Genomic DNA, 70,922 nt, shown 5'->3' with positions numbered 1-70,922 from the left:
CCTGGAGACGCCAGTTATGACAGCTGCGGCATATGGTGCAGTGCAGTGGTGTTGTGTGCAGCGAAAAGTGTTTTGTCGGACGGAATGTGCGAGGCGATTCAGAAAAAGAAGGGGAGCTGCCTGGACTCAAATGTTCGGAGAACATTCTTCTGGAGGGTGAGCGAGTGTGACGTTCCGTGCGTGAGCTACCAGGGCCCATATCTTCGGCGGAATCTTCTCTGTGCTCAACCGTCCTACTCCCTTGTCTCCCCTTAAACGGTCCGCTTTCGGCGGCGCCGCGTTGACGGAGCCCCCAGCGGTGGCAAGCCACTGAAGGGGTACAATGGTACAAAGGCGCCGGCGGGAGGGAAAGCCAGCCCAATTAGGCTGCTTGGCCGTACAAGGACACAGGAGAGGCTGACAACCCGACAAGAGAAGAAAGCTGCCGGCGGGAGACAAACGACATTCCAACGAGGGAGGTCGGGGGTGCCGCGGCGCCGCCGTGGAAAGGAGGAAGAAAGAAACCATCCAGCCTGGGAGACAGGAGATCGGGCGTGGCCGACGGAGCAGATATAGCTGGCGAGTGCGGACGAAAGGCACGCGGAGGACGACATCGTTCACGAAAAAGGGTCCTTGAGCGCCGAAGCCGGACGGCGCGCGGTTTTCTGCCAGCCACCGACGGATCGCAACTCCGGAGCCCCTCCATCGCCCCCATGACGGCGTCGCCACGTAAGCTCGGACACCCCAGCCTCTGATGTACCATGTATAATTATTGATTACATCATTTTGTTTAAACTGAGCCATACGGTACGTGTCTTCTTGCCTCTCCGTCCCGTGTGGACCTGCGCATTATGTGGGGTCATCACACCAGATTTTATTAAAGAATTTTAACAGTGCCTCTACAGCAGTCTCGGAGAGATGTGCAAGCATAGCGTAATGGACGTTGTCTGGTCCTGGTGCTGTCTTTTTTCCAGAAGTTAATACCTTATTTAATTCTTGTAGTGTGAGAGGCTGGTTGTAATCCTCATGTACACCTGCTCCAGATGGGAATTTTTGTTTTTCAGCTATTGCTTTGTGTTTCTGAAATGTGTTTGTGTAATTGGATGAGCTTGAGAACTCAGCAAAACGCTCGCCCAATATGTTGGCCTGTTCTTCTAAAGATGTTTGTGTCCCGGGTGCTGTCAAGAGAGGAAGTGTGAAAGGGGTATGGTCACCAGTAAATTTACGAACTTTTTCCCACATTTTCTTTGATGTTGTTGAGCTGTTTATTGAGGAGACATATTTCTGCGAAGAGGTTTTTTCTGCATTTCTTCGCACATACTGCGCTCTGGCTTTTGCCTTCTTAAAGGTAAGTAAGTTGTGGGTTTCTAAGTGGACACAGGCCACCACCCACCGCGGGTTCGAGCTTCGCGCGAGCCAAGGGCCCCGATCAGCCGTCACCACACACCACTGGGACACCGATGCGGCGCACTCAACCTCCGCTGGGAGGAGAGCGATTCGCCGCAAAGAAATAGGCCTCCAAGTTCACAAAGGAGACGTTTATTCACGTCGTCCTTCAGCAGGTACACACGCACTCAATAGTCACCCCGTCCCGGGGGCGCGCGAGGAGCAAGGCTCCGCTGCGCGCACGAAGCGACTCGAGCAATGTGCGCCGCTAGCACGCCACTGCAGGAGAATGTCCCCGCGGCAGTGCTGTGATCTCTCTCTCGTGTCGACCGTTGGGCCGGTTGCGAGAGAGAGTGGGCATTCAACGCAAGGTACGCCTGTCAGAGGTCGCTGGACCCCGCTGGACAGGCTCGAGCCGCTGCAGGTCAGAGGACACGTGCGGGCGAGCTCGAGTAAGCACTGGTCCGAGCGGCAAAGCCGGCACGGACAAACAGTAGCGTACGCACCTTACGCTGTCTCGGAGGGATCTCTCTCTCTCTGGGCCCCGCTCGGACGGTCGCGCGGCGCGTGGCCGCCCAAAGCGGGGTCCCGAATTCCCGCCAAAAGGCGCCAATGGCAAAGGCCCTTGGGGAGCCGGGGCGGAGCTGTGGCTAAATGACAGTGATTAGTCACCCAGCCGCCTCTCCACCGCCTGAGGCGGGAGCAAGGGAAAGAGGAGAAACAGCGCGGGAGGCCGGCTAGCCGCGCAAAGGCGACGGCGGAAAGCCAGATTCCCACAAAGTTCTCTGCAGTGGGATATCGACGCAGAGCGCTCCAGGCTTTGTTTTGTTGTTTTTTTGCTAATGTGCATTCTTTTGTCCACCACACTTTGTGTTTCTTTTGTGCAAGTCCTGTTGTTTGTGGTATAGCGAGTGTTGCGGCCGATATTATGCATTCAGTAAACTTCTCATTAATATCATCTGTGCTAAGGTCGTCACAAAATTCCTTTTCCAGAGTGGCAGTTTTTGTAAAAAGTGACCAGTCGGCGAGCTGAATTTTCCAGCGCCGTGGCCTTGTGGGGATGGTTGGAGTGGCCTTGTGGGGATGGTTGTGGGGATGGTTGGGGATGGTTGAAGGTTGGCAGTTTGGCAGCAGCGCACCGTCGAGACCACATCACGAATCTTATCTGCCTTTTGCAGCCCGGAAAGAAGCGGAAAGAAGTCCCGGAAGGTAGCGCCGCTTCAGCAACGCCTGTTGTCGACACCAACGGCGATCCCGGCAGAGGGCTACAAGCATCGGCTGCGCAGCTATAAAGGACGGCGTAACCAACGCCCCTCCGCAGTTTGGCAGCAGCGCACCGTCGAGACCACATCACGAATCTTATCTGCCTTTTGCAGGTGAGGCATTTTTGTTAACTTTAGCGCCCGTGTATTTATGTGGAAATTGTGCGCTGCTGCCAAACAATCCTGACTGATGCGTTGAATGTAGTGTAGCTGAAAAAAAAGCTGTAAAATGGGAAAAGACGACCGCGATACTGCAAAAGCAATCGAAGACCTGCGGCGTGAGCTAAGAGCTGAATTGAGAGCTATAAAGGATAGCCTACAAGGAATGACAGAGCTCAAAAATGAAATTCAGCAAGTACTGAAAGAGAACTGTGAACTGAAAGCAGAAAATGACAAACACGTACGCAGGCTTGATGAGCTCGAGCAGTATCAGCGCTCCAACAACCTTGAGATCAAGGGCGTTCCACTGGATGGTGAACCACTATCTATTGTGAAAAAAATAGGTTTCATTGTTGGAGAGGAAATTACTGAACATGACATTGACATATGCCATCGTGTACCCACTGCACGCCATGATGAATCAAACATTGTTGTTCGGCTTGTCCGCAGAACTAAGAGGAATGCAATGCAGCGGTACAGTTATTTTAGGCCGCAGAAAAGACAAGCTTCAAAGAGAAATTTTTGAAGCAGCAGTCATCCTTCGTTCAGGGACAAACACATGCGTGAGCAATCCATCTGTGACGCTTCTCAAGAGAGAATTAGAATTCCTATCAGAATGATTAGATTTGGGGCATGACGACGTACGCGTGTGCCACACGTGCCATGGGTGCTGATCATTTTTTTTTTTTTCCTAATGCTGTCTTCACTGCATGTTATCTTTTTTTCTGTTGTCATTGATGAGCGCAAAGCATATATTCGTTGACGCGGGTTCCAATAAAATCAGTTGTTAGTTGGCGCTCTGTGGTGTTATTCTACGTTTTGTCCTTGTCTGCCGCGCCGAAGCATTTCTTGAAATATGTATGACCAACTGGCCTACAAAACAACCCTTCTCAGGAATGCAATACTTAGTAAGGCCAAGAAAGTCAAGATGGATGCAAAAGAACTCGGTTTTGAAACCTCCTCTCCTGTCTACGTAAACGAGCACCTAACAAGGCTTGGTAAACAGTTGCTTGGTGCGGCGATTAAGAGGAAGAAGGAGGTGCGATGGAAGTTTGTCTGGACCGCAGGATGCAAGGTTTTCGCGCGAAAGGATGAGGGCTCTTCGGTCGTTAGGATCAGTTGCATGAATGATCTCGAGAAGATGACAGCAGACGAAGAGTAGACAGACTGTCCTACACTTCTGCCTGGCACGCATCCAAGATGGACACAGACATAAACTGTGAATACCATACTCTTGACTCTTTTAATACATTCCTAGACAGCCCGCAAAATCGCCTGACAGTGTTACATATAAATGCTCGCAGTATTCGCAATAAGCAAGATAAACTGCATGACCTGTTATCATCCTTCTCATTTCCACTAGATGTTCTACTTTTCTCTGAAACCTGGCTTTCATTGGGCGAGTCTCCACCGCAATTTGAACAATACAGGTATAACGGCTTAGTTCGTTCAAAAAATAAGGGAGGTGGTGTGGCCGTGTACGTGCTGCAGTCACAAAAACATGAGGTCATATCGCAGTTTTCAACGGTTACAAATGATGTTGAATGCCTCACGGTGCGCTTAGATGGAGCTGTGATTGTAGTAGTCTATAGGCCACCAGCAGGAAACAAATTACACTTTTTTGAGCACATTGAAGCTGTTCTTCATTATCTCAGTAGTGCAGGGCTTCCCTTTGCAATCATGGCTGATGTGAATATTGACATGCTTTCTGACAACCCACCGTCAAGGCAACTGAACGAACTGATAAATTCTTCTGCATGTGTGAACCTTATTACAAAAGCGACCCGACTCACGGCAGACTCGGCCACGCTACTAGATATCTGTATAAGTAATATGCATCCCCCCGGCAGTCTTTCTGGGTTATTATCAGTAGATATAAGTGACCACCTACCAACGTTTTGTTCCATTCCACTTGCGCACTTTAAAAATAAAGAAAGAAAAATTAAAGAGTTGCGCATTATAAATGAACGTGCTCTGGAAATCTTTCGCTGTCTTATCAGTACCACCGACTGGAAACCTGTTCTAAGTGAAAAAGACCCGAACAAGGCGTATGACGTGTTTTTCGATAAACTTATATGGTGCTACGATCAGTCTTTTCCAGTAAAGACACAGAAGCGGCACAGTAAAAAAATAAGGAAACCATGGATCAGCAAAGCTATATTGAAAATGATTAATAGAAAGAATAAGATGTACCACGCCTTCGTTAAAAGTCGTGACCCGACAGAATTCACTGACTACAAGAAATATAGAAATATGGTTAACTCGCTGGTAAAACAAGCAAGAACTCAGTATTATGAACAGCTATTTTCTGAAATAAGAAGCAATCCCCGAAAAATATGGAATGAAGTTAGAAATCTAACCAATCAACAGAAACCGTGTGTAGACTTTCATATTACAACACCTAATGGCATTTTGTCTGGCTGTGCAGCAGCAATCGCCATGAATAACTACTTTGTTTCTTGCTCTGAAAGTACCGATCATAACACAAAACAGAAAAATAACCCCGCTACTTGTTGCGCTGACCTTGCGAATTCGATCATGTTCACTCCTGTGACGCCGGCTGAAGTGAAAGGAATAATTAATACTCTAAAAAACAATACAGCTGCTGGCTATGACGGCATTTCATGTGGACCAATAAAATATGTAGCTGATTTAATATCTATTCCTCTGGCTCATATCATTAATTGCATGTTCGAGATCGGTGTATTTCCAGATCGATTAAAGATAGCACGCGTAACTCCGATTTTTAAGGGTGGGAACAGCTATGCTTTGAATAACTACCGACCAATTTCAGTCCTGCCGATCCTGTCTAAACTTTTTGAAAATACAATAAACGTCAGGATACAAAACTTTTTCGATAAATATCATGTAATCAGTCATATGCAGTATGGATTTCAAAAAAACAAATCTACAGAATCAGCCCTGCTTAACATAAAGAATGAGATAATAACAAATTTTGAACAAAGACAATATACGCTTGGATTATTTCTAGATCTACGCAAAGCATTTGATTCTGTGTGTCACGATGTCCTCCTAGTTAAACTGAACAGGTATGGGATCCGCGGAATACCACTAGAATTAATAAAAAGCTATCTGTCAAACCGGTATCAATATGTCAGTTTTAATCAATATACATCTCCAGTTCTGCGAGTTAAAAGAGGCGTTCCACAGGGATCTATTCTCGGGCCCTTGCTGTTCATAACATACATAAATGATTTATGCTCTATCCCTTATACCCCAAAACTAATCATGTATGCAGATGATACCAACGTCTTTTTCTCTGGCCATTCGCTCCCGGAAATTGAACTTGCTGTCAATAACTATTTGCTCCACTTGTCTACTTGGTTAAGAACAAATAAATTATGTTTGAACATTGAGAAAACCAAATACATATTGTTTGCACCACTAAACAAGCCTAGGAATTCTGCCATAGATATTCTGTTTGATGGTAAAGGAATAGCTCAAGTCAAAGCCCAGAAATTTTTAGGTGTGTGGTTTGAGGAAAGCTTATCATGGAATTCTCATGTCAACAGCCTCATAGCTGACCTTAGTAAAACAATTGGCTGCTTCTTTAAGATTTTCCCACTCATCCCTCAATGGTTACGGACTGTTCTTTATTACTCACTCTTTTATTCCAAGCTTTCCTACTGTGCTTTAGTTTGGGGTACTACTACAAGTCACAACTACACAAGATTAATTAGCCTGCAAAAAAAAGTGTTAAGAATGTTTGAGCAATATCACGGCCCACCGGAATTACTGCGTACAAGACCGCTTTTTCTGAAATATAGAATGTTAAAGGCCAATCAAGTTTATTATTTCAAATTATTTCAGTGCATAAAAAAAGCGAAGCTTTACAGTGTACGAAACTCTAGTGCAGCTCCTGCATACTCACTTCGTAGGGAAACATTACGGCCACCCAAAGTAAGGACGAATTATGGGCGACAACTTATTGAATATCAAACAGCTAACCTTCTGAACAAAATACAAGAATTAACAGATCTGAGTGCTAATGTCTCTAAGAACACGCTTAAAGCTCTGCTGCTCGAAAATAACTTAGAATTCAATTAATCTGTGATGTTTCTGTCCATAGTTTCATTTTCTGGGAGTGAATTATCGTTTTGAACCTTGCTGGCTGTTGTGTGTTGCTATTATGATTTTGCTATCATGTTACTAAACTTGCAACAACCATGTTTCAGAATTGTGTACTTGCTTGTGCTTCTTTGTACTAAGTATTCTGGTTGGCATGCACGGTCTATTGTTTGTTACATACGCGTTTTTTTTCTTTTTTTTCTCGAATAATTTATTTACCCTTTTTTTCCCTCAGTGCTGCGACTTTTTTCTTATTTCCCCCCGAAGACCTTGGTGTGGAACTTTTTGTGTAAAACTATGTTAAATGACTGTTTGTGTCAAACTGTATGCGGGGCAAGAGCCACCGTCAGGCGTTCCGCCTTTTGCTCTTGCTCTTCTTTCTGTATCAGAAAGGAAACAAATAAATCAAATAAAAAAAAATGATGAGAGCCTGATGACGGTAGGTAATGATCGCTGCCCATGGGGTAATTTAAAACATCCTATTTAAAATCGTTAAAAAGTAATGGTGATGCGAAAGCTAAATCGAGAGAGCTCATTTTTGCGGAGCTTGGACAGCAATATGTGGCTTTTCCCGTATTTAAAAGACAGACATTATTCGAAAGTATAAAATCTTCGATTGTTTGGCCTCTAGAGTCACAGCGTTCGCTTCCCCAAAACGGAGAGTGAGCGTTAAAATCGCCAACTACCAGAAATGGCTCCGGCAGTTCATCGATCAGGCCTTCTAGATCTTGGCATGTTAATGTGATGTGTGGGGCTTGACCTATCAATAAGAGCTTCTTCACCTAAAATCAATGACGGATGAAGGGGGATGTGTTGGTTGTAAAACGGGGTAAAAAACTTGTTTCACAATGTTTCAAGTTCTCTGCACGAGATTAAGATGTGAGTTACTGTGAGTTCATCTCCGCATTTTTCACAGGTAGGTTTGTCTTGTTTTGTTAGTAGAAAGTTGTGGGTAAGGTGTGTGTGTGTCCAATACGTTAACGACATAAAATAACTTCAAAAAAGCGTTCCTGATGTGTGCATGATTTCCATTCTCCTAATATTGGTTTTATTAAGTGCAGCTTGGTCAAAACACATATCAGAAACTTCTGCTGCTGCACTTCGCAAACTGTGGTTTCTTAAGCGAAAACTTAGGAATGCTCCTGCCAGTACTAAGTGTCTTGCCTATAACAACTGCGTAAGAGATAAACTTGAGTACGCGGTGGTTGTATGGGACCCCCATAATAAAAAAGATATCATATACAACTCGAGCGTGTGCAAAGAAAAGCTGTGCGATTTATATTTGGAAAATATAGAAGACACGATTCCCCATCTACGCTTATGAAGCAACACAACATTCACACCCTAGAATCCCGAAGGAAGGTTAGTCGCCTCATCTTGCTTCATCACAGCCTGCAAGGAAAAATAAAAATGAAGTTGCCTAATTGCGTGAAAGCTCATTGTACGAGAAGAACCAGACATACGCAGGAACACTCAATGGCACCAATTTTCGCCCGCACAAACACATTTAAAAATAGTTACTTCCCTAGAACTGTATCCGAATGGAATGCATTACCTTCTCATATTTTTCTGTCCAGCAATTTTGTAGCAGAGTTGGAACGTCATCTCTTTATTTCATGAGTTTTGTTTGCTTTGTGTTGCGATGCCTGTCTATTATTCAATTCTGATTGATTGTGTGACTTATTTCTTTTTTTCTCTATGCATATGCTTGTCATTTTTTGTATTGAAAAATGTTTCAATGTGCCCCTCCTGCTAGCACCATGCATGGTCCGCCGTATTTCAAATAAATAAAAAAATAAAAAAAATCATCTGACTATTCCATATGCTCTGCCATTTGTTTCTCAGTCTGCTCTGAACTAGCTTCATACGATCATTATGTGGCATGCTTATTTTCTGTATTTCCTTGTTGCGGGCTTCAGCTCCGCATGCGTCCGCTCTCTCGTTACCATCGATTACCCATCGTTACCCATACATAATTTTATGTTATGCCCTTGTGTTACTATCCTTGTTATGTTATGTAAGACCTTACCATTGATGGCATGACTGCATTTCTGGACTGTAGTGCTTTCAGTGCACTGAGGGAGTCTGTGTAGATAATACTGTTTTCGATGTTCTTGCTTATTATTTTCTCCGTAGCAAGAAACACAGCATAACACTCGGCTGTAAAAACTGATGCACACTGAGGAAGCCTTACTATTTTTTCCCAGTTCCCTTCCACTACTGCACTTCCAACATAACCTGTAGTTTTCGATGCGTCTGTGTATAACTGGGTGTAGCTATCATATTTTTCCTTTAGTGTAAGGAACTCTTGTATGATGTGTTCTGCTGGAGTTTGTCTCTTGTTGAACTGTGTAAGACTTATATCACAGACCGATGGAAAACTGTACCGAGGGGCAAATGCGTCGCTACGTTCTGTAACATTTGGTAATATTTCTGATAAGTCAAGTTCTCGGCAGATCTCAAACCGCATTAGCAAAGGCCTGGTTGCTTGGGGCTTATTTGTAAATATTATTCGAGAAGGGCATGTTGTGACGATTGAATAACACACGTGTTTCGTTCGCGACCTAATTCTAAGAATGTATGAGCATGTAAGTGCTTTTCTTCTATCTTCTAGTGATGGCTCATTTGCTTCAACATGAAGGCTCATTACCGGAGACGTTCTGTATGCTCCACAATAAAGGCGGATACCTAGATTATGACCTGGATCTAATCTTTTTAGATATGAAGGCCTTGACGAGCCGTACACTATACTCCCATAATCTGGACAAGAGCGCACTAGAGAACGGTAGATGTGAAGGAGGCATGCTCTATCCGATCCCCAGCGTTTCCTTGAGAGTACTTTAAGGATATTCATTGCACGAGAGGCTTTTACTTTCAAGTTGTTTATGTGCGGCAGAAATGTCAGTTTTTTATCAAATGTTATTCCTAAAAATATATGTTCTTGTTTTACCGGTAGTGTGGCTCCATTTAGGTGTAAGTTCGGATTGATCTACAAGCCTCTTTTAAGCGAGAAAGCAACAGCCACTGTTTTGTGTGGAGAGAACTTGAACCCATTTTTGTCTGCCCAGATTGCTAGCTTGTTTAATGTGAGTTGTACCTGCCTCTCACACGTTGACAGGCTGGAGGACGTGCAAGCAATCTGAAGGTCGTCGACATATACGGAATACATAATGGAGTTGGGAATTATTTTCGCTATGGAATTCATTTTCATGACAAAAAGAGTGGTACTTAGTATACAGCCCTGCGGTACCCCATTCTCCTGGACAAAGCTCTTCGAAAGGGTTGCACCGAGGCGCACCTGAAAAGACCGGTCTCACAGGAAATCCTTCAGGCTGTTCACCATCCTGCCCCGGATGCCAAGATCTGCCAAGTCCCGTAGAATCCCATATCTCCATGTGGTATCGTACGCTTTCTCCATGTCAAAGAAGACTGCCAGACAGTGTTGTTGATGTATGAACGCGTGTCGAACTGTGTTTTCTAAGCGGACGAGATGGTCAGTTGTCCGCACTGGTGGATGTCAAGGAGTTCGCGTGATTTAAGAATGAACATGAGCCTAACGTTGAGGACACTTTCAAATGATTTTGCGATGCAACTTCTAAGAGCTATGGGCCTATAACTATTAGGAGAGGTGGGCGGCTTTCCACGTTTTAAGAACGGTACGATAACTGCTTTTTTCCAAGCCTCCGGCATCTTTCCGGACACCCATATCTTGTTGAAAAATTGCAGATGTGCTGCTACAGCACCTTCGGACAGGTGTGCAAGCATTTGATAATGTACATCATCCGGGCCAGGTGCTGTCTGTTTACCAGAGGACAGTACGTTTTGGATCTCCTGAATTGTGAATATTGTATTATGTTTCGTTTGTACTGCCACTCGTTGGAAGTTTTTGCTTTTCAGTTGTGTTTTTGTGTTTTAAGAATGACTGTGTGCAGTGTGAAGAGCTTGAAACGTCAGAGAAATGTTGTCCTAGTATGTCAGCCTGTTCATCTATACTTGTTTGTGTTCCAGGGGCTGTTTAAATGGTACTGTAAAGGGAGAGAATTTGCCGTCTAATTTACGCACCTGTTCCCACATCTTTTTTGATGTAATTGAACTGTTGACGAATGAAACATATCACTGCCATGAGGCTTTCTCAGCATTGCTACGAACGTACTGAGCTTTAGCTGTCGCCTTTTTAAAATTCACGAAGTTCTCCTGTGTTGGGTACCGGCGAAATTTACCCCATGCTCTATTTTGTTTTTTTGCTTCTTTGCAGTCTTTTGTCCACCACACTTTGTGTTTCGGTCGCACCACTCCTGACGACTGAGGAATAGCAGTGAGTGCGGCACTTATTATACAATCTGTGAACTTTTCATTTATCTCATCGATGCTGAGGTTTTCAAAAACTATATCTTCTAAATTTGAGTTAGCTCTAAAAAGTGACCATTCAGCGAGATGAAGCTTCCAACGTCGCGGTTTTGTTGAGATGATTTGTGGTGCAGATGTTAAACTAATTCGTACTGGAAGGTGATCACTGCCATATGGGTTGTCAATGACATCCCATTTAAAATCGTTAAAAACAGATGGCGATGAGAATGCTAGATCGAGGGAGCTCATCCCTCCCGAGCTTGGGCAACAATATGTCGTTTTTCCTGTATTTAAAAGACAGGTATTACTTGAGAGGATAAAATCTTCTATTATTTGGCCCCTCGAGTCACAGCGTTCGCTTCCCCAGAACGGTGAGTGAGCTTTAAAATCACCAACTACCTGGAATGGCTCCGGTAGTTCATTTATCAGGCCTTCTAAATCTTGTATTGTTAATGTCATGTACGGGGGAAGATATACAGAACATATCGTTATGGTTTTGTAGCTAACGACGCTAACCGCAACCGCTTCCAGTTTTGTGTTAAGATTGATTTTTTTTATGCGAAGCATATTACTAGAGCTACACTACAGCCCGTCGAGCGCGGCGGTGGATCTACCATTGACCTTTAGCGTGACCACGTGACACCACGTGACAACATGACGTCACAGCAGAGGAGAGATGGGCTGCCGGCTCGCGCGGTCGGCCGCGGCGGTGGAGGCTCCACATCAGAGGCGCGGCGGCTGACCACGTGACAACATGACGTCACATCAGAGGAGAGATGGGCTGCCGGCTCGCGCGGTCGGCCGCGGCGGTTGAGGCTCCACATCAGAGGCGCTGCAGCTGACCACTACACTACACTGAACTGAACACTACAGCCTGAACACTACTGAACACTACATCCAGTCGAGCGCGGCGGTGGAGCTACCATTGACCTTTAGCGTGACCACGTGACACCACGTGACAACATGACGTCACAGCAGAGGAGAGATGGGCTGCCGGCTCGCGCGGTCGGCCGCGGCGGTGGAGGCTCCACATCAGAGGCGCGGCGGCTGACCACGTGACAACATGACGTCACAGCAGAGGAGAGATGGGCTGCCGGCTCGCGCGGTCGGCCGCGGCGGTGGAGGCTCCACATCAGAGGTGCTGCAGCTGACCACGTGACGCTACAGCAGCGGTATAAAGCTGAGCTTGCCTCGCTCTCCGAGCACTTACGAGGCGGCCAGGGGTTGGGATGCCGCCTAGAAGCAGGGCTGATTTGAACGGGAAGCGAAAGCTTCAGCGTGCCACAGAGACCGATGAAGAGCGGGATGAACGTCAACCAAGGAAAGCCATGTATTACCAAGCCTAGCCATCAATATGCTTCGCATCTGACTAGGCTTAACCTTAGCTAAGCCTCAGCCATTTTTTTGCAGGGACGCCGCTCTGAGTGACAATTGCGACGCCTCCTGAGAGTCTGTTGGCATGCTCGCGATCGCGTCGGAATGTTTTATAATGTCTCAGGATATTTGTATGTTGTGGACCGAGGTTGGTTTCCTGAAGACACAAAGCTACAGGAAGCATTGACCCAAGAAAATGTGTTATGTCATTGTAATTCCTAAGCAATCCTCTACAGTTCCATTGAAGTAGGAAAGTCATGTTTATGTTTTTGGATGAGAACTGAAGGGATTTACTTGTCTTCTGGGCCCGTTATCGGGGTCCTGTCTTTTCTTCGCTCAAGAGAGCGGTTCCGCCGCTGCAAAGCGGGCGGATCGGTAGTTACCTCCGTCACCTCACTCGAGGTGCTGAAAGACCGCGGGGAAGCCGCGGATGTGTTGGTGTCAGGCCTCACCCGACGGGGGGAAGTCCTGCGGGATGCTGACCCATGGGCCGGCACTCCCTGGCTTGGAGTTGGCAGAGCAGCTTTCGCTGTCCCTGCCTGGGGTGTGGGTGGCCCTGCTACAGGCGCAGTGGAACTGGCCTCGGCAGGTGCCGGAGCGCTGTGTGGTGCTACGCCCCCGCGCACCACATCAGCGAAGTTGGGTTTTGCCCTGAAGGAGAATGAATTGGTAAGCGCAAAACGCCTCCTCGCTTCTTTGAAAGAAATGTTTTCTTTGGTCTTTATTGTAAAAATTTCTTTCTCCTTTTTCCAGGACGGACACGCCCTGGAGTATGCAGCGTGGTCTCCTTCACAGTTCGCGCAACGTAGGGCTGCGTCACATTCCTCAGAAGGGTTGTCCTTCGAAGCACATTTCGCACAAGTTTTACGGCTGCGGCACTCTGTGAGCCATGACCAAACTTCTGACAGTTGAAACAGCGGCGGGGATTCGGTATGTAGTGTCTGACGGTGATTTTCAGGTATCCAACATCGATCGTTTCGGGCAAACTGCTGGTGTTAAACGTGAGGACCATGTGTTTGGTGTCTATTTCTTTGTTGTCCTTGCGGATTTTGGTCCTGTGCACGTCAATTACATTTTGATCAGAAAGTCCTTCAAGCAGGTTTTCTGTTAGATGGATGAAGTCAGCCTCTGAGATAACGCCTTTAACTGTGTTATGAGATCGGTGGGGAGTCACGGAGACAGAGATGTCCCCTATAGGCTCCGTGCGCTGCAGTTTGGGGAGAGCGCGTGGCGCCATCTGGTTAACAGAGGGGGCGAAAGGTGGGGGCAACTCTCGTTCAGTTTGCAGACAGCGATAGTCAGCGGTAGCGATAGCATGAAAGGACAGGGGGAGATGAGTACATTATTTACAAAATCTCGTTAAGCATTTCAGGAAATATCTGAAATAAAAGTCCTCTAACTTTGGTATATACTCGGCAAGTAATGTTTCGTCCTTTTCGATTGTTAGAGCTATGCTTCTCTGAGGACAATACACATAAAGTAAAGCAGGGTCAATTCTCAAGACATACAGCATTATCATTATCTGCGTGTAGTACTAATGGGTTTTACGCAACTGTAAGTGCCCGTTCACGTAATGGATGTCACATAGCTGATTTCTTTGGGTCAATCAGACACTTGTTCCTTAGACTGTAAGGGCACTTAATTTCAATAAGTTGAAATGTGCCGCCCGATGTCACACTGCCGTCGGGACTGCAACACAGCCATGGTTGCTCAGAATTTATGATCAGCCCAACCTGAAAGCAATAGAAGCTAGATGTAGCATGTCATCATTAGGTTTGTACTGAAGTTACTTCGTGAACTGTCGTCCCATATGCCAGTTCCAACTCCTGTCTAGCTATTTTTTCCATCGTCTTTCCTACATCGTCTTGTGGAAATTGGAACTGCATCGCATCTTGCAAAGACACTACTACTGCAAATGTTATGAACCACTTGAGGAAATTTGTAAGCCACCTTCTTTGCAAGGTTTTTTTCCCCGTGAAAGCTCTCCTTCCCGGATGACACTCTCGCAGTCTTGGCGGAAACGAAAAGCGGCAGGCGTCTCTTTACGGCGCATTCACATTTGCGAGTCGCTCTTCGAGGCTGAAGCCTGCACAATGGCCCGAAACCAGTCATGCTGGAAAAGCAAGGCGCTGGACTATCCCCTTCACCCTCTGTTTTACTGAGAAATGGGTGGTAGTCATCCCATGTACCCTTTGGACACCCCTCCCTGAGTCATTTGCAGTCAACTGGAAACATTCCTGAGTTAACATAGAAGGAGGAACTTGCCTCTTTTCGTTTCTTCGAATAATACGAGAGTGTCTTCAGGGAACGAGACTTTTTTGGGATGGGAAAAAAGACTTGTAAAGAAGCTGAGAGGGGTTACAACAAGTGGTCAATTTAAACCGCTGTACAGCACGTTTTCAGTGGTCAAATACATTAAGCAGACCACGAAGCTTACGGTAAGAAGTTGCAGCACTACACAACATCCTTGGTGATGCAGGGACATGGCCAAATACTGGAAGTCGGCAGTTCTTGTTTTTACGCGGCGTGCTGTCGGACTGCTCACGCGCACTTTTCGTTCTTGGTGCCACCTTCTTCAACGATTCATAACTTCTGCTCAGGAACATAAATAAAAGCAATCTAAACAAAAACAAACCGTTAAACTGCTGCCAGGCCTTTTGTAATGAGGGGAATTTCGATTATCTCATCAATATCATTTTGGACGACCTTTTTGTAGAAGAACATCTCTCTTTTGTCCAATGTATGCTCCAATTCCCGCCTTCTCATTTTCAGCGGCGAAAGGTCTGTAATTTCGAACATTGCACAAATCCGCATAAAAGCAGGTCTCCCGCCGAGGGACCATTCTCGCAACGATGTCACTGCGCGTCTGCTATGCGGACGGGTTGACAGAAACACACTGGGCATCCAGTTAACGCGGGAAGTGCCGTGTGGGGGCGCTGGCGATGCTGTAGCTGGTGGCTCCACCATACCAGCGCACGGAGCCTATAGAAGCAATGGGCGCGTTAAGTTAGCCTGCTCCGAGCTCCGAGGCGGAGTACTCGAGCGCGACACCTAGGAGCTCAGTCGGAGCGCAACTTAACGGCCATTTGATTCCCGTGCACGCATGAGCGCGCCACCTGACGTTTCCACCATTTCCGTTTCCGGGCAATATTTCTCGCGCATTTTGACCATGGCAGCAGTCAAGCGCAAGTTACTTCAATTCTTGCTAGACGACGACGAACTCGACGAACTTGACGCCCGTAGGCGCAGGCACCAGCAGCGGTTTACCTTCATGCTGCAAGCTGCCCGTGTTGCCATTCAAGGTAAGATTCCACTGCTTTATCGCATTACAGAATATTGTTACGTAGCCGTTGGCTAGTAACCGAAAGGCTTTAGTGGGGGGTGACGTGGACGGCACCGGAGAACAAGCCAAGAGCACCCAGAGAAGGCCGGAACCGATCTTCTTTCACTCGGCGGTGCACGCGACTTCCGAAGAGCAGCCGCCTAGTGGCTGCTTGTGGAAACGTGGCATTACCCCCCTCCCTAAAAAAACAACATCGACCCGATGCATGCGCAAGAAAAGAAGGTAAGAAAAGCAGTTCAAAAGAACATGGTAGAAAATAAGCAGTTCGTAAGCTAGCGGTGCTCGCGCGAAAAGTACGGCTTCATTCGCACGACGTGGACGACTTCGGGCTTCTGCTGGCGGCGATGAGAAATAGAAGAGCCGGCTGGAAGAAGTTCGTATGTGACGTCACTGAGCTGACGGACCACTCTGTAGGGACCGAAGTACTGCTTTAGCAGTTTTTCGGAAAGCCCTCGGCGTCGAATCGGAGTCCACACCCACACCATGTCGTCCGGTTCGAATGTCACTTCTCGGTGGCGGTGATTGTAACGCCGAGCGTCTCGGCCTTGCTGGTTCCGGATGCGCAGTCGCGCAAGCTGTCGCGCTTCTTCGGCGCGCTGAGTAAATTCCTCGGTACCAGCTTCGGGGTCATGACCGTTAAGGGGCAACATGGCCTCTAGCATGGTGGACACCTCGCGGCCATACAACAGAGAGAAGGGCGTCATGCGCGTGGTCTCTTGTTGTGCCGTATTGTACGCGAATGTGACGTACGGTAGGATGTCATCCCAAGACCGATGTTCAACGTCCACGTACATAGACAGCATGTCGGCGAGGGTTTTGTTGAGACGTTCGGTCAGGCCATTCGTCTGTGGATGGTAGGCGGTGGATTTACGGTGGGTAGTGCCACTCAGCTGCATGACGGATTCCAGCAGCTTGGCCGTGAAAGCTGTGCCTCGGTCCGTTATGACAACTGACGGGGCGCCGTGCCTGAGGACGATGCGCTCGACGAAAAATTTCGCTGCTTCGGCTGCCGTGCCTCGTTCGAGGGCCTTTGTTTCAGCATAGCGCGTGAGGTAATCGGTAGCGACTATTATCCACCGGTTGCCCGAGGAGGAAGTTGGAAAAGGGCCCAACAAGTCCATGCCAACCTGCTCGAATGGAAGTCTGGGCACTTGGACAGGCTGCAGTAAACCAGCTGGCCTTACAGACGGTATTTTCCGTCGCTGGCAATCGTGGCACGTTCGTACATAGTGGCGCACTGCCGCCGCAAGTTTGGGCCAGTAAAAACTCTTTTGAATGCGAGCCAAAGTTCGAGCATAGCCGAGATGACCGGCGGTGGGCTCATCATGACATGCCTGCAAGACTTCGTCGCGGAGAGTGTCTGGCACGACGAGGAGATAATCCCTTCCCGTGGGAGAAAAGTTGATCTTGTAGAGCACGTCGTTTAGGAGACAAAACGAGGAGTGCGTTCTGGCGAAGGGACGGGGTACTTCCGTAGTACGCGCTTTCAGGAAGTCGATGAGTGGAGCGAGTACCGGGTCCTCACGTTGGCGCTGCGAAACAGTGACTGTGTCGACAGTTGCGATAAGAGGGAAGTCGGGCTCTTCGTCTTCGTTCGCCGACTGGATAGGCGAACGGGACAAGCAGTCGGCGTCGTTGTGCTGGCGTCCGGACTTATACACGATGGTCATGTCGAACTCTTGTAGACGTAAACTCCAACGTGCAAGGCGTCCGGAGGGATCGCGCAAGTTCGTCAACCAGCAAAGAGAATGATGGTCGCTCACGACCTGGAAGCGGCGGCCATAAAGATACGGACGAAATTTCATCACTGCCCAGACAACAGCGAGGCACTCTTTCTCGGTGGTGGAATAATTGGTTTCAGCACGAGACAAAGTCCGGCTAGCGTACGCGATGACTCGCTCAGCGCCATCCTGCCACTGTACGAGCACAGCCCCGAGGCCTACGTTGCTTGCATCCGTGTGAACCAGGGTCTCGGCATGGGCATCGAAGTGGGCAAGCACAGGCGTTGTTTGCAAGCGGTGCCGTAATTCATCGAATGCCTTTTGCTGTTCGTCTGTCCAGGCGAAGGTGACATCATCTCGGGTGAGACGCGTCAACGGGGCAGCAATTCGTGAAAAGTTTGCAATGAATCGGCGGTAATAGGCGCAGAGTCCCAAAAAACGCCGGACTGTCTTCTTGTCGGATGGAGTAGGGAAGTTGGCGACGGCTGCAGTTTTGGCGGGATCGGGCTGAACACCTCGACGGCTGACGACGTGGCCCAGGAACAGGAGCTCTTCGTAGCCGAAGTGGCACTTTTCAGGTTTTAACGTGAGGCCGGCAGACCTTATAGCCCGTAGCACGGTGGAAAGGCGTTGGAGGTGTTCCTCGAACGTTGGGGAAAACACAATAACGTCGTCCAGATATACTAAACAAGTTTGCCATTTAAGGCCGGATAAGACTGCGTCCATCATTCGCTGGAATGTCGCTGGAGCGGAGCACAATCCAAACGGTAGGACCTTGAACTCGTAAAGTCCATCCGGCGTGACAAACGCAGTCTTCTCACGGTCCCGTTCGTCTACTTCGATCTGCCAATAGCCGCTTTTGAGATCGAGCGAGGAGAAGTAGCGCGCATGGCGCAGCCGGTCCAAGGAGTCATCAATGCGGGGTAGCGGGTAGACGTCTTTTTTTGTGACCTGGTTGAGTTTGCGGTAGTCAACACAGAATCTCAGACTGCCGTCTTTCTTCTTAACCAAGACGACAGGTGAAGCCCAGGGACTCCTCGATGGCTGTATGACACCGTCATTCAGCATTTCGTCTACCTGCTGAGCGATGACTTCGCGTTCCCGCGGTGACACTCGGTACGGGTTCTGTCGGACTGGTCGGATACGTTCGTCGGTTATTATGCGGTGCTTGGTGAGGGGCGTCTGCTTGACCGCGGAGGCAGACGAGAAACAGTCTTGAAACTGACAGAGCAGCCCGACAAGTCGATCCTTCTCGGTAGGTGATAGAGCGGGGTTCACATCGAGGGCGAATTGGGCCGTTCGGCAGGCAGATGTTCCGGTCTGGAGTGCGATGCAATCAGAAGTTTCGGCGATATCCTCCAAGTAGGCGACCGTGGTCCCTTTAGCGATGCGTTGTCGCTCATTGCCGAAGTTGGTAAGGAGTACATCCGCGAGGCCGTTGGTCGGATGGACGACACCGCGGGCAACACAGACGCCGTGATGGAGCAGCAGCTCAGTGTTCTGCTCGGCCACCCCTGCAGCACTGGACTGGTCATCGCACCTGACGGTAACGAGAGTACATGAGCGTGGCGGCACGGTTACATCCGCGTCAAGGATGCGCAAAGGTGCGTGGCGTCGTTCGGCGTCTGCGGAAGTCGGTGCAGGCGGTGAAAACGTGACCAAACGGCGAGGAACGTTAATGACGGCACCATGCTGTCGTAAAAAGTCAAGGCCGAGGATGAGGTCCTTGCAACAGTTGGGCAGAATAACGAAAACCGCAACAAACACGGAGTCGGCAATGGTGACTCGTGCAGTGCAACGCCCTAAAGGTGTCATAAGGTGGCCACCAGCAGTACGAATTTGGGGTCCAGGCCATTCAGTCCTAACTTTTGCGAGTCGATCCGCGAAATTCTTGCTGATTATTGAGAAGTCTGCTCCTGTATCTACTAAAGCGGTCACTGGGTGCCCGTCAACAAGCACGGGAAGGTCGGCGCTAGGTGTGTCATCGGTATGAGGGAAGCTCGGAGTCACGGAATCACGCTGCGGCGGCATCGCTGTCACGGAATCACGCTGCGTCGTCACGGGGGGGTCTTCGGGACGTCGGTTTCGTTTTTCAGCAACCTGCCCCCCTGAGGTCGCCGCCTTCAGTTTCCCCGGCGTGGGCTTGGCGACCGCCCCCTCATCGTGTCGCTGAAAGTACGACGGCTAGGTGACGAGTAGCGGACGGGAGAAGGTAACTTTGCTCTCTTCGTATGAAGACCACAGAATCGCCGAGAGCAGCATCCGTGGCATTGAAGGATACGTACTCAACGTAGTACCTCGGTACACAGACATGCAGTTCAAGGAGCATTTCCGGATGACCCGAAGCACCTTCGAGGTAAACGACGCGATCAATTTTGTTGTGCAGCGCTAAAGAACGACACACAGAGAAGCACAGGATGGTGCTGTGCTTCACTGTGTGCCGTCCTTGAGCGCTGCAACAGCTTTTAATAACTATAAATCAACAAGCCCAGCTGACAGTTTTGCTACAATTTTGTTTGTCCACCATGGCGAATACGAGTGTATGATTTGGGTGACCGGCGTCGCGGCCAACCAATAGGAGCGGGGCAGCGAGAGCGGTTTTGAGATTATTTTGGACTGGGCACGATCCGTAATTCGGCCCCAGTGGCTCCCTAAGCACAAGCATGCACTAAACACGCTCGTGAGTTACTTTATGACGGTAAAAGGGCAACACTTTCTATACATTTTGTAACTGCAGTGAGCTAGTATTTTAAAATGCACTGGCCCATTTTGTTGCTGATGAAATTCATTATAGCTAAGCTCATATCTTGAGCAGGAGCAGCAACCACTGGACATTGAAAACTTTGTGGTTGCCATGCAGGTGCTGCTGAGAATCACGCAAGAGTGGCTCATCATGGAGAGGGCACCTCGAATACCTCTGCAAACTAAAGTCCTGATGACATTGTGGTTGCTGGGCAACCAGGAATCGTTTCGTGGAGTGGCAGATAGATTTGGGATCAACAAGGGCTTACTGTTTTATCTAACAGATCGCATTATAGAGGTCTGGGCACGTGCTGCAAAAGAACTCATCCGTTGGCCTGCAAACCTGCAAGATGTTGCTCAGGAATTTGCCCGAAAATGGCGCTTTCCAGGAGTTGTTGGAGCTGTGGACGGATGCCACATTGCAATCAAGGCCCCCGAAAACGAACAAGATGCATACTACAACAGGAAGGAATTCCACTCAGTCATCTTGCAGGGTTGCTGCGACAGCAATATGATATTCACTAATGTACACGCAGGCAGCCCAGGACGGATGCACGATGCCAGAGTTTTCGCCACATCTGGCCTTGAAGAGGTAGTAGGCAACTTGCCGCAGAATTTTCATATTCTAGGTGATTCAGCTTATCCCCTGTCAATGGGTCTCATGCGGCCGTACAGAAACAATGGCCACTTGACAACACAGGAGGTCAAGTTCAATGAAACGCTAGGGGCGGCAAGGTCAGTAATTGAGCGAGCTTTTGCTCAGCTGAAAGGAAAGTTCCGAAAGCTTAAGTACCTTGACATGAAACCCACTGGGAGAATGAGCAACTATATTGTGGCATCGTGCCTCGTTCACAACATAATCCTTCAATGCAAAGACACATTCGGTGACGACGACAGCACCATCGAGGAAGAGAGTGATAAAGATCCACCTCTTGATGATGAGGACACAGAGCCTGCGGACAGCCACGCTGCAATGAAGAGGGTTTCAATAACACGCTTTCTGTGCAGAAAGTAGTGTTAAGGTTTACAACAGGTAGTGTACTTCCAGTCCCGAAGTACTATGCATGCAAGATGCATCACACGCACAAGCTCTATGCGGTGAAATTATTTATTGTGTACATGAGTTGATCATTTTTGGCCAGAAGAACTCTCACTGGCAATAAAATGTTGAACACAGTGTCTGGATGTTTTCTCTGAATAAAAACTAAACTGGGCGGTACTGGCCTGTACCACATTCACTGACTAGAATATAAACTGAGAAATTGCACAGTATACAAACAGCAAACGCATACAAAATGAACAAAGTTTTTGCCCCAACATGACACACAAAAAGAACACCACAAAGTTCACTGCTGCTTATCCAGTGCTGCGAGGCGTTTTAGCATACCCAGTTTAAGCCTCTGCATCTTTAATTGCTGCTGGTATCTTTTTCTTTCTTCATCCTGCCATGAGTGCAAGTTCAGCAGAATTTCCTCCAATACAACAGCCGGTGTTCGACGACGCTTCGCATTTGGTTTGCTTTTCTGGTCCGGAGCACCATCATTTCTTGAGTTCTTTTCGCAGTGCACAGTTTCTTCTGTTGTCGGTGGTTCATTCATGCTGCCCGGGGTGGCCACAGCTAATGCGCAGGCAGCTGAGGTGGAGGGCTGTGGGAGCTGGCTTGACGCCACTGGAGCCTGGTACTCTATGTTATTTGCAAGCAAGTCATCCATCACCTGAAAAAATGGCCACTCCTTTCTTTCTCTTCCACTCTTCTTCTTGTGCTGGCGGTGCTTGTCATACGTGCGTTTGAGACCTTTGAACTTCGTTTCACAGTCCGCAGCAGTTCGCGTGTACCCGTGCTTGCACACTTCTTAACTAATTTGTTTCCAAATGTCTTTCCTCTTTCTCTTTCTATCACTGAAGTCTTCTTTATGATTCTCATAAGATGAAATCAGGAGAAGTACCTCGGCGTGTACCCAACTTGAACTTCCTTTTGGGAGACCTACAGCATAAAGGAGAGCTACAGCTTAAGCCCCCGCATAAGAGATTAGTAACAGAGCATGAAAATCATTTCAATTCAAAGAAAAGTGGCTTTACTCACTGTTGTAGTTATGGTCGTAGTCATCACTTTCAGCAGTCCAGAGGGAAAACTGGTCCTATGTAAAAGTCATTCAGTCATGGTGTACATCAGCCTACATCAGGACTCATTAAAGAATTGACGCTAAAAAAGTGACAAAAAAAAGAGGTCTTCGTCACCCTGTGCGTCAAAAATAGTGGCAGTGAATACCTCCAATAACCGCCTGTGTGCGAGTACAGCGGAGAATTAACCCGGCAAAAAGTGAAAATTCATATCATGTCACAATTTCTATCACAGTGAAAATGCAACTCATGAAATTTAAACAGATTTCATATATTATAATATTCTCTCAAGAACCCTACTGTTGCAAGCACTTTGGCAAGAACGAGCGTTTGCCTGCACTGTTGGGACTTGGTGTCCGAGCCAGGAAACGGTCGAGGCGACGGTGAGTCAAATGAACTTTATGTACAGTATGTACAAGGGCTTTTACATGATACAAGGGCCAAGAGCACCACGGGCGAGCACAACGAAGAATGGCGGCCCCGGCGGCGAGCGTAGCTCCGGCGTGATGGCTCTTCTGCTGCCCGTCTGCTGCTCGGGTTCAGCGCGGCTCCGCTTTTAAAGCCGCTGGAAACGGTTACGGCAGCCAGCCGTTCAAATCCTCCAATCACTGGCCACCATTCAAATTAGACCAATGGTTGAGAGCCGGCGAGCGGCGGAGGAGTTCGCACCGACGGAGAGGAGGAGAGGAGGAAGGGTCCGTGTCGGCGCCGCGGCGTCGGGGCGTCGGAGTGAGTCACGCTGCATGTCGCGACTTGTCCGAGAAAGTCTGGGCCTGCTTTGAGCGTCGGCGAGCGCGCAGCGCTTGTTTAGACAGGCCCGCCAGCGAAATGTGGGCGCCGGCACGACAGCACCACCGCCGCCAGACAATGCGCCACGAAGACGAGCTACTTCCGCGTGGCTCGGATGCGGGGCGCGCTCGTACGCCAGGCTCCTCCAAGTTCTCGTCCGGTGTTCAGCCGCAGATAGCTCCAGGCTCCTTTCCGAGAACGGGTCCCTCTCGTCAGGACAGGATCACTGCTCCGCAGCTTAGTCGCCCAGGTGACTGGATCAGCTTCGCTCGGTCCTTCGGAAGAGCTTGCTTCTCAGCATCGGTCGCTGATCGCTCTGCATCTTGCCAAGAACCGACCGACAACAGGCAAACACCCAACACAAGCAAGTGCCCTCCGTCACCCGTCAAAACGCCAGACTTAAAGGTCAAAAAACTCCGCTAGCGATAGTTCTGTCCCCTTTTCGTTCCCTCTTCTACAAGAGACACATGTGGGATACAAGAACTCCAAAGTAATTAACTCAAACAAAGTGTCAAACACATGTCACACACAGAATAAAATGAATGCAAAGTAAATTCTCTCTCTTGAGATCACTCGGCCAGGAAAACAGTCAGCTGAGGCCACAAATGAGGATATCAATTTTTCCCCGATCTACGAGCGAACTTAACAGCTGTTCGCGAAGAGACAAAATGTAGGTCACGAGGAGGCGAAGCCAGCCTTGCTTAGAACACACGGCTTAGTGCGTCTACGTTCGCGTTTTCCTCGCTTCTAACGGACGGTAAACGACACCCGCTACAGCGGAAACTAGTGACTCTGCCTCTTTCGCTGTGCTGCGCTTTTGTCTCTTTCGCGGTAGACGCGCTTTTCTTTCTCTCTCTACCACCGCGGTAGCTAATGTCTCTGCCTCTTTCGCGGTATACGCGCTTTTCTTTCTCTCTGTACTTGTCTTTCCAGTTTCTACGGGAGCTACAGTACGAGAGCGATTCGCTTTCATAGACTGGCAACTTGTCCCTTTCTTTGCGCTTCGCGCGCCAGTCGCGACGTCCCATAGCGAGTGCGCAACGCTTCCGATGGGACCGTTCTTTCTTTCTCTCTGTTCGTGGGGGCAAGTCAGACCTTGCACGAGTCTTGACTTTCTCGCGCACCCGTTTGCCTTTCCGCTCGATGTGTAGTTCGCCTCTGCCCAGCCTTTTGATTTTGCGCCTACGAAGTGGCGTCATCTCGAACCGCGGCTTTCCATCGCGATACGTGTGCTTGGCCGAGCGCTTAGACGGTTTCTTGCCAATTTTCTTGCCCCTGTCACAGCGGCCTCGTACAATCTTTCGCTCTTTGAGCCGTACAAGCGCTTTCCTTCCGCGCGCGTGCCGCCTTCTATGGGAGCGCGGTTTCTCCCGTGAATGCAGCGGAAAGCGAGAGCCCGCATGAGAGCACGTGCCTTTGCGCGTCTCGCTCTCTCTGTGCTGGCGGCCAGATTCACACTTGTCCCGCTCCTTAATTTTTCGCCTCCCGGGCAGCGCTGTACTGAATCTCGGTTTGGTGCCTTGGTGCACTTTTCTGCGCGAATGTTTGCACGATTTCTTTTTGCAGTTTATTCTACTGCCCAGACCTATGTGCCCCGACACACTTATGCGCTTCGCTTTGCGCGATAGTAATGCCTCGCACATTTCTTTAGCTCTGGTTCTGACGCTAGTTTCAGGGCTGACAACGTGACTGACTTTACTGAAGTCATTTTGCCGGCGACGCTGGCGCTTCCGATGGTGGCAACCCGTTTCCGCGCGCTTGCCCCTTTTCTCTTTTCGGCAGCGCCCGTCTTTCTTATGCCTGCCTTTCATCTTTCGGCGGCACCACTCTTTCTTTTGCCTGCCTTTCATCGTCTTTCGGTGACAGCTCTCTCTCTCGAGATTGCCTTTACTGTCCTTTCGGCGGCAGCACTGTTTCTCGGCCAACTTGTGGTGATAGCTCACTTTTCGGAACTGGCTGTTACTTTCCTTCCGGTTGCAGCTTTCTTTCTCGTGCTTTCCTATCATTTTCTCCTGAGGAAGCACATGCTGCTTTCGTCGCCTATGTTCCTGTTCTCTGACAATGTCACTATGATTCTCAGCCGATTCACGTGCGCTACCTAGATCAGACCTGTCTTTGGCGCCTTTACTAGCCTCCTCCAAACTGCGTTCTTCCTTGTCAGCGTCTCTGAGTGCGCATTCGTCCTCATCTTTCTCGGACGGGCTGACGTCTACCGCCCCTATGTCGTCTGGAACGTTCTGTTCTCCACTGTCGTCCAGCACCTTAGTTTCTTCAGGCGCAGACGAACCAGTGTTTTCTACTGACATTACTGCTGACACGCAGCTCTCGTCATGCTCCTGACGCGTTTCAGCAAATTTCGGTTGAGGGTCGGCTGTGCACTCAGTCGCGGTGTTCCCGCTACTGCAGCTGCTTTCTGGAAAGTCGCAAAGCTCAGAGCAGTGCGAAAGCACGGGGCTCGTTTTGCATTGCTCGCCAGAAACACTAACGCACAACTCAGCGTTAGCAAACTCTACATGCGTCCGCTTCCGTTGATCGTAAATGCCGGGTTTCTGCATTTCTGCCGAACGCGATGCACAACACGGTGTGCCGTCCTCGTTTACTTCGCTTGCGTCGGCGCAAGCGTTTTCATTAATGTCCAGACGGACGCTCTCTCTGCCCTGTTCAGAAACTTCTCCTGCTTTCGACACGCTAGGAGATCCGCTTTCCGGTAACTCCGCCACAATTTCAATGGGCGAGACCTCTGTAAGTGCATCGTCCGATGCTGTGACTACCTTATCCGATGGCATAGAGGTTTTCTCGGTTGGCGAATGCGAAGCAATTCTCACTGTTACAGCAGCAGTTACATCTGCCAAGTACGGACTACGTTCCTCTGTGCCGCACTGGCAGGGCTGCTCCACAGCGACGCACTCTACCTCTGTGTCCCGATCTTCCGAACCTTCCGCATTTTCGAGCCATTCTAAAATGTCGGCTTTAAACTGGTAGGGAAAATCGTTAAACGATGGAGTGCTATTCTCTCGCAGGTACCTTTGGCGAAGGTCCAGCGGTGACACGTTATATCTCGCCAGTAAGAAGCTTTTCAGCTCATCGTAGTCTGCCAAGCCGTCGTCCAACAGGCGCTTGACAACGTCATACGCTTCTCTGGAAAGCAGGGATACCAACTTCTGTGCCCAACCATTCCGCTCAACGCGCTTTCTCTCGCAGACGCGCTCGAACTCCGCCAAATATTTCGCCATATCTTCGGCAATCACGAAGGGCTGCGGCCTGTCTCTCAGCTTCTGACCGTTAGTCTCATGCAGAGCGGACAATGTTTTATATCTCTCGAAATCGATCTCATGCGCTTCAAGCTCCAGGTCCATCAGTTTCTTAGCGCGGGCATGCCGTTTTATCTCAAGCTGCTTCCGTTTTTCTGCCTCTTCGAGCTCAAGCTGCTTCTGTTTTTCTGCCTCCTCGCGCTCACGTTCTGCCCGTTCGCGCTCAAGCTGCTTCTGTTTTTCAGCCTCTTCGTGCTCACGGTGTTCTGTGATCTCTTCCCAGGCCTCATTGGCTTCCTCAGCCGTTACATTCTCCTTTCGCATGATCTCAAGAATCGCATGCTTTCGTTTTGCGGGGCCCAAATCAATGCCCAACTCTTCACAAATTTCGATGAGTTCCTTCACTTTGAAGTTCTCCATCGCGCACAATAGCCTCTTGTAGTTTGCCCTTTTCTTAGAATTCCCTTGCCGTTCACTACTATAGCGCTACTAGCATGACACGCGCAAGTAATTCTTTCCAAAAACGCCTCGTTAACTCCCTCTGCACCAGCTTTCGTTTCAAAGCGCTCCGACTTGGCTCGAAACAGCAAAGCTCTCTACAGTGCTACACACACAGCCCTACTCTAAACTACAATCACGTGTGCTAGAGCAGTCTGGCGAATTGAGGGGAAAACATCAGGCACTCACCGCGCCGAGGTAGCTGACGCCGGTCGATCCCGCAGCTGCCATCCACTGTTGGGTAGTGAGGCATCCCACTGTTGTCACCACTGTTGGGACTGGTGGTCCGAGCCAAGGAACGGTCGAGGCGACGGTGAGTCAAATGAACTTTATGTACAGTATGTACAAGGGCTTTTACATGATACAAGGGCCAAGAGCACCACGGGCGAGCACAACGAAGAAGGGCGGCCCCGGCGGCGAGCGTAGCTCCGGCGTGATGGCTCTTCTGCTGCCCGTCTGCTGCTCGGGTTCAGCGCGGCTCCGCTTTTAAAGCCGCTGGAAACGGTTACGGCAGCCAGCCGTTCAAATCCTCCAATCACTGGCCACCATTCAAATTAGACCAATGGTTGAGAGCCGGCGAGCGGCGGAGGAGTTCGCACCGACGGAGAGGAGGAGAGGAGGAAGGGTCCGTGTCGGCGCTGCGGCGTCGGGGTGAGTCACGCTGCATGTCGCGACTTGTCCGAGAAAGTCTGGGCCTGCTTTGAGCGTCGGCGAGCGCGCAGCGCTTGTTTAGACAGGCCCGCCAGCGAAATGTGGGCGCCGGCACGACAGCACCAAGTACAACGTTTGAAGGAAGTACCGATTTCATGAATTTCCGAACGCGCTTTGTACTTATTTTCGCTAAGTGCGGCGACGTACAACACATCGCGCTCGACAACGTGCCATAAACTTAGCTACAGCTTTACAATAAAGCTGGCTGCGCTACGCCAGCAACACAAGGCAAAAGCAAGAATTTAGATTTTCAACGCAAGATTCCCGCAGTTGTCGCTCGTAACTGCTCGTTTTCTGGAAACGAACAGAACACTCTTGATGGCTCAAAGAACGAAACAAGGCATTAAAAACTCATACACACCTGAGTCGTCGCATTGAGCGGTTTCCGCGTAAACATCCGACCCTGTGCCCGCCGCATCTCCGCAAAGCTCAAGTAAGTCAGGTCCTACAGTCGCAGCAGCCGTATCAAGTACGAACCCTGCAAATGCACCAACGATTAAAACAAGGTCACCGACGAACTAGCAACAGTTTACGTACGTACCTGTTTGTGTTCACGACGAGCACAGACCGCGCAGCCATAACTGCCGTTAACCGCGAAAGGCGCCAAAAAGGAAGTAGCACCATAGTACCCGGAAATACGTCACGTCGCCAGACGAAACCAGACCCGCGCTCCCGCACACCGTCGTCGAGGGCGGAGCGCGTAGAGCGCGCTCTGCAAACACACACCGGAAGTCAGTTGTGGTCGTTTAGCTTACTTGGAGCGCACTCTGACGACTCGAGCGCGCTCGAGTCCTTTAACTTAACGCGCCCAATGTTTGAGAGTTTCGAGCATTGGATGCTCTCACGCAGTTCGAGGAGTAGGTCGCCACTGGCCATTTTTGATACCTTGTAGCCAGGCCCTAAGGTATCTGTTAAACATTTGGTTACAAGAAATGGGGATCATGGCCAGGATTCTGGTTCATGCGCCCCTAGTTCACAAATCCGCCACCACGCGCCGCATGAAGTTGAGCTCCTCCTTCTCCTCTTACATTCCTCCTTCCTGGTTTGGGAGAGAGATGCCTTCACCTTCCCCCATTGTTCACTTTGTGTGTATACTCCCCTCACCTGAACCCAGCTTTTCGGGGCCCCGGCTGAGATTCTCTTCATTCTTTTGTCACCCAGCGTGTTCAAGGCGCGCTCATTGTGTGGCTCCCCTACTCGCTCCCTTCTTTGCTGGGGTGAAAGAAAAGAAGCCGGACCGTGGCTAGTAAAAATGGGGAGAGTTTAGCACTGGTTACTACGAAATATTTTTCGAAAGCAAGTTTTTGCATGTGGACACCAACGCCGCGTACCTGTTTCCTTTCCTTTCGTGACTTGGGCACAGAAGGAAGTTGTTGAAGACCACGAGGCGCAAAGCACAGCGTGAGAGTGTGTTGCAGTTTAGCACGAGGCGTGATCGGCTTCGGCGAGAGCGTAGTGCTCTCGTGTACAAGCCAGCGAGACTGATCTGTTTGCACCGCCGCGGGTTGCAAACTAAGTCGCGGCAATATTTCTTTTGTTTGTTTGTTCATTTATTTACATAACTACGTTACAGCGCTGCTACGTCGCTGCGGATGCTATGTATCAGTTGCTATGTTCTTGGCACAGACTTACATTTATGGCAAGACCTTGCTCGGGATTTACACACCGGAACAGTGCTTTCGTACTAATAATGCAAGTCTGCATACGAGACAAGAAATACCCAAAAGTTCCAAAAGCTGTTCAGAACTTCGTGACAAGGAGAATGCCAAAGCGGCTGATAAAGACAAGCTTGTTGCTGCGATAACCAGACAGTGGCGCCCTAAAAGCCCGGCAGTTGCTCTCATTAACACCATCGACAACTTCTCTAAAGTATGAAGAACAAGGTAAATGCCCATACACATTCTGAGAGAAAGTGCATCACTAAAAATTAAGAGCCTGGACAGCCGTTAGGTGAACAGTGAATCAAACAAAAAATGGAACCTAAGAAACTTAAGAACCACGCAAACAGATTGATTTCAGTCGTGTGAAATTGAGATGGTCTATACGCCCAGTTTTGTCCCTAATTCCGTTCAGCACATATGTTCGACGTAGTACGAATGATTTTTGTATTTACGAAATTATTTCCGTATCAGTTGTTTGCATTTTTCTGTGAGGAAATAATTTCTGCAGATCACTGTCATATCGACTAATCAGAAACACATTTCGTAAGCTTAAAGCCCAGTTACAGCGTGAACACCTCAATTTACATGCAGTAGTGCGGGCAGCAGGCACGTAGGCAGGAATTTTTTTCCAGAGTGGCCCGGGTTAAATTTCGAGCTAATGGGGGGGGCTTCGATAGGTGCCTTGTGGGCAGTTAAAAATATAATACTGCCCTGCCGCACCGCCTAAACTACAACGAGCTTGCCTCAAGACGCCGAGGAAGGACTGTTACCACATGATATACCCGCCACGCAAAACAGTTATTGAACAAACTAGCGGCCGCATAAGCATTAGTGAAAACACGGCATTGCGGATTGTTTTCACTTTTTTTTCTTTTTGCTCGAAGAGGCTGCAGTCATATGGGTCCGTCAGTGTAGGCTGATCTCGTATGGTGATCGGATACATGCAGCAGGACATGCGGCTAATTTACGGTATTTCACATCTACGCATAACCTCAGTCACCATGTTCTTTTCATTTTTCCGAAACGGAGAAACACAATATGCATCGGACCCGTTTCCTGCATCCGTGCAGTATTACGGAGATAGCTCTACTGAAACGTATATCCATTTTCATGAGATTTGCCGTCGCATATATGATATAGTCTGATGCGCTTACATAGGAATAGCGCTTGCATTCACGCAACTTTTTGTTGACACTCTTCGCTTCCTTTTGTGCACACACACACACACGCGCACACACACACCTAACATCTGATATAGGCCTAAGAGCTAGACCACCGATAGGCCTCCACCAGCGCTGGTGGAGCCTTACCAGCGGTTAGAAGGGGTTGGATCGGCACAGGACGTGATGCTTTGCAAGTGCAGGCGTCTGTCTTGTGATAGTGTAAATAAGACATTCGAGAACGCAACACGCAACCAGATCCTCCGGCTGTGTCGCTTTCTTCATCTACAAATGATCTGTAGATAAATGGATACCTTGCTCCATACGGCTGGTTTCTTCGACTGGTTCTGGTCTCGCCTGTTCATAATGGTTGTGTAATGGACTGTTTGAAGTAACGGCTCTAAGGTAGAGCCTTTTCTTGTACCGTCTTCTTCATTAAGTCCACAGACGAGAACCACGGCCGCACGATGATGCGTTTCCATCGGGCGGCCGGAGAACACCTTGCCGTTGCCTCAGCATGGCGGTGGAACAACAGCGACCTGACGCGATCGAATCTTTTTTATATCCGGCGGTGAGGGTTTCAATCTTAGTGTTCGCCGAGGTCCGTCAGTATGCTCGGAGTTTTCTTGACCTTAAATAAAATTAACTAAAAGAAAATAACTTACGGCCGCGAGTGGGTTTCCAACCCGTACGGCGCGACTAGATTAGTTTTGCTGGCCACTGCATCAGACCATTACATCATCGCCTTTTGTTCTATGTACATGAACCATGTACAAACCATGAGGAAAACAGTGGCAGATGGACGTGACACGTAATACGACACACCTCAGCAGCACAGCACTCGCTCTTACATCGCCGCAGCCGAACGTCCCATGTCCTAAACTAGTAGTCTCTGGCGCTGTGCTTTGGGTATCTTCTGCATCAACTTCCAGCCGTGCGCAGTGGATCCCAATATCGAAACCGCAGTGCTAACACCAAATTCGCATTTCCCGTAGCCTCGCCAAATCGACCAAAATTTGTTTTTGTGCCACTCTTTGTGCCTTTCACTGCGCTCCTCACAAAGCTGGTGGCAGTCCTGCGTAACCAGGACGTCAAAGAATGCAACCGATTCTCTCCAAAAACTCTGATGTGATTTTTCAGAAATGTTTGACCGCTTCAGGACTAACCCTTCGCCAGGAGTGACACATTAGCCGCTGTAAGTTTCTTTTTTTTTCTTACGTGAGCCGGCAAGGATGCGTTCATGCGTGAGACCTTTCAGGGCCGCTTTGGCAGACGCGCCAGCTTTGTCGTTCTTCTGCGTCCGAAGTAAAAAAACAGCGCACTTTAGAAGAATGCTCGGCCTGCGGTACACGGCTCGAGGAAAAGTAAAAGGGGAAAAAGAGAAAGACGCACGCAAAGGTACAGCAGGAGACGGCACCTTCTCCCTACTGCCCTTTGCCCTCTCCTCCCCCTTACTCCCACAACCGGTCACCCACGTACCTCTTGAAAATAACGCCCATTTCTCCCTGTGCCCCCGCTCACATCCTTCTTCGCCGCTCCCTGTTCGTCATCCATTTAATTCTGCGAATCTTGTGTCGCGTTGTCGTAACCTTTTTGAGAACTGCGGAGAAGCCTCCTACTTGAGTCATGACGGAAGAGAATGTTGAATGTTCTCTGGGAACCACTCCCTTTTGCTACATCCGCGGTTTAAGCTCCGTGACCATGCGGTCGACCTTATGTGGGCTTAAAAAAGCCTCCGCAATGCGCCCGCACTCGCACCTTCAAGAAGTAGTAGTAATGTTTTACTGACAAAAAAATACAAAAAGGAAGCACGAGAGCTGCAGCCGGCGGAATTCACGGAATTCACAGCCGGCCGAATTCACGGAATTCACGGAATTCACAGCCGGCGGAAGTCACAGTAGGCTGTCGGGCCGAGAACCGGTTGTCGGGCTCATGTATAGACAAGCGTCAGGCCGTGACGTCAAAGCGAAGCGGTGGCGCTGGCGTCGGTACCGACTTTCGCTGTGTAGGCAGAAGGCCCGTTGCGAGCACATTTGTTGTGCTGTGTCGGCTGTTCCTTCTTTGTTTTTTTAGCGTCATTTGCGACATGCCAACTAGTTGTGTGGCGGTTGGGTGTGCCGAAAGGCACAAGAAAGGAAGCGGGATAAGTTTCCACAAGTTTCCTGCGGATGAACAGCGCAGAAAGCAGTGGATAGCGGCTGTGAAGCGGGACAAGTGGACACCGTCGGCGACGGATCGGCTCTGCGGCCAGCATTTCATCTCAGGTAAAAATTGTCGCTTCTTGTTCGGTTCTTGATCTGCATGATTGCTGTCTAGTTGCGCGCAAAGCCGCAGGCGTCAATGCCTGCGACATTTTCGTGCTCCTTGGCGCACTGAACGCCCTACACAGCACAAGCAGTGCGTATCTGTGTATACCTCGTGTGCTGCGAAGTACTATCCGCCGTTGATGAACGCAGGGAGGCCGTCGTCAGATTCACACCACCCGGACTTCGTGCCAAGCATCTTTGCACACAGGAAGAAGAACAGAAAAGCTGTAGCGGGTCGTCTGCAGCGTGCAGCACAGCGAGCCGCCGAGCGGGATGTTGCTGAAGCAGCGCGGGACTCTGCAAGCAGTACGATACGTTTCTCGTGTGTTGCGACCTTCGGAAGCTGCAGCAAATTACTTTTATCAGATGTGGTGTATGGAAATGCCTAGAAAGCGATAGAACATCGCTATCCAAATCGTGTAGCACCATTTTCCAAACTACATAATTTCTTCATTCCAGGTTCTTCAGAACGTGATGAAACTTCCCCAGATTCGTGTGCCGAAGTTTCTTTGGAGTCCGCTGACATCGACACGAGTGTGGTCTGCTCCACGCACGATGATAGTCCAGGTAGGGTGTGAAGTTGAACTTAGACAAGTAAAACTAGGTCCACACTGTACACGAACCTGCAGCCACAGTTACTATAGAAATTGCTGCTCGAGTTGCAACTGTCAGTTTTTTGTGCGATGCTGCACACAGCTGTTGCTTAAAGGCGAGTTTCACACAAGCAAGAGCTGATGAATGGTGCATGTGAAGGAAGCAGCTACACAGCACAGCTCTTTCAGCAGACTTTTTTCAGTCATACGACTGCTATTCACTGCAGTCATACGACTGCAGTGAATAGCAGTTGTGAGGAGTAGGCTTGGTTTCCTTGTAGCCATCATATATTAGTTTTTTGTGCTCAGGGAAGTGTTAGCAACATGCTGTGACATGCATAAAAAATCCAATTTTCACAAGGCTTTCTCATTGATTATTACTATTTGTTGTAGGTGACCTCCCATCACGTGCCGTGCCAGTTGTTGCTGTGCCATGTTATATCTGCAGTGAGTAAATGACCGTTCGAGTTCTTTCATTGAAGTCTCTTGAGTAAACTAACAAACCTTTCTTTTATCAGAGGAACAGTATGCCATGTTGGAGGTGAAAATCAAGATGCTGGAAAAAGAAAATGACAGGCTGCAGAGAGACAACAAAGTCCTAAAAGCTGTGGTAAAGGGTGGACAAGACAATGGAACTTGTGACCAAGCAGCTCCGTTTTCGGCCCAGGCATTAACAGAGCAGTGTGTTCGGCTGTACACAGGCTTGCCGAATATTGCAACATTTCTGTTTATTGTTACACTTGTGCAAACAGTTGGAATGTATGTACCAAGCAGGTGTAAGCTTGCCGATGTGGTGCTCATCATCCTGATGAAGCTGCGGCTGGCACTGCTCAATGCTGACCTTGGCTTTAGGTTTTGCCTGTCAGAAACAACAGTGGGCAGAGTGATGGCCAAGAACATCCCATTATTGTCAGCCGAGCTAAAGCGCTTTATTGTGTGGCCATCAAAGGAAGATGCGAAAAGAAATATGCCCATGGTGATGCAGAGAAAGTATCCAGATTGCATTGCAATAATTGATTGTACAGAGTGTAGAATACAGAGACCTCTGGGCTTCTCGTCACGATCCCAAACATATTCCCACTACAAAGGAGCAAACACCATCAAATTTCTAGTGGCAATTACACCATGTGGCTCAATCAGCTTTCTTTCGAAGTGCTGGGCTGGACGATCCTCGGACAAAATCATTGTCACCAAATGCGGCTTCATCGAGCGCTTGGAGGCAGGTGACGTAGTCTTGGCTGACCGAGGCTTTTTAGCCAGGGAGGATGTAGCAAGGCAGGGGGCTCAGTTGGTTGTACCGCCATTCACAAGAGGGAAAAGGCAGCTGTCAGCTAAAGAAACTGAAGAGGCACGGCAGATTTCAAAAGTGCGGATACATGTGGAACGTGCAATTGGCCGCATGAAGGTGTTCCATATACTGAGAGACAGAATGCCAATCACACTTGTGAAGTATGCAACTGACGTAACAATAATTTGCGCAGCCATCACAAACATGAAGCCACGATTGGCATAAGTGAATATTTTCTTTGGACTCCCGACGTCAGGTTAGCTTCCCTAAATTGGCAAAAAAAATTCAGGGGGGCACTTTGTTGACCTAAAGTGTGGTGAGGCGAAAGCCTTTAGCGCAGTGTTGCTGCTTGTGTCACTGATGTGTGGTTAAGATGTTAATTAAGTGCACAATTGTTTGTGAATCTTAAATGCTGGAGACACTGGAGGGCGTTTGGGAGGCATCCATCTGATTCGACGCCTTTCTGCAAACACTCTCCAGCGTCCTAGACAAGGAGAACTACATATGCGTTGGCAGGAAGTACTGTAGGCATTAGCATGCTTGGCTGCGGAACGGAAGGATGGTGGTTCGAATCCCATCGTGCACAAAGGTTTTTTTTCTGGTCTGACTAGAAGAAGAGTGACACCTCTGCTGACAACCTTCTGTCGACAACGATGAGGCATTAAAGGCTTTCGCCTTAATATGCTGATCAAATTACTGTAGTGGTATGCTACGGTGAAGTGAAAAATTCCTGCAGAACAATAGTAGTGATGGTGGCGCGTCGTTTGTAGCATTATGAAGTGACAACTTTGCTGCGAGGGACATTTTGGAGGACATAAATGCAGCATATTAAAAATTCACAAGAAAGCGCACAATACACTGGGATAGATGCTGCCATTACATTCGTTTAACATGGCCTCTCTTGTGAATGCAATTTTTCGTGCCGAGAACTGTGAATTGTGGGGTTTAGCCTCCTGAAGTGCCAAAAAGCCATTAGGGACTCCATAGTGCATGGGTCCAGATTAAGTTAGACCATCTGGGGTTCTTTAATGCGAGTTTTAATGTGGTCAGCAAACGGGTGTTTTTGTATAGTGCGGCCACAGCGATGATTGACTCACCAACCTTGGAATCGGTGGCCAAAGCCACTGTGCCAGGTCTTCTTATGCTGGAATTATGTCAGAGAATTCAAACTGACTAGCCCAAATACTTGTCTTGCAATGCGAAGAACTGTGATTGGTCTTGCCCTCTTGGCATCCTTTGGTGTCAATTAGATATATGGATACATGGGCCTTTGTACTAATTCCCCTCCGTAGAGATTTTGCCGCCTAAGCAGCTAATACTGAACTCGCATCCTTCAGGTCAGCAGCACATCTGACCCTCTGCACAGCCATGCTAGGTCCTGCAGAAGACTAAGTGCATGTGCACAGGTGCTGTAATGTGTTTTTTTTTTCTACTTTTCTTTGCTGTTATTTTCATCTTGTGTATGTATGGCCGCTTGGGTCCTGTGCTCCTAATTGCTTTTATAGAAATGTGCATTTGAGCTCCGTGTTTAACCTGTTGTATTTTCTGGTGGAATCTTTTGTAGGCATGTTTTCCATTGTAGAAATATTGTTATTTATTTATTTATTCAATACTTTCAGCCCCCTTTTGGAGGCCCGGGCAGGAGTGGTACTTGTATACGTCATTGTACATTGCAATGCAACAAAGAAAGAAGCGAGCATGGAATGAGCAGACACAAACGCACTGGATTTCCTAAAAAAATAGCCGTAAAATAATGAACATACCCTATGCTTGTAAAAGAATGCATGACAGCAAACATGAACGACTCGTGATTTGTCAAGCAGACCATGTCACGTGGAAGCCGTTTCATTCAGATATCGTCATTGGAAAAAGAAAACTGGAAAGCTTTCGTTCAACACTGTCGCGCCACAATTGTCAAGTTGTGTTTGCTGCATGTTGGGCGTGATGTGTCATATTGCATGTAGTCATCAAAGTGTGCATTTGCTGCAGGCCTTTGTTTGAATGAGCATCAGTCAGGCTGTTTTGAGTGCAGATATGCCAGCTAAAAGCTGAGGTTCTGAAGGAAGTAATGCATTACATCTTGGTGGCGTTTTGTTTATTGGCATTGTAGACTGATGTACAGCTCCCGTCAAAAATATACAGCCCAAGAAGTTCTCTTCTAAGCTGTTAAACGGGGCTCCCTAGAACATCTAGCAATCCAAAGCTTGGGAGGATTGAGGACTTGAAGCCATTTATCATTCGAGAGATTACGGTCACTGAGTATGCTAACCTGGCACGCTGAAAGCAAACCCCTTTGGCTCTATACTTTTGATGGGGGGTGTACATGCAGGTAGATTTGCACTGACCACAGCAAGAAATTTCACCAAATGCTTTAACACACCATACTTAAATAAAAGAACCACTATGTTATCCCATTCTCTACTGTGAATGGTTTCTGCACAACAAGGGTATTGCCAAATGCAAGGTTAAAACGAGAATGACTTCATAGTTGAGATCGCCGATGCGCCGCAGGACTTGGTAGGGGCCAAAGTAACGACGTAAGAGCTTGTCGCTGAGTCCGCGACGTCGGATTGGGGACCAAACCCAGACAAGGTCGCCTGGGAAATATTCGACCGCCCGTCTCCGCAGGTTGTACCGTCGGGCATCTTGGTCCTGTTGAGCGCGAATTCGCACCCGGGCTAGTTGACGAGCATCCTCGGCGCGCTGTAAAAAGTGGACAATGTCGGCATTTGGGTGGTCGTCGACGTGGGGAAGCATAGCGTCGAGTGTTGTGGTCACCTGTCGTCCATAGATGAGACTGAACGGTGTCATGTTGGTTGTTTCCTGGACGGCGGTATTATAGGCGAATGTGACATAAGGCAGGACTTCATCCCACGTTTTGTGCTCCACGTCCACATACATCGAAAGCATATCCACGAGAGTCTTGTTCAGACGTTCGGTCAGGCCGTTCGTCTGGGGGTGGTATGAGGTCGACCTGCGGTGGCTCGTGTGGCTGAAAGCAAGGATATGCTGCATGAGCTCAGCAGTAAAGGCAGCTCCTCGGTCAGTAATGAGAACCCGGGGTTCGCTGTGGCGCAGGACGATCTGAAGCACAAAAAATTTGGCCACATCGATAGCGGTTCCACTCGAAAGAGCGGCTGTCTCCGCGTAACGCGTGAGATAGTCTGTGGCGACTATTATCCACCGCTTTCCGGAGTTTGATATGGGGAACGGGCTGAGCAAGTCCATCCCGATTTGTTGGAATGGTCGGGACGGCGGGTCAATCGGCTTGAGGAAGCCGGCGGGCTTGGCAGGAGGAACCTTGCGGCGCTGACAGTCACGGCAAGAGCGAACGTAATGCGTAACGTCATGTCCAAGGCGAGGCCAGTAGTATTTTTCGCGAATCTTGGCTTGCGTTCTAGTGACGCCAAGGTGGCCGGAAGCAGGTTCGTCGTGGCAGGCATTCAAAATTTCGACGCGTAGGTTCTCGGGCACGACGAGCAAGTACTCGCGACTGTTAGAAGAAAAGTTCTTTTTGTAGAGTACGCCGTCACGCAGGCAGAGGGAAGATAAAGCTCGCCGGAAGGCGGCAGGTACTCTGCCACTGGCACCTTCGAGATAATGAATGACGTCTCGAAGGTCCGGGTCGGCGCGTTGTTGGTCAGCAAAGTCAGTAGAGTTTAGGGCGGTCACAAAGGCGGCGTCGTCCGCATGTCGAGTGATTTCTCAATGGTCATTGCTTCCTTGACAAAGTCGTTTACTGTTGCGGGTGGACTCCGAACCAGGCCTGCGAAAAGCTGCTCCTTTACACCCTTCATCAGCAATCGCACCTTCTTGTCCTCCAGCATGCTTGGGTCTGCGCGACGGAAGAGGCGTGTCATCTCTTCCACGTACACCATTACACTTTCGTTCGGAAGTTGGATGCGATTCTGCAGAAGAAGCTCGGCCTTCTCCTTGCGAAACGTACTGGTGAACGCCTGGAGAAATTCTGCTTTGCATGTCTCCCATGTTTGGAGGCAAGATTCATGGTTTACGTACCAGGTCCTTGCAGAGTCTTCCAGAGCAAAATAGACATGGCGCATCTTTGAGTCCCCGTCCCAAGAATTGAATGTGGCCACCCGGTCGAACTGGTCCAGCCAGTCCTCGGCGTCCTCACGAGGTAGGCCGTGGAAATGCGGCGGATCCCGTTGGTGGTGGAGAAGGACTGGCACAGTTGATGCTGGAGGATTCATTGCAGCAGCGCCGGTACTCCTTGTTGACTTGTGGTCGGGAAGCAGCAGCCCGAACTCGGGAGATAGACCTTGTAGTCGGCGGCTGCCCTGGTGAACGGGCATGTCTACCGGGGGTGGTCGACCTCTGCTGGAATCGCGGCTTGATGGGGGCGTCCAGTACATGAAAGATGTACCCAGCAGCTCCACCAGATGTCACGTCAGTGTAAGACGCGCTAACGCTCAAGGCGGTTTGGAAGGCTCCCAAGAACGTCCGGGGCCGAGTCCGACGGTGGCGAACTTCGTCCTTTTCGCTTAATGTCCTCACGTCGTCGTCTTCAGTAGCGCTAGCGTCACTATTACTCCAGAAGAGCTGGTAGTACATAAGATTCCCAAGCTGAACGTGCTTTCTGCAGCAGAGGCCTAAAAAACTCTGCATTATATTTCACCTCAGTTATTGAAATTTCATGTGGCAGCCAAACAATGAAGTGAGCATTGTCTTTCCTGCACACATGCAACTGAGTCTGCACCTGGGTATAATATGGATGCTTCTCAATTAGATGACCTTGATTGTTGAGGTATGGAGCTTCGAGCACGCAGTGGTTAGGCTCCCTCAAAGACCACGGGCACTTAATTTCGACGAGTCCCACTCCATGGCAAGAACAGCTCCACAGCCCATCAGGCGTTGCACCTAGGAAAGGCGCCTGCAGGCAAACAGTGTGTGGCAATGAAAAATGTTGAACAGAAGAACAGAAAATTTAAATCGAAACAACAATGGCTATTTTCTAGCACACTTCACAAAAGATGCTATAATTTGAAACAACAGATGCCTTTCGACGGAGGCCCTCAAATCAGTGGCACTGACTGAATATCATAGCGTGGTTGATCAGCCCCGCACCTGCTAGTGTGATGGATTGACTGTCATCATGATACTCAATGCCGCAGGCTGAAAGGCCTTCATTCAGGGCCATTACCGCTTCGTTCTTGATTTGTATCAATGTATCAAACTAATTCATAGTTAACTATGTGAAAAATAAGGACAGCAGATGCTGTTCATTTAAAGCTCCACATAGCTTGTGCTGCAGTAGCTAAACAAACAGCCAACACAAGCAAACTTTTTCGTTTCACAACTGGCCCAAACTACGACAAACTTTACGCATGAAGCCTTGGATTTGTGCAATGAAATGCTTTAAACACATCGGCAACTTTACCTTGCAGATCATAAAACATTGGCTAACCTTCTAAATACTAATAAGACAAAATGCACATGCTTGATTTCATGCTTGACTTCATGCTTGATGTCATGCTCAATATATTGAAACCATACATCTGGGTCAATGACAAAGCCAATGTCGTGGAGTTCAAAATTGGTGTGACATGTCTTCATATGCTGAAAGTAGTGCTCCTTGGCAGTCCTTTCATTATCTTTGCCCCATCTGACAGATTCCACATTAAGGCGTGGTCGCCGTTGCAGAACACTGTCGAGGAACCCGGTAACTGATTCTGGCTTCAGTGTTGAGACCTGGTGCAAAAAGAATGACACGGGAACAGGTAAAACACTGCTAACATAAAAACAAACTACTTGATGATCACATTTTAAGAAAGTTCGGGGAGAAAATGGGATGGAGGCAGAAGAGGAATTTGATACTTCTGATGCAGCTTTTTTCCACGAGTTATTAAAGAGTGGAACTTGCTGCTTGACTCCATCATGAGAAGTTATTCCCTCAATGCTTTTATTGAAAGCCTTGAATCATTTATATATCATTGTGCACCTGAATGTTAGTAAAGATGTGCCTGAACTTATTTTTCCCCTTGTTGGTTCAACTCCGTCTGGTTTTTTGGTCCAGTGGAGTTGTTGCAGTGCAGTATTTTGTGTTGGGTTGTTTTGTTTGCTGCATTCCACTCTGTGAAAGTGTGGTTATCAAGTTTTTTCTACTCCTGCAGTAGTCTGTGAAGACTGTCATTATCAATAAATGATATTAAATCTCAGTGCTACCAGAAAGTGTTCATTCACTGGGAACAGCTGTAAGCTCACATGAGAGAAACAGCATGAGCAAATTATTAGAACCAAATTGCATATCATATGCAATTTCCTTGCCAAGCAGAGCAGCAGGTGGTTCACTCACACATTGTGCATCTCTTTTGAGGAGTGCGAGGACTTCCATAATTGCACACTTGTTCTTGTCCCAAAGTTGAAAATAGCAGAAAAGCCATGGGAAAAAGGAGTACCAAACATGAGCACAAACACAGTCACTGAAGGCACTGAAGACAACTGCATTATATTTTGGTTCTTGGTAAATTTGAATCCTTGGCTCTTTTTAGTTACTACGATGCGTGTCTGGCAGCAAAAGCCACATTTATTGCTGATGAATTGCACTAAAATTTTCCCGGCACTTGATTCAAACTCGTGACATCTGCACTGAAAAGGACTCTGTGGTCGAATTTCGATACAGGCGGAATTCTAGAGGCCCGTGTACAGTCAAAGCAGCAACTTTGTCGTTACAATGCAGTAATCTGTGGATAAAAGCCAACTTCAATTTGTACACAGTGTCTCCTTCGCATCTAGTATTCAATACACTGGAATAGGTAGGTTAGCTCAAAATACTGTTTCTTACATGATGTTAAAACATCACACAGTGTGCATTTGCAGCATTCTGTGAATTATTTGGCATGCTTCACATAACCTTGTACAACCATCCATCTTCAACTGTTTTTCTGCACACAAGTCACTAATTATGATGGGTGCCAAGGAGCTTTCGCAACAGTTCGATGCCAAACTTCATTTGTCTCAAAAAGTGTGGAACAACGGTATTATTGATGTCTCTGACTCCTCGAATGATCCGTTTGACCAAATGCCTGCTGTCAAACTTTCAAGAAGGTTCTCGGACAGTTTGCGTGAGTTACTCTTTCATTGCCTTTGTTTTCTAACTTCTTCTGAAATGACAACTGTCAACTTTAAAATTCACCAATCAGAAATTTTACAAGCAATTAAGATAGCCCTCTTCAACTCTTAATAGTATAAATGAGACCAACATACCCTGCTCATGGTAGTCCCAGTGATTCTTCCATAGCGTGCTCCATACCAGATTTGCGATTCCGAAGAAAGCCGAGTGCTTTTTTCAATTCTTTCAACTTCACTTAGTGGAAGGAACATGTCGTCTAGGAATGTCTCCCTTGTGCTGCGGCTTTTACGGGCATTTCTAGAAAGAGAAGTGTAGAACCCATATATTACACTGAATGCTGCTCGTATCACAGCCAACACCCAGCATCACTGGTGTCGAACTTTAGAAAATAATACATTAGAGCTGCAATTCTGGTATAATTAACATTAGTAGGAATGGTTCCATGCACAGCAGTAAGCGACAGATCATTAGGCAGGCACAGCAATGCTAGATTCACACAAAATAATGAACGTATATCCCAGCCAACTGTCCCCCACACTTTAGACAGCTCATTTCATGTTTCCTGAATCTACTTGTATTTAGAAAACTGTACCTAAGAAATGTGTACATCTCTTCATCTTCGGAGGCTGAATCTGTTTCCTCGGGGTCAAGCTTGGGAATGCTCCGCAGAACAACTGCTTTAGGGTTCACACGTTTGAGAGCCTCAAATATCTCCCTTTCACTACTCTTGTATTTTTCAGATGTGTGGCAAGGTTGTGTTTTCAGCTTCTTGGACCTTTTTCCTGGCCTGCCAAGGTCAACTTGATCTATGGGCACCATTGTGTCCTGCATGCAAAGCAAACAGAATTTTGTCACTGTTATTTTCATGCTTACGTCCCTGCTAATAATGGTTTTTTAAAGAATTACTGAAGGTAACCTTTTTTGATGTTGCAGAGCTCCAGGCACATGGCCGTGATGTACATGATCTCTCTGCCTCCATACGAGCTGTTGCCTCAAGGGCAAACAAAACAGCAGCCACGTGGCTACACACTTCACTTAGCCTGAAAACAGTCATGAGAACATTAATGGGTGCTTTGCTTCACTTACAATGGGCATATAAGCCATAAATTCAATATATTTCTTTCAAACTTACCCGGCTTTGCACTGACAATGAGCTGCCAAGACGTGTCCCGACAGATTGTCCACACAAACCCAGGCATCGTGGCCTTTTCCTGCTGTTGCCTGCGATGGCATCACTTCCGCTCGCACCAGGCACACTTTCCTCGTGCGTGGCGCCCAGTAGCGGCATTTCCGAACAAACCCTGAAATATTCAGTCATTCCCACAATGTCATCCATGGGTCTGATAAAATCCAGGTGTGGTAAACCAGAGGGATGAAAACTGCTTTTTCTTTGGATTTACTGCATGACACTAGGCATTACATCTAGCTTAAGCTGTAATGGATAACTGCAGTGTTAACTGCAACTGCGGCCTAACAGCAGACCGCTGAGGTCAAATGCTCCCCGAAGAACAAACTGCAGGCCTGTTGTTATGTCTTCTTGGGCTGAGAGTTTCCCTAGAAGGTGGTGTGCACATTTCTGCAAGCTGTATGGTAATGTAAAGAATGCAAAATCTGCTAAGCAGCTGCTGGTCCAGCTGGCTATTGCAAGCAACACCAAAAAAACCAACACAATGCATGAGACTCCGTAATACAAACAAGCTGCTGATCTACTGCTGAAAAAAAAATTGGAGATATATGGTTAAAATGGGCTCAAAGTGCACAATGAATGAAGAGGCATAGTAACAACGTTGGTATGATAATTGATTATTTCGTATCTAGGCCCAAAGAATATTTGAAAACAGTTCATTCGTGTTGTTGCCATGCACAGTTCAAAGCACATGTGGAACCATGGTGCACATGCAGATGCAGTACCTAAGCAATGGTTGTACTTAAGCAATGGTTATGAGAACCCAACAAAGCAGCCAATACCAGTGCATGAATGTGCATGAACAGCGCATGAATGAGTGTAATGCACCGAGGTAATATGTGCCATGCCACCAGTTCGTCCACATACAAAGCAAATACTGTCCCAAAAGGCACTCTGATCAAGCAAAACAAATGCCTTTAAATCATAATTCGGAAAGAACAAGCTGAGTGACCGTAAACATTCAAAGCAGCAGAGTGCACTTCTGTTTGACGCTCAGGCGAACGGCTACATGTTAATGCAGCTTTCCAAGCATCAAGTGAGTAATGAAAAGTGCATTTTTACGGACCTGAATACATTACAGGTGGAGCGAGACCTCCACTCGTTCCATAAGTATCTGTTTCAGGAAACAGAACAAAGCGAGCTCATATCCATAAAGTTCATTGCGCAGACGATAGTGACAAAAATATAGTAATCATACTTGCCTGATTCAAAGTAATTGTATGCCTCAAGTGCCTTATAATTTTCGACGTTCTCGGGGGTGAACTGGCTCGGAGAGTACAGGAGGCACACCACAAGATTTGTCATCTGGAAGTGTGGGCAAAGCCGCTTCGCGTCGTCGCCTTTCTTCCATTCGCCCTCCGGTATGCTGTACGGGTCCGGCAGTTGCGATCCGTGCACGACCAGTTTCTTCACATACCTTGCTCTTTCTTCTTGATTCAAGCCGTCGATATATTCGCCCATCGTAATTTCGTAACAGCGCCGTTGTTCGCTATCACGCGCTTGCTGCCGAGAACCGCTTACAGATGCACTGCTCCGCTTACTTTATATGAGCGCGTTGAAATTGCAACGGAACTGCCTTGCAGGCATAAACAATAATGCTCCTGCACTCAAGCAACACGCACGCATCGAAATGCTCGGAAAATCTGCAGGAAAATGCCCGCACACGACTTTCTTCCACGTGCAGAGTCACTTGTCGCTGGAAGGGCCTGTAGGCAGTCTGCTCTTTCTGCCTACACCCGTTCGCTGCCGACGGCAGCGCCACCTTTGTTTACAAACATGACGCTTGTCTATACGCTAGGGGGTCGAGCAAAGGGACCGTCGAGTCGAGCTGGGCCAGCCCGGCTGCAGGGGGTGGGTTGGCTCTGCCCGATCCGGTTGGAAGGAGCATGTATACGCTGACACATCGGCTTACCGCCTCCTCTCCTGCCTCCTCTCTGGTCTGGCTGGCGCTGCGCAGGAACTCGGAGATATTTTTTCCCGAGTGCGCCGAACACCGCCATGTTGCTTTCCTCCTCTCTGGCTGATTCGGAAAGGCGGTATCCGTGCGTCCCGTGCGTTCTCTGCGGTTTTCCGTGTTTATTGTATGCGGTTGCTTAGCAATAGGAGCCCGATTTGTGTGTACGAAGTGGTACCCAAAAGAAACCGGTCTAAATTTCTTGGTCGGCAAAGCTTCTGCGGTACCGCGTTTTGCCACTAGGAGCGCATAGAACGAACATTCCAGAGTCAGTAAGCCGAGTGCTGTCGTTGAAGGAGATCAGACTAGTTTAGGCAGAGTTTTAGAGTGACGACTGTTTTGTGTGAATGTCGTTTTTGCAATGGCTGATTTTCGTGAACAGCGTGCGCCGGTGAAATTCTGATTTTTGCTCGGAAAAAGTTGAATGGAAACTCTTGAGATATTAAGAAAGACGTACAAGGACGATGCTATGGGGACAACTCAAGTGTTCCTGAATCGAATCCTGAATCGAAGCAACAGTCATGCCAATGGAAAACTTCAAATTCACCTCGCCTCAAGAAAGCTCGTCAGGTGAAACCAAACCTCAAAACAATGCTGATTTGTTTTTTCGACGTGAGAGGAGTCGTCCATTGAGAATTTGTTCCGCAGGGTCAGACAGTTAGCCAGGCTTTCTACTTGGATGTTTTGAAAAGATTGGGCAACAGTGTGCGGTGGAAGCGGCCAGATTTGTGGCGGTCGGGTGACTGGTTTTTCCATCATGGCATGCCCCTGCTCACACAGCCCTGTCTCTATGACAATTTTGGACCAAAAATGGCATGACCCCTATTCCTCAACCCTCATACTCTCCTGACCTTGCCCCGTGCTACTTTCTTTGTTTCCTAGAATGAAAAAATAGGTGAATAGAAAGCGTTTCGCTGATGTTGCTGAGGTGAAGAAAAAAACGACGGAGGCACTGTCAAGCATCACAAAAGATGAATTTAAACAATGTTTTGAAAAATGGAATGAAAGATTCGACAAGCGTATCATTGCAAGTGGGGAATACTTTGAAGGAGATTGAAGGTCTGTGCTTATAATGTGAAAAATAAGTTCAAACAAAATAAGTCCGGTTTCTTTTGGGTACCCCCTCGTATGTGCGATTTAAGCTGAAACAAGGTCTTCGGGAAACCACTGCGCAGTCGTCTGCTGTTCAAACAACTACAGGAAGCGAAGGCGGCTTGAAGCGGAGCAGTGTGAAGAACACCGAGAGCCACGGCGGCAGTGCGGTTGCGGGCTGTTTCAGCTACACATACCTTAGACGCGAGCACCTACTGCTGATGTCGCTAAGATGTGTGTCGTCTGTGAACCTTGCAAAATCAAAACATAAGTAATAATTCGGGGAAATGATGCAGCAGCACTGCGGGTTGCGTGAAACATTTCTGCTATAGCTCTTCTGTAAAATAGCTCTTCTGTAAAATTTTTGCGCACGCTTGTTTGTTTTTCATCCGTCCCCCCCCCCCCCCCCCTATGTCCCTATGTAATGCCCTGCTGGGCCCTTAGGGTATTCTGAATAAATAAATAACTGCCGACACTGCCGACTGATTATTAGCGACAACGGCACTGTAAACATAGAGTACTTGAAAGCCATGATGCATTGCGCAAATGCCACAGCTGTTTGCTTGCAGTAAATATCCGATAAACCACCAGGACTTAAAAAACTGAAGGCCACAGCTTTGACGACTTGGCTCGACGTCTTGGCTCCTTCTGTTTGCGGCAAGTTCTCTTGTACAAGAAGAACTCGAGAGGCAACGATAGGCCTTACCTTCTCGTCATTCCAGCCAACCTCCGATCTGACGTTCTTTTCGCCTGCCACGATGAGCCCACGTCTGGCCACTTGGGCTTTTCACGTACGCTCGCCAGAGTGCGGAACATGTACTACTGGCCTGGACTTTCTGCTGATGTCAAACGATACGTTAAAAGCTGCCGAGAATGCCAGCGCCGGAAAACGCCACCACTTAAACCGGCGGGTTTTCTCAAGCCCGTTACAGCCCCTCGCGCTCCGTTCGACCAGATCGGCATGGACCTCCTCGGCCCTTTCCGTTTGTCGCAGGGCGGCAATAAGTGGATCATAGTTGCTACCGACTATTTGACTCGCTACGCCGAGACCAAGGCGATCCCTCGTGGCACAGCTTCAGAAGTCGCAGAGTTTTTCATGCACAACATCGTCCTGCGACATGGCGCTCCTTCGCACGTGATTACAGACAGAGGGACGGCGTTTACAGCGCAGCTAATTGACCACATATTTCGGCTGAGCTGCACAACGCACCGCATGACCACGGCCTACCACCCGCAGAGCAATGGCTTGACCGAACGATTAAACAGGACCCTTGCGGAGATGTTGTCCATGTACGTAGATGTCCAACACAAAACTTGGGATGAGGTCCTGCCGTATGTCACCTTTGCCTACAACACCGCCCTGCAGGAAACTACGCGCTTCTCCCCGTTTCGCCTTGTGTACGGACGCGAAGTCCAGAGCATACTTGATGCCATGCTCCCGTGCCCAGAGGATGACCAACTGGCCCCAGACGCCGAACAGTTTGCCCAACGTGCTGAAGAAGCCCGTCAGCTGGCCCGCGTGCACATTGGGCAACAGGAGAGCTCGGATGCGCGCCGTTACAACCTTCGCCACCGACAGGTTGACTACAAACCCGGTGACCAAGTCTGGGTGTGGACTCCTGATCGTCGCCAAGGCTTGTGTGAGAAACTGCTCTGCCGCTATTTCGGCCCTTACAGAGTGGTACGGCGTGTGAGTGAGGTTAACTATGAAGTGGTTCCGGACGGTGCTGCGCAACCGCGACGCCGACAGCCCGACTCTGACATTGTGCACGTTGTGCGGCTTAAGCCGTACTATACACGGTAACGCAACTGTGCTGTTTTCGCGCGCTTCAGTTGCGACACTTTGCTTGTTTTTTTTTGTTTCACCCTTACGTCGACAGCGACAGCGCTCTTTTTTTTTCTTCATAAGGGGGGAATAATGCCACCTAGTATTGCCAGGTGGCGCATACGTAGTAGGGCGACGACGACGAAGTAAGGCTCGCGCCGTGTGCAATCTGTCGCTTTTGTTGCCCCAGCTTGCCTGGCCTATCGTGCCTGCTAATAAAGCCCCCTTCGTCAGCACGTACGCTCAGTGGTCCAGACTGTGGGTTTCTGAGTGGACACAGGCCACACCCACCGCGGGTTCGAGCTTCGCGCGAGCCAAGGGCCCCGATCAGCCGTCACCACACACACACTGGGACACCGATGCGGTGCACTCAACCTCCGCTGGGAGGAGAGCGATTCGCCGCAAAGAAATAGGCCTCCAATCTCACAAAGGAGACGTTTATTCACGTCGTCCTTCAACAGTACACACACACTCAAACGTCACCCCGTCCCGGGGGCGCGCGAGGAGCAAGGCTCTGCTGCGCGCACGAAGCGACTCGAGCAATGCGCGCCGCTAGCACGCCGCTGCAGGAGAATGTCCCCGCGGCAGTGCTGTGATCTCCCTCTCGTGTCGACCGTTGGGCCGGTTGCGAGAGAGAGTGGGCAAACAACGCAAGGTACGCCTGTCGGAGGTCGCTGGGCCCCGCTAGACAGGCTCGAGCCGCTGCAGGTCAGAGGACACGTGCGGGCGAGCTCGAGTATATGCACTCGTCCGAGTGGCAAAGGCCGGCAGGGACAAACAGTAACGTACGCACCTTACGCTGTCTCGGAGGGATCTCTCTCTCTGGGCCCCGCTCGGACGGTCGCGCGGTGCGCGGCCGCCCAGAGCGGGTCCCGGATTCCCGCCAAAAGGCGCCAATGGCAAAGGCCCTTGGGGAGCCGGGGCGGAGCTGTGGCTAAATGACAGTGATTAGTCACCCAGCCGCCTCTCCACCGCCTGAGACGGGAGCAAGGGAAAGAGGAGAAACAACGCGGGAAGCCGGCACAGCCGAGCAACGGCAACGGCGGAAAGCCAGGATTCCCACAAGACAAAGGAGGTGGTATTCCTGGTGAGGAGCGTCAATGGCTCAGCAATCGTGGAAAAGTCCGCAATAAAGCGCCGATAATACGCACAGAGACCCAGGAAGCGCTGGGCAGCTTTCTTGACCTACAACACTTTGCAGGTCAAAATCATGCGCAAAAATCAACACTCGGATAAGGCTGAAAAGCGCGGTGAGTACTCGCTGCCTATATATAGAGTGGCCGAGGCAACAGCGGCGGCGACACGATGTTAAAGCGTTGTTTCTTCATTGTGCAGATCCTTGGATGTGTCGTCGAACCAGTATCGTGGAACTGTGCGCCGAGTGGCGTCATATGCGCGCGCTTCCCCTACGAGTCATCGTTCTACGAGCAGCGCGCGTGGACCTTCGCCCGTGCATCGCCCGACTGCCCTATCGCTGTGTGCGATGGTTATGGCTTGCCAGGGGGATCAGCGGCCTGGCTCCTGCGTGTTCCATGGAACTTTGGCACTTGTGAGCGCACAATTGACATCAGCAGCACCACGACGTCACCGGTCAAGGGTATAAGAACGCCATCTGAGGCTTCGATCGTCAGTGGGCAAGGCAACAGCGGCGGCGACACGATGTTAAAGCGTTGTTTCTTCATTGTGCAGATCCTTGGATGTGTCTTCGAACCAGTATCGTGGAACTGTGCGCCGAGTGACGTCATATGCGCGCGCTTCCCCTACGAGTCATCGTTCTACGAGCAGCGCGCGTGGACCTTCGCCCGTGCATCGCCCGACTGCCCTATCGCTGTGTGCGATGGTTATGGCTTGCCAGGGGGATCAGCGGCCTGGCTCCTGCGTGTTCCATGGAACTTTGGCACTTGTGAGCGCACAATTGACATCAGCAGCACCACGACGTCACCGGTCAAGGGTATAAGAACGCCATCTGAGGCTTCGATCGTCAGTGGGCAAGGCAACAGCGGCGGCGACACGATGTTAAAGCGTTGTTTCTTCATTGTGCAGGTATGTTACCTTGAGAATTCCCGATGCTTGAAATCAGACAATCGATTGTTGCTGCTGTTCCTTTGCCCACAACCCGCGGCTGATTTGTGTTCAAATGTCTTGCACTGTATCAGTCGCCTTTTGTTGAGTGGTGACGTGGAGCTCAATTCAGGCCCCCCTAAACAGAACCCCTCAAAAAAGCCCGGTAACTCATCGAAATTCAATGATCCTAATGACAATCATTCTGTGCGCTCTACGCGCTCGGCAAATGCCACTCAACATTCGGCTGCTGGCTTAAGTTCGCCCGAAACTGCTAATATTGTCACCATGCTTGCGGAAGTTATTGAACGCCAAAAGCAAATGGCCGAAGACCTTAGCAATATTAAGACATTCCAAGCTTCCGTGAACTCACGTTTTGATGTGCTTGAAACCCGTTTGGTTGCTCTTGAGTCGTCTCCATCAAATCAGATGGCTAGCGCCACTTATTCCGACGATTTGCGCTCCATCATTGAAACATTATCTGGAACTGTGGCTCGGCTGGTTGCAAAAAATGATGAACTTGATAACCGCTCACGTCGCAACAACATCATCATACACGGCTTAGACGAAAACCCGGATGAAAATGAGAGTACTTTGCTAGATATGGTTGCCCCGATATTCTCCGATAAACTGCAAATTACGCCCCCCCCCCCCCCCCCCACATTGAGCGATGCCACAGAATCGGTCGAAAGCGAGAAGGGCATCCACGCCCAGTCATTTTTAAGTTGCTGGATTTCCGCGAAAAGTTGTTGGTGATGAAAAATGTCTCGAAACTTAAAGAGTCTGATTACTACATTAGTGGAGATTTTTCCGCCAACGTCCGTGCTATTAGAAAGAGAATTTGGGATGCTTCAGCAGTTTTCCGTAGCCAGGGTTCTGTGGTCAAGCTACGCTATGATCACGCTTTTATTGACAGAGTTCGCTACATTTGGGACGACGTGTCGAATGCTCTTATCAGAGACCCGAGGTTTTCCATTAATCGCATTTGCCGATCATCATCTCGCGATGCCTCTCCTACAGATCAATTTTCTCAGTCACCACGCTCCGCTTCCCCTCATTGACTGCCACATAATTCCGATCGTAACCTTTCAGTTTTGAACTTAAATGCCAGAAGCATAACTAACAAGTTCGCAGACTTCCTATCTTTAATTACTGCACACTCACCTCATGTAGTTGGTATCACAGAAACTTGGTTGCATGACGACATATTAGACTCCGAATTCACGCCTCCTAGCTACGTTGCGGTTCGCACAGACCGACGTCACACTAAAGGTGGTGGCGTTGCGTTGCTTTTTCGGTCTGATCTCAAGTTTTCAATAATGTCACAGCCAGGTGACATAGAATCAGTCTGGTCTAAACTTTATCTAAATAAAACACATGTCGTAATAGGCGTATTCTACCGTCCGCCTAGTTCCTCTGTAAATGAAGTTCAATCTCTTATTCAGTATATTAACGAGCAGCATTTCAATGCGGGCAACCTTATTTGCATGGGTGACTTTAATGCCCCCGGCATCCACTGGCCTACCTTAACGCTGGTAAAAGAAACCCCCATAAATAGAGAACTACTTTCCTTTTCCCTTTCATTTGACCTTATTCAGATTACCAATCAACCTACAAGATGCGACGCTCTGTTAGATTTGATTTTCGTTAGTTCTAACATTGTCAGAAAGGGCTACGAATGTGATGTCATTGAAGGAATTTCCGACCATAAGGCCGTTCTTGCCTCCTTAAATTTTTCTATTACTAAACAGAATTACGTTTTTTCCACATTTCCCGATTTTAATCACGCTGATGACGTTTCAGTAATTGACACCCTAGCTGATGGATTTGAAGAATTCGTTGCACTGAGTTCTGCATGTGATGTCAACACATTGGTGAGCTATTTTGAATCCTTAGTTACAAAATGTATTCAGTGTTTTATTCCTCAGAAAACAAAGAAGAAAAATACGAAAGTTCCCTGGATGACACGAGATATACTTCATCTTACACGGCGTGTACATAGACTTAGGCGTACGAAGCGCTTAGGCAATCAGGCAGCCATGACACGTTTCATCAAAGCGAAAGAAGAGCTTCGATTGAAAATGAACTCCGCTAAGGATTTTTTTTTTCCGAGTACAGCTGCAGGATCTAGTGAAGACTAACCCGCGTAAATTTTGGTCATCTGTTTTTCCACGGGATACGACAGCTACTACAATGAGGGTTAACAATGAATCGACTAACGATCCATTTCATATATCCAATGCATTTAACGAGTACTTCCACTCTGTATTTTCTCGTGACAATAACGTCATCCAACCAGTCACCATTGCTCGTAGTGGCGTGCCAATCAATGATATTAATATCAGTGAAGAAGGTGTTCTGAACCTAATTTTGAAGCTTGACACTAAGAAATCTGCTGGACCTGATGGTATCCCGAACTTGTTTTTGTTACGCCACTCATTATGGACCTGTCGCTACCTAGCTGTCATATTTCGCGAGTCTCTTGCTTCCTGTACAGTTCCTTCATCCTGGAAAATGGCCCAAGTCGTCCCTCTATTCAAAAGTGGTGACAAGCAAACTGTATCCAATTATAGACCATTCTCTTTAACCTCTCATGCATGTAAAATTTTAGAGCACATTATTTACAAACACATCATGGAATACCTCGAATCACATAATTTATTAACAAATGTTCAGCATGGCTTTAGACGCGGTTTCAGCACTTTGACACAACTTAACGAATTTACTCACGACATTTGCAGTAACCTTGATGCAGGCAATCAGATAGACGCAATATTCATTGATTTTTCGAAGGCATTCGATACAGTGATTCACTCAAAACTTATGTATAAACTTGACATGATCCTCAATAACCCCCGCCTTCTCAATTGGATTTCAAGTTTTCTTTCCAACCGTTCTCAATTTGTGTCCTTCAACCGAACTAATTCTAGGGTAGCAGACGTGCCCTCAGGAGTTCCAAAGGGTTCTGTATTGGGCCCATTGCTTTTTTTGATTTTTATAAATGACTTACCTTGTAACATCACCTGTAACCTACGTTTGTATGCTGATGACTGCGTGTTGTATCACAAAATTTCCTGCCTTGATGATCACTTATACCTTCAGAAATCATTTTCAGAATTTAGCTCTTGGTGTGCTACATGGCGAATGACTATTAACATCCGCAAAACCGTTGTTATGACTTTCACTAATAGAACGACACCTTCCATGTTTACTTACACAATTAGCAATACCCCCATCCAGAGTGTGAGTCAACACAAATACCTTCGTCTTATTTTCACACCCAGTATGTCATGGTCCAAACATATAGATTACATAACCTCAAAGGCACTTAAAAAGTTAGGATACCTCCGTCGCACAATAAAAACTGCTCCTAGAGATACGAAACTACTGATGTTTAAATCGCTAATCCGTCCACTACTTGAATACGCCTCCCCTGTATGGAACCCGCACAAACAACGCGAAATTAACCAAATCGAGGCAGTGCAGAAGAAAGCCGTTCGCTTCATATGCCACAGGTTTGGTAGAGATTTTTCGCCTTCCACAGCACTTTCATCACTGGGCCTGCAACCACTCTCATCTCGACGAAGGACTGAGTCTTTAAAATTTTTGTATTGCATTATTAACTCTTTCAGCCGGACCTCTGCAAATGATTACCTAACCCCTGCTATACCATCTAAAACTAGAAGTCACCACAGCCTAAACATCACGCCTTATTTTGCCCGCACGGACACTTTTAAACACAGTTTTTTTTCCGCGTGCAATCGAATATTGGAATTGTTTACCCGGTTCTACTCGCTCTCTTCCTTTAGAGCTGTTTTTAGCGGCTATTGAATAGTTTTTTCGTTTTTCTTGTTTTCACTCGTACTGTTTCGGATGTTTGCCATTGTTGTGCTCCATGTTTTCCTAAACTGTTGTTCACACCCACCCCTGCAATAGCCCAATAGGGCTGCAGTATGTATAAATAAAATAAATAAATAAATAAATTGCAGCGGCGGCCACCCCAGCGACCATGGCGGAGAAATCGGCCAGACGTAAGATGGCGCTGCTGTCGAAAGATGGCCGCGCGCACCTGAAAAAGGTCTATAGAAGCTGAAAGCGTGAGCGAAGCGCTCGACAGCAAACAGCGAAATCAAGACGTATATAAAGAATTGGAGCGGGAGATGCGCGGTATGGGTAATAATTTTACATGGGAACAGCTGCGCACCTGCTGGAAGAACATGAAGAAAAGATTTACGCTTGTAAGTATTGAAAAAGTCGTCCATGTTTGACCTCCCAGGTAAATTTATTCGCGGATTTTAGGAGCTGTTCGGATCGGACCAGTGCTCGCTCAGTCTTGAACGAGACCATTTGCACGTGAGGCTTCGGAAGCGGCGGACGCGAACGTTTTGGCGTTACATCGCCACGGCAAGTACCATGTTGTGCACATTCATCCATGAAACTAAAATCGCCATGAAATACAGCTGATTCAAACATAACATGAAGCTCAACACAGCAGCGGAGACATCCATGGGAAATCAAAGCGAACCGCTGCCGGTCTCGAAGAGACCGCGCACGTGAACGGGCGAACCAACCGACCGGAAAGAGCAGCAGTCGGGAAACGGAACTTTTCGGGTGGACGTTCCTCCTGCTCTAGCATGCGTGTGGTTTGCTTGCTCGACGCTAGGGGAAGCGACGATCTCTACCAGACAGAAAACCGGTTCATATAAACGCGGTGGGGTCGGGCTAGTTAGCCCGACATCTGGCTCTCCCCGACCCGACCCGAAACATCGGGCTCCATGTAAACAAGGCTACAGGGAGAGAATAGCGAGGAAAAGTACGGAGGAAAGCGACCGGCAGAAAAGACAGGAAAGCTTTGTACACAATAGACCTCTCCCGACCTACGTCATCAACGCACGTGTTTCTGGTCCGATGGGCAAAACATGCGCCGCACCGAGAAGGCTCACACCGAGAGAAGAAAGGCTGCGAGGCGTTTCGAATCGGGGAACAAAGGTGGTGGGGGAGCGCTCGGCACCAGAAAAACCGGTTCAGAACTGAAAGCCGATGATTTTGCCCATCGGGGCACACCTTTTTGATGTCACACTCTGGGCGTTCACATGAGCCCGACAAAAGTCGGGTTAAGCAGGCTGTCGGTCCGAGAACCGGTTGTTGGGCTAATGTATACGCTAGGGGGTCGAGCAAAGGGACCGTCGAGCCTAGCTGGGCCAGCCCGACTGCAGGGGGTGGGTTGGCTCTGCCCGACCCGGTTGGAAAGAGCGCGTATACGCTGCCGCATCGGCTTAGCGCCTCCTCTCTTTCCTCCTCTCTGGTCTGGCTCGCGCTGCGCAGGAACTCGGGAGATATTTTTTCCGGTCACGTATTGAGGCAAAAATGGCAGCAAGTACGAGCACCATGACGAGTACGAGCGCGCGCGCGGCATGGAGCGAAGATTCTCTTTGATGTTTCTTGGCGCTTATAGAAGCCAAAAACGTGAGCGAAGCTCTCGACAGCAAGCGCCAGCGAAACCAAGAAGTGTATAAAGAATTGGAGCGGGAGATGCGCGGTATGGATTATAACTTTACATGGGAACAGCTGCGCACCTGCTGGAAGAACATGAAGAAAAGATTTACGCTTGTAAGTATTGAAAAAGTCGTCCATGTCTGACCTCCCAGGTAAATTTATTCGTGGATTTTAGGAGCTGTTGGAACAGAACAAGAGCGGAGCGTCCCCATCAGCATCGAAGTGGTTCGCCTGCATGAGTGACTTGTTAAGTCACAGGCCACTCGTTCAGGCACGTGTGTACGGTGTTGACTCCGCTGCAGTGGCCGACATCGACGTTGACAGCGTCCAAGATGGTAAGTAGATTCAGTGCATGTCAGCACTCGTGTCATGCGGCCCCCTGAGGTCAATTTTTTGTTAGCTGGTTTTGTAAACGACGGTGACATACTTTTTTGTGGTATTGTATCACAGCGAGCTAGGGAGGAGAATGCTGTCGGAAACTAAAAAAAAAAAAACATGGGACGGGCCCGCTGACCACGCCCTCCCGGAGACAGGTCGCTTGCTAGACCCACATACGAAAAGTCGTGGTCACTTTATTTTCTGAGTTTGTAAGATTAGGTAATTAAAATAAGTTGTTGAAGTTTAGCCCGATGTCCACCTTAAAGACCTGAAACCAAAGGCGTTTTTCTACAAAGAACTAACAAAGTTTTTGTCGAGGCAACCGCGTTGAATTACCTACAGCTTGCGCTAAATCGCACCTGAAAGAGGGAAAGCAATACTTGCTGAAAATGTATATCACTGTGCGTAACAGGGAAAACGACCCCTCAGAGGATAGTGTTAGCGTATGGGAATGCTTATTACAGTACCGCGTACATTATGTAATAAGAGCAATAAAGAAATACAGAGGACGTTTGAATTCAGCTACTGTAAAGCTGTTTGTAAAGGTTTTGGAAACTTTTGCGAGTGCGCGAAGGGAATCAATTGCAATAAAAAGGTGTTCATGTATTTTATTTCACTGTCCTGCTGCTGCGCAGAAATCAGACAACCACAAAGTTTATTCACTAATCAGGCCAAAGTCTGTGGAAGAATGTGTTTGTGACATGCCAAATGCAGAACTACTAAAGGTTCTCAAAGAGTTTAAGCAAGAAGTTCGCGACTTGCTTAAAAGTGACTTGCAGGAACAATTTACTGACTTGCGTACCTCTCTCCAAAGAGAACTTCGAAAAGAGCATCGCGACCTGAAGCAGAGCCTTGAATTCCTCAATAAACAATATGAGGAAATGGTAACGAAGTGCACACGACTCGAGGTAGAAAATAATGAACTTAAGGCTCAGAATGAAATTCTAGTGGCTGAGCAAGAGGAGCTTAAAACACTTGCTGTTCAAAATGAGAAGAGAACAACTGCCCTTGAGCAGTATTCACGTAAAAAAAACATTGAACTGAAAAATGTCCCCAACTCTTCCGACGAAAAGCTAACAGAAGTCCTTGCAAAACTTGGTGAAGCTGTAGGCGAGCCGATAGAAGAAAGCGACATCGATATTTGTCATCGTGTTCCTGCCAGAGATACCCCTTTCCCACACATTGTTATACAATTCCACAACCGGTCTAAACGGGATGCTGTGTTGGAAAAGGCGCGGAAAATGCGTCTATCAGCTACCGACGTCGGCCTTTCAGAAACAACGCCCATCTACGTAAACGAGCATCTCTGTCCGCAGTTAAAAAAGCTGCTCGGTATGACAGTGGCAAGGAAAAAAGAGATGAGCTGGCTGTACGCGTGGACGAAAGGCGGAAAAATATTTGCCCGTAAAACCGATAAATCCGGAGTTCTTCAGATAACGAGCAGCAGTGACCTTGAAAAGATTGTTTAGCACGCTTAGTCGTATACCAGATGGCACCACAAGTATCAACCTTGCCGCTCTTTCCAGAGAAGTACAACATTTCTTGCTTACATATAAATGCTCAGTCAGCCAGAAACAAAGAAAACGAAATAACAACACTTTTTGACGGTTTTGAGTTTGAAGCAGTGATGATAACAGAAACTTGGTACCGGGATGACTCGGAAGTGCTTCGTGTGCACGGCTATCGAACCTACCACTTGAATCGAAGTGGTAAGACAGGCGGCGGCGTAATGTTATTAGTGAAAGATACATTTGTATGCGACATTGTTGACATTTTTTCTGTAATAACTGATGATTATGAAATACTAACTTTGCAATGTAATATGACCATTTTTTCTGTGGCATACCGTCCGCCCAAAGGTAGTAATAGAGCTTTTCTTTCATTTCTCGACACTTTCTTAGGTTGGATCAACGAAAACGACTACAAACTAATTCTAGGTGGAGACTTGAACATTGACCTCCTACACTCGTCCCCACAAAGTGAAGAATTGTGCTGCACTTTAGAAACTAATGCTTTTATTAATCTCATAGAACAACCAACTCGTATAGAGCGGGATACATCTACACTCATTGACATTTTTATCACCAATGCTACAAATGTGCCCATCAGTTCAGGTGTTCTTCAAACACACATTAGTGACCATTTACCTATATATTTAGTGCTTAGTCATAAAAAGTTCCAATTAAAAGACGCGAGACCGACTGTAAGTACATTCCGGCAGATAAATGAAGATACCTTGGGGTCTTTTTATAATTTAGTTTTAGGGATATCATGGGAGAGTGTTCTTTCAAGCGCTGATGCGGAGGAGGCTTATAACATCTTCATAGACAAATTTATAAAGGTATATAATGATTGCTCTCCCTTCAAAACTCGTAAGCGACCACGCAAAGCACGCAAACCTTGGATTACAGCTGATTGTGTCAAAGCTATAAAGCTGAAAAATGTTCTTTATCAAAAGTTTTTAAAATCCAGAAACAAAAACGATTAAGGTGACTTCAAAAATCACAGAAACAGGACAAACAGCCTATTACGGAGAATTAAAAAAGAGTACTTTGAAAACCTTTTCATGCAGGACACGAAGCAAACTCCGGAAATAATTTGGAAAAGATTAAACACACTCCTAAATCGACACACTGGTGCAATTGATAGCCCGATGGAGATATGTATGAATGGCACAACTCTTGCAGGAGAAGAATTAGCTAAAGCTTTCAATGATTTTTTCACATCTGTGGGAAATAGTCATCATGACCCAAGCTGCATGAACTTTATGCACCAACCAACAGAAGAGACTGCATTTTTATTCCCAGTAACTGCAGATGAGGTTGTGTCTACAATCTCATCTCTAAACAATACTACCAGTACTGATGTAGATAGTTTGGAGATTCCGCCACTTAAACATGTTGCTACTATTATAAACCCTGTTTTAGAGTACATCATTAATCAAATATTTTCATGCGGCCAATTTCCTCGCCGGCTCCAAGTGGCCAAAGTTACTGCCTTATTTAAAGGTGGTGAGAAATGTAACATGTCTAACTACAGGCCAATTTCAATACTCCCTGTAATCTCCAAGGACGTTGAGAAGCTAATACACGTACGAATGAGCTCATTTTTAACAAAACATCAGATTATGACACCGTATCAGTTTGGGTTCACCAAAAAACGCTCTACAGAAAGCGCCTTGCTAGTGCAAAAAGAAATCATTCTTAACGCCTTTGAACACCAATTGTATTCACTTGGAATTTTCATAGACTATTCAAAGGCATTTGACAAAATAAATCACGTTACACTATTAACAAAATTGGAATATTATGGTTTCAGAGGCTGTTTCCTTTCTCTTATTAAATCCTACCTACAATACCGCCAACAAAGGGTGCACATAAATAACTCTTGCTCCAGCTTCAAACCATTGCTACATGGCGTTCCGCAGGGAAGTATTCTCGGGCCACTACTTTTCAACCTATATATTAATGACCTTGTTAACATAGATTTAAATACATCATTTATTATTTATGCCGATGACACAAGCTTATTTTTCTCCCATCACAGTTTACACCCGCTTGTAAAGAAAGCGAATGCAGTGCTTGATGTATTGAACACTTGGTGTCTAAATAATTCCTTAACTATAAACGTCTCGAAGACAAAATCAGTTCTTTTTCGCCCTAAAAATAAACCAGTTAATTGAAATATTGTCCTGCAACTTGGTCTTTCAGTCATAGAGGTGGTACCAGTAATAAAAACCTTAGGTGTCCTCTTTCATGAGAATGTGCAGTGGAACGCACATACGGACCTCGCTCACTCCAAACTATCCCGAATAGTTGGTATTCTTGCACGTTTTCGTAACTTTCTTCCTAAGCACATTACATTACTTTTGTATAACTCCCTTTTCACATCCACATTATCGTATTGCTACTTAATATGGGGCACTAAAACGTACACAAACTTGTCCAAAATCTATGGACTGCAGAAAAAAGCTGTAAGAATTATTTCAAATGAACCCAATGACGCCCACACAAAACCTCTTTTTGATGACCTTAGATTACAACCATTACCGAACCTGATCAATGCACTTCTGTTAAAACGTCATCATGCCTTTCATCTAAATAATGACCCTTTCCTTGAAAACCTTGCGACCCTGTCTCCATTTGCGAAAGCATATAGCACACGAAGCAGTCAGACATGGAAGATTCCTCACACCCGTACTAACTATGGCCGCCAAATGCTGATGTACACACTACCACACGCTCTTAACTCTTCTGATAACACCTCCAAGTGATCTATAAATCAGTGTATGTGTAATTACTCAAGACATTAACACTTACAATTATGAACCCGCAATGTTAGCCCTATCACTTAACGTGCTTTTATGATTATGTAAAGCCGTCGCCACATATATATTGCTTTTTTTTATATCGCTATCACTTTTTGTCCACTGCTGTATTGCTCTGTGAACGGGGTGGTAGCCTTTGTCAAGCCGTTACAGGCTTTTTGCTAGCACCCCGTTTTATCACGAGTTCTGTAACATCATTGTTGATGCTAAATAAATTTGAATTTGAATCTCCATGGGTAATATACATTTTTATGTGTGCTGGTAGACAATAAAAAATATATTGAATTATTTTCAATGGGGCTTCCGATTGACATTACCAGTGCATGAATTAGAAAACTGTTTTAGATACACCAATAAAGCAGCCTTTCAAAAATAAAGCTGTCCGGATATAATACTGGATAAAATGGGTGCCTAAATACCCGCGTGTTTGCAGGAGGTATACAGAGATCTGGAATGTGAACAGTTAGGAACAAGAGTTAATGCAAAATTCCCTAGTAATGTGCAATTCACTGACGACATTGCCTTGCTAAGCAACTCAGCGGACGAGACCAATGGGTCTTAAAATTAATATGAAGAAAACTAATGTTCAACAGCCTTGTGAACACCTGTAGGGGCCGATGAGTCAGCATGAGGCGTGTTAGACGGTCTGAAGGGGAGGGGGGGGGGGGTAGGAAGGGTGACTGGTTACAGGCAGCTACACGGGGGCGCCGGATTGTCGGACAACGTCGGAAGCCGTTGAGGAGACAGGCGCCATGGCCAGGGGTCAGCGGTTCGTCAGGTCCATTACTCTTGTAAAACTTCGACCCGTCACCGTCCCTTCAGGAAGCCGCCGGCAGCAGAGGGGCGCAACGAATACCCCCCTCATATTGGGGCTATTCCGGCTTACCGCTGAGTTCTAAGCGCCTGAACCGCAGGAGGGGTCATAATTGAAGGTGTTCTGGGAAGGCACCCGATTGACCCGTGCAAAAAGAGCCTCCGGGGTCCGTCTAGTCTTTTTTTTACCTTGAGAGAGGGTTTTTCCATGCACTGTCAAAGCTGTAGGGCGGAACGCGCGATTCATAGAGCCAAACGATTTTGTGGAGATCGCTCTGTGCATCGTATTTTGTGAATCACTTGGTGACTTTTTTGGATTTTGTGTTTTGAGAAGTTATTACTGTTGAAATTGAAGGGGGTAGTACGCAGAAAGAAGCCTCTCGTGTTCAGGCTTGCTGCTACTGCATGCTTCCTAAGGACTCCTGAGAGTTTAAAACCGAACCCGGGAGCCCAGTCCGTCGTTCTGGGCTATTGTTTTAGATGCTCTGCGTTTTCGGCTAAGCCCACGAGGGAAGATTTCTCTTTTAGCCAGTTCCATCTTACCTGCCACTCTGTTTAATATGGTGTGCGTTTTATAAATCGCTTGTATATAATCTAAAACTTATTTTTCTCGTTACCTGCCGTTGTTGCAAGTCGTCATTGCACCATCACCGACGGGGCACCTTAGGTGCAAGGAGCCTTCAAGCCAGCAAACCGTCTCTGACGGCGCACCTCTGGTGCAGAGCAAAGAAGCATCGAAACTTTACTACAGCTGCTCACAACTGGTAGCGAGGTGCTGGAAGTGGTAAAGTAATATGTCTACCTAAGGCAGGTAGTGACCGCTAATCCAGATAACGAGAGAAAAATATCTGGCAGATTAAGAATGAGGTAGAGCGCATATGGCAGGTTCTCTCAGACTGTGGATGGCAGTTTGCCAATATCCCTCAAGAGAAAAGTGTACAACAGCTGTATCTTATCGGTACTCACCTACGGGGCGTAAACGTGGAGGCTAAGGGAAAAGTTTCAGCTTAAGTTAAGGACAACGCAGCGAGCTATGGCAAAGAAAAATGATAGGTGTAACGTAAAGAGACCGGAAGCGGGCAGAATGGGTGAAGGAACAAACGCTGGTTAATGACATCCTAGTCGCAATCAAGAGGAAGAAATGGGGTTGGGCAGGGCATGTAATGCGAAGGCAAGATAACCGCGGAGTGGAAAACGAGAGGAGGCAAGTGTAGCAGGGGTTGACAGAAAGTTTAGGTGGGAGGATGAGATTAAGAAGTTTGCGGAGACAACGTGGCCGCGGCAAGCACATTACCTGTTTAATGTAGGAATGTGACGCAGGGACCTTTTCCCAGCAATGGGCATAGTCAGACTGATGATGGTGATGTTGATCAAAAGGGATGGTGTCGTTTCAGGTGTCTGTAACAATGACACACCAGGCTCACAGAGAGATGAAGAGGACACTGACAGCTTTGCAGATCTAAATGCATGTAAGTTTATTGAACTTCAACTTGTGGATTTCGATTAAAAGAAAAAAAATTCAGAGGGGCACTTTGACGCCACGCCCATTTCGACCAATTTAAAAGCGTGACATTTCTGTGGACGACTCCTGCTTACAGCGATGAGACATTAAAGGCTTCCGCCTTAAAATTGAGCTTCATGGTGAAACTTTAACTAAATTGCCTTTTTGGATCTGTATGCATGGTAACTTGAATGCGAGTTTACAGAATTTTCTGTACATGGAGTCGAAACGCAAAGGCGCCCGTGTGCTGCGCGATGTCAGTGCACGTTAAAGATCCCCAGGTGGTCGAAATTATCAGCCTCCCCTACTACAATCCCATCAAGAGTGAGGTACAACAGGCGGACGTGATTCTACGCAAAGCCTACAAAACCGCACTCCACCTTCCTCACAGCACTTCAACCGAAAAGCTCCTAGCCCTAGGACTACACAACACTTTCGATGAATTGAGAGAGGCACATCTAGTCTCCCAACTGCGCAGACTACAACAGAGCCCGTCTGGCAGGGAGCTCCTAAAGAAACTGGGCCACGCCGATCAAATTCAAGAAATACAGAGGACAGAAACAATTCCGGACGAATATCGCAACACACTAAAAGTAACGCCAGTACCCCGGAACATGGATCCCAACCTACACAAAGCACGCAGAGAGGCAAGGGCTGAATACCTACAAAAGACATTAGCACCCCAAGAAACGACGGTATACGTGGACGCAGCCACATACACCAGAACAGCGGGGCAGCACAACAGCAATGCGGTAACAACGGTGATTGACTCAACCCTACGCGAGATCACCAGCGCATCACTACAAGACTGTACGATAGTCGAGGCTGAGGAAGCGGCCGTCGCTCTAGCGGCAGCGGAGGGCTATCGGTCGAAACGGTCTCTAAAAATCCTCACAGACTCACAAACAGCATGCCGCAACTACCTACGCGGCCTACTATACATAGCCTACTATACAAATATAGAGCGCAATTCATGTAGCACGAAGCATGTTGGGTGAAACCCCAAGAGTGACTTTGCTAAAAGTGCGCATTCTTGTTCAGTGCACGCATTTGCATTGAAGTTTTATTGTGGTAAAGGAGTTACAAAATACGAATAGCCTTGCTTCAAAACTTTGCGCGAGAACATTAAAGGAGAAGAGCTACACTTTCAGAACAGCCCTCCTTTACCCGTGGTGTCATATAAAGGACGCTTTGCCTTTTCAGCTGGGAGCTCATCCACGTCAGCACCACCAGCCAAACGCCGTCGAACAAGAGAAAATCAATTTGAAGATCTCCTCACAGCAATGCAAAAAAACATGACTTCACGGGAGCAGCGAAAGGAACTTCAATTCCAGAGAGAACAAGACTTCTTGAAACAGGAGCAAGAGACAATGAAGGGGTTCCTAGAAGGAATTAGTAATTCTTTTTTGCAAGGAACTCAAGCTCTCATGACACAGTTTTTTTCTCACCAACAAGCCTTGCTTAGCGCCCTGCAGCCACAGACACCAACGGTTCCATTCACACTGTCACATAGACACACTGCTACACATTATCCCCATACCCCCCTCCCTAACAGCAACAACAGTACATGCCCAGAGCTCAGCAGCAGGAACGCCACATGCCAACACACCAAGAGCAAATGCACATGCGGGAAACACAGGTGGGCAACATAGCTATGCCACATAACTTGACACAGGGAAACAGAACAGAGGTCCCCAAGAGCACTACACCACAGCAACGCCGCACTTCTCTTTCAAATGTGCGACAAAGTCAGGTGTCTGAAAATGGGCACGAAACACAGTGGCCAGACACGATGCGCGCGTCGACACCGCAGCAGCGAGCATACAACAGTCATACACCATACAATCTGTGGCCCTCTTTGATGTTCCTTCTCAGTGCAATCAGTGATATATGCGCATTTTTGTTACAATTTAATAAAGTTCTGCTTCTTCAATTGACATTTGAATGAGCCTCATGTTTCATCGAAATGAGCTTGTACGCAGCGGAAAATTTTTCGCTAAATATTCCTTCAGGCACTCTCTCAGTTCACACTGCAATGCTGTGCATGGTCTGCTTGTAGGCTGCTGCAAGTCAATGTTCGCATCTGAGGCTATATGGGACCACAGTTCGCTGTACTCCTCCGACCGCATTTCGCAGAAGTTATGGAAGACACATGCTGTAAGAGCAACTGTAGGCACGAACTTGTAGAATATATCTGTCCGCTTGAGCAAGATGCGCCAGCGTCCTTTCAGCCTTCCAAATGCTTGTTCGACACAGTTTCGTGCACTGCTCTGGTACGCGTTGAATGACTCTTGTTCACTTGTGAGTTTGCCTGCGTAGGTTTTAAGAAGCCACGGTAAGTGTGGATACGCTGGGTCTGCCAATAACATGAAGCGGAATGTTTTCCCTTCAAATTCCCGGTGGCCCTGGGGCAGGAGGTATTCGCTCCTCTTATAAATCTCCATCATTTTCAGTGCCGTCGAATCATGGGCAGAACCGGAAGCTCGGCATGATGCGTTGAGAAACCTGCATACGCAAATGCATGCACGTATTAGCAACGGAGTCAAACACTTCCCTGGTAAGGACTCTTAATAAGCGCAAACTGTTGGGCTAATAGGTGTGCGATCATTTTAAGGAACACTGCGCAAAAGCGCAAAAGAGATAGGAGGTAGGAGAGAAAACAGACCAGCACTTGACTGAGTTTTCTTGTCCTGTCTGTTTTGCGCAGTTTTCCTTAAAACTGTTACAACTTCATTAACAGTTAAGATTTCGCCGTTCTTTTGCCTGAAGCAGAAAACAGTGATCCAATTCAGAAACCTAGACTCTTTTGTATGAAATCCAAGAGTGGTTCTGCATATTTCAGGCAGTAATAATAGGCTGCATACTTCATATATTAGAGATATGCTAAGCTTATTTATCGTTTTACGCTGCACACCTTTTCTGGAAAACATACAATAATTAGAAAGAAAATGCATTACGGACAGATGAAATATGCCCCTTGCACGTAAAAGATTGCATACAGGAATTTGTGGTAGTCATGAGCAGTTACACAACCCTGTTGTTCAGAACTATTACTGACATCTTTGCCTTTTAATCATACACTCCTGAACACATGTTTAATGCGACAAATTAATCGAGGAAGCTGAAAGAAGTAAGTGCACTTACAGTCCACGGTCGTCCACCACCGCTTGCATGTTGTACGAGGCCCACTGCTTGCGGTTGATGAAATCTCGGTAACCATCCTTCGGCGCAGTTATAGGAATGTGGGTACCATCAATAGCTCCGAACAATTGTGCCAGGTGGCATTTCTCTTCAAATCGTCTGGCTATTTCCGTAGCTTCTTGTGGTGATGGTAGCTTTACGTACTTATCTTTGACGTTTGCTGCGACCGTGAGGCAGAAAAAGTACACAAACATTTTCACGGTGCTTTTGTGGACGCCAAATTGGTTTCCAACCACCCAGTACTCGAAGCAGCTTGCAAGCTTGTAGAGGCTCATTGCAATCCTTTTGTCCACTGGAATTGGAGTCCTCACAAAACACTCCGCAGGTGACATGTACGGCCGCAGCAATGCGACAAGCGCACAAAAGCTCCACCGCGACATTCGGGAGTTCTCTCGCCAGTCCTTGTCGTCAAAGTTTTCGCTTACTGTTCTGTCCCACCAATCTGTGGACCGTTTTTTTGTCCACAACCTTCGCTTCTTCTCCTGGGGTGCCATGCAGTCAAGCCCTGCGAGAAGATGTTCAGTAAAAATGCAGATCTGCCACATCCGCATCCGGACATATAATGGGGAAAAAAGAATGAAGAGAGCAGACATTTTTCCTCACTAATAATCCGAGAGATTTCAGTTTCTTCAGTGGCATATTTATCAGGATGCGGAATGAACGAGACCATCAACGTACAAACTATGAATTCGTGCTGCAGTTCACTCTTTAGCAGTGTTCCATGGCGCTTTCCAGAGCGACACATGACACCGTGTCCTAACCCTTGATTTGTATCAGGCATTTATACTATGTAGGAACAAGGAAATGCAATACTAACCGAACATGACGGCGACTTCTTCATCGGACCAGTCGTCGCTCAGTCTTGAACGAGACCATTCTGACGTGAGACTTCGGAAGCGAACGTTTTGACGGTACATCGCCACGGCAAGCACCAAGTTGTGCACATTCATCCATGACACTAAAATGGCCATGAAATAGAGCTGATTCAAACATAACATGAAGCTCAACACAGCAGCGGAGACAGCCATTGTAAATCAAAGCGAACCGTTGCCGACTTCGAAGAGGGCGCGCACGCGAACGGGCGAACCAACCGACCGGAAAGAGCAGCAGTCGGGAAAGGGAACTTTTCGTTCGGGTGTTCCTCCTCTAGCATCCGTGTGGTTTCCTTGCTCGCCGCTAGGGGTAGCGACGATCTCTGCCCGACAGAAAACCGGTTCATGTAAACGCGGTGGGGTCGGTCTGGTTAGCCCGACATCTGGCGCGCCCCGACCCGACCCGCAACGTCGGGCGCTCCATGTAGAAGAGGCTACTGTTTCCATCAGGGAGAGGTCTATTCCCAAAATACAAAAAAAAAGTGTCAAGTTCGCGCCGCTCGCAAGCTAGTGCCTAAGCATTGTTGTATACATTTACAACACGCGTGAATTCACTGCATATTCAAGGCCGCGTGCACGTAGCGTCCTGTCGTTAATGGACAGCGCGAGCGGCGCATTGCGCAAGTGGCCCGGTTGGAGCACATAGCTGCCGCCTTAAAGCGGAAACAGAGCCAGTTTGAAACGTCGTGTTATCCTACAAGAACTTATTTGGCTGGCGTTTACTTCTCAATTAAATGGAAATTATAATCATAAAATTTAAATTGGATTTGCCTGTGGGTTGCAGCTTTGGGAAGAGGCGTAGCTTCCTGCACAGCAAATGACAAAATCTGTCAGAATAGCTCGCAACATGCCGTTCTATGAACTCTTCGTTATCGCTTCATAGTTTGCACACACTTTTGACAAGAACGCGGAAATTAGCAGCGATTACGTCAATGGCAAAGCCCTTAGCGACGGCGAATGATCGAATATTTGGAGGCACTTTAACTACCTAGAAGAAATGCTGTTAATTACCACACTACGAATTGTTACACTGGACAAATTGCCTAACGCGCACAATCAGGTAGTGAAACAGGCACGAAACGGAGCACCAGGTTCCTTGCATAGAATCCTGCAGTACTTGCAACATACAAGTTTATGGGCATCTATATATGTACAGATGACAGGAGTACAGCAAGAAGCAAACGAATTCAGCTTGATTGGGCTTGTACCCTTACAGAAATAGCTTTATATTCAATAAAGAGACTACAGAGGCACACTGACTTCAACGTATTCGTGCTGCATTTTGACCACATCGCCTAAACTTTAGAAGAGCTGACCGCTATTGAGCTTTAAGATGTAGCGATTAATGCGCTAATACCTAAGTTTTGTGGCTTTGTATTGTTAGTGCGCACGCAATTCCACTATCACTCATCCTCAAGTAGCCACTGTATGCGTTTGCAACAGTAAATGTATCTGTAGAGCTCCATAGTTTCCTTATAATCCTCTCTAATACCCATACATGGCGAGCGCTTTCTTGTAGCGGCCCATGTTTGTGTGCCTACATCCGATGGGGACACTTTTAATAAAAGCGCGCATTCACAAGGCATGACTTGATCTCCCTAAAGCAAGCAAAAAAAGCGTAGACGTGCGCCTAGCCAAACGGACCGAGAGAGGGCGCCACACGTTTCTTGCCGATATATTGTAAATCAGGGTTCATGCTTTACGTGCTAAATATGGAAAGAAGGCTAGAAGAAAGTAATCTAGGTTATAATCCGTCGTACAGATTAGGCGGAAATGTAGTTGAGCAGCGACTCCCGGGTTTAATGTATGCGGACTATATTGTACTGTTAGCAGATAGCCAGGAAGATTTACAAACTTTGGTTAATTGCTGTGGAGACGAAGGAGACGTTCTAGGATTCAGTTTTAGCAGAAACTAAATCAGGTGTGATAGTTTTTAACGATACAACTGACCAGGTGCTTACAATACAAGGCCACGAAATACCCAAAGGGGCCGCATACAAATACCTCGGGATATGGCTAAACGAAGGACAGATATACACGGAAAAGCATGAACAGGCTCTTAGGGCAAAAGGACGAAGAGACGCCGGGATAATGAAACATAGGGCATTATGGGGGTACAACAAATATGAAGTACTAAGAGGTATTTGGAAAGGAATAATGGTGCCGGGACTTACTTTCGGCAATGCGGTTCTGTGCTTAAGGGCAGAAGTTCAGTCGAGATTAGACGTAAATCAGAGAGCTGTTGGAAGATTAGCACTAGGTGCCCACGGCAAAACAACAAACGAGGCAGTACAAGGGGATATGGGCTGGGCATCGTTCGAAGCACGGGAAGCTAAGAGTAAAATACTATATGAAGAACGCCTGAGGAAATTGGACGATAACAGGTGGGCAGCTAAGGTATTTAAATATTTATACAGAAAGAGCGTTGACTCACAGTGGCGGAAAAGAACTAGAAAACTAACCAGTAAGTATGCAGGTCATGAGGACGGAGAAAGAAAGAGCATTAAACGACAGGTTAAAAACGCGGAAGTTAAAAATTGGATGAATTCAATGGAAAAGAAACATAGTGTAGAACTATATCGATGCTGGAAAAGGCAGATCAGGAAAGAATTTTTCTATGATAACTCAAGAGGCAGTGCCCTACTTTTTGAAGCTAGGTCAGGGTGTCTTAGAACGCGCAGCTACGAAAAGAAATTTAACGAAGATGACACATGTGCAGTGTGTGGTAGATCTGTGGAAACAATTGAACACCTCATAATCAAATGTGACGGTATCCATCCGGATGTCGATGCAGGCGCAGTCACTCTTCCTGAGGCCCTAGGGTTTAAAGATAACAATGGTCATGTAAATAAATCTGCAGTGGAAGTCAGCAAAAAGCGATTGGAGGATTGGTGGCTGAAAAGCAGAGATGTGGCATAAGGTTAGAATTGTAGGAAACCGTAGGTAAAGATGGTGGCGATTCTTAATGAGAATTGCCAACACATTAAACAAAAAAAAAATAAAGAAAAGCTGAGCATGGTGGCATTTGCCACCACCCCGTTTCAAAGGGGGCGCTCCCATCCATCCATCCATCCATCCATCCATCCATCCATCCATCCATCCATCCATCCATCCATCCATCCATCCATCCATCCATCCATCCATCCATCCATCCATCCATCCATCCATCCATCCATCCATCCATCCATCCATCCATCCATCCATCCATCCATCCATCCATCCATCCATCCATCCATCCATCCATCCATCCATCCATCCATCCATCCATCCATCCATCCATCCATCCATCCATCCATCCATCCATCCATCCATCCATCCATCCATCCATCCATCCATCCATCCATCCATCCATCCATCCATCCATCCATCCATCCATCCATCCATCCATCCATCCATCCATCCATCCATCCATCCATCCATCCATCCATCCATCCATCCATCCATCCATCCATCCATCCATCCATCCATCCATCCATCCATCCATCCATCCATCCATCCATCCATCCATCCATCCATCCATCCATCCATCCATCCATCCATCCATCCATCCATCCATCCATCCATCCATCCATCCATCCATCCATCCATCCATCCATCCATCCATCCATCCATCCATCCATCCATCCATCCATCCATCCATCCATCCATCCATCCATCCATCCATCCATCCATCCATCCATCCATCCATCCATCCATCCATCCATCCATCCATCCATCCATCCATCCATCCATCCATCCATCCATCCATCCATCCATCCATCCATCCATCCATCCATCCATCCATCCATCCATCCATCCATCCATCCATCCATCCATCCATCCATCCATCCATCCATCCATCCATCCATCCATCCATCCATCCATCCATCCATCCATCCATCCATCCATCCATCCATCCATCCATCCATCCATCCATCCATCCATCCATCCATCCATCCATCCATCCATCCATCCATCCATCCATCCATCCATCCATCCATCCATCCATCCATCCATCCATCCATCCATCCATCCATCCATCCATCCATCCATCCATCCATCCATCCATCCATCCATCCATCCATCCATCCATCCATCCATCCATCCATCCATCCATCCATCCATCCATCCATCCATCCATCCATCCATCCATCCATCCATCCATCCATCCATCCATCCATCCATCCATCCATCCATCCATCCATCCATCCATCCATCCATCCATCCATCCATCCATCCATCCATCCATCCATCCATCCATCCATCCATCCATCCATCCATCCATCCATCCATCCATCCATCCATCCATCCATCCATCCATCCATCCATCCATCCATCCATCCATCCATCCATCCATCCATCCATCC

At 47.7% G+C, this 70,922-nt stretch overlaps 3 protein-coding genes and 2 pseudogenes across 5 annotated transcripts; 3 read left to right on the top strand and 2 right to left on the bottom strand.

The window, feature by feature from the left end:
• The first annotated feature begins 19,924 nt into the window (after positions 1-19,924).
• LOC149367799 (uncharacterized) lies at positions 19,925-22,228 on the top strand. Its single transcript, XM_089567416.1, has 2 exons — positions 19,925-20,016; positions 20,521-22,228. Exons 1-2 carry the CDS (start codon positions 19,972-19,974, stop codon positions 21,415-21,417), a joined length of 942 nt encoding a protein of 313 aa, XP_089423542.1. The 5' UTR covers positions 19,925-19,971; the 3' UTR covers positions 21,418-22,228.
• Positions 21,495-30,958, bottom strand: LOC149367798 (uncharacterized; annotated as a pseudogene). Its single transcript, XR_016289316.1, has 3 exons — positions 30,908-30,958; positions 22,486-22,540; positions 21,495-22,386 (listed from the first exon to the last, which is right to left on the bottom strand). The product of XR_016289316.1 is annotated as an uncharacterized LOC149367798 (transcript).
• A 1,658-nt stretch (positions 30,959-32,616) lies between these two features.
• On the top strand, positions 32,617-34,026 carry LOC149367797 (peroxynitrite isomerase THAP4-like). The gene is made up of 4 exons (XM_089557490.1): positions 32,617-32,857; positions 33,050-33,205; positions 33,359-33,466; positions 33,886-34,026. Exons 1-4 carry the CDS (start codon positions 32,680-32,682, stop codon positions 33,945-33,947), a joined length of 504 nt encoding a protein of 167 aa, XP_089413616.1. The 5' UTR covers positions 32,617-32,679; the 3' UTR covers positions 33,948-34,026.
• Positions 34,027-39,321: 5,295 nt separating this feature from the next.
• LOC149367796 (uncharacterized) lies at positions 39,322-43,792 on the bottom strand. 2 transcript variants are annotated; one of them, XM_089557474.1, is made up of 6 exons: positions 43,003-43,792; positions 42,787-42,910; positions 42,463-42,695; positions 42,005-42,167; positions 41,094-41,147; positions 39,597-40,489 (listed from the first exon to the last, which is right to left on the bottom strand). In XM_089557474.1, the coding sequence occupies exons 1-6, from the start codon at positions 43,101-43,103 to the stop codon at positions 40,187-40,189; spliced, it is 978 nt and encodes a 325-aa protein (XP_089413600.1). In that variant the 5' UTR covers positions 43,104-43,792; the 3' UTR covers positions 39,597-40,186. The 2 variants fall into 2 exon arrangements, with proteins under 2 accessions (XP_089413606.1, XP_089413600.1); XM_089557480.1 differs by lacking the exon at positions 41,094-41,147 and having other exon boundaries at positions 39,322-39,671.
• Positions 43,793-55,719: 11,927 nt separating this feature from the next.
• On the top strand, positions 55,720-64,168 carry LOC149367795 (uncharacterized; annotated as a pseudogene).
• The last annotated feature ends 6,754 nt before the right edge of the window (positions 64,169-70,922 follow it).

Source organism: Amblyomma mixtum, chromosome 1 (assembly GCF_055824585.1).
Source record: "Amblyomma mixtum isolate Tamu chromosome 1, ASM5582458v1, whole genome shotgun sequence".
Taxonomy (NCBI): Eukaryota; Metazoa; Arthropoda; class Arachnida; order Ixodida; family Ixodidae; genus Amblyomma; species Amblyomma mixtum.
This window is presented reverse-complemented; position numbering and strand designations above follow the sequence as displayed.

Excerpts from the sequence above, each read along its gene's own strand:
- LOC149367799 (XM_089567416.1), top strand. The coding sequence starts at position 19,972 with ATGCAGTTCAAGGAGCATTTCCGGATGACCCGAAGCACCTTCGAG. Across the intron at positions 20,017-20,520 it reads TGACCCGAAGCACCTTCGAG|GTGCTGCTGAGAATCACGCA; the intron begins GTAAACGACGCG and ends GTTGCCATGCAG.
- LOC149367797 (XM_089557490.1), top strand. The coding sequence starts at position 32,680 with ATGCCAACTAGTTGTGTGGCGGTTGGGTGTGCCGAAAGGCACAAGAAA. Across the intron at positions 33,206-33,358 it reads AGCGCGGGACTCTGCAAGCA|GTTCTTCAGAACGTGATGAA; the intron begins GTACGATACGTT and ends TCTTCATTCCAG. Across the intron at positions 33,467-33,885 it reads CACGCACGATGATAGTCCAG|GTGACCTCCCATCACGTGCC; the intron begins GTAGGGTGTGAA and ends TATTTGTTGTAG.
- LOC149367796 (XM_089557474.1), bottom strand. The coding sequence starts at position 43,103 with ATGCCATCGCAGGCAACAGCAGGAAAAGGCCACGATGCCTGGGTTTGT. Across the intron at positions 42,696-42,786 it reads GCTCTGCAACATCAAAAAAG|GACACAATGGTGCCCATAGA; the intron begins GTTACCTTCAGT and ends CTTTGCATGCAG. Across the intron at positions 42,168-42,462 it reads GAGATGTACACATTTCTTAG|AAATGCCCGTAAAAGCCGCA; the intron begins GTACAGTTTTCT and ends TTCTCTTTCTAG.